Below are 72,089 nucleotides of genomic sequence, written 5' to 3' on the forward strand. Positions count from 1 at the left end.
GAAATTGAAATCATGAAACACAACAATAAATATTTGCACTAGCTGTCCCCTCTCTAAAGAACATAAAAACTTCTGATAACTCATGTTTTTGTAATACAAAAAGTTTAACCAGAACTCTAACTGGCATTAAAACTAAAAGAATTAAAAGGAACAGTGGCAGTACCAACCTGCAGACTACGGCAGCTTCATACAGAATACGCCCAGTACAATGGGAACGGATCCCAAAAGGCAGTTACGTTGCCACGTGGTCCCAGTAGCAACTGCAGTGCTCTGCTCTGGTTTTTAAGAAATGATGTCATGGAGAACCTTGATCAAAGCGTGGAACTTTTCTCAGGTGGCAGTTTTAGGGAATACATTGGACAAAATCATCTTCCTGTCTGCAGTAATCAAGTGTACATAGTCGGATAATATCTATTATTTAGATATTTTAAAATATTTTGGGGAGAAACATCCATCTAAATAGTTTTTAAAAGCTGTTTTGAAGCAGAAAAATATTCTTTAAAACACACATTGGAGCAACATGTCATTTTAAATATGCTTTCTTAAGCTAATCAAAATTCCTTGTTCCCAACAATGAAAAGTGATTCTTCTTAATAACCCAGGCATACCTGATGATGCAGTGCTGAAGGAGTTTCACAACAATTCTTGTTACTGGCTCCTCAACTGTGGAGCCAATGTTTCCAGTGACTACAGGTCCCAGTCATCTGTACCCAATCTTGATGTCTCACTAAAGGGAAAACGAAGAGTTGTATGCTGGGAGATGTAGCCTCATCAGCTACAAATATGCATAGAAATATGTTACTCACAACTCTGTTTTATCTTAATTAAATGTGATGTTTGAATTTCTTGTAACTACTGATTACCATCGCTTGTACAACTGGCCAGGCAAAATGAGCAAACTGAATAAAAGTTACACTTTAAGAAAATACTGTCATAATTTGACTCCATCCAATTTCTCAAGAAAAACATAAAAAGAACAGAAGCAAACTCTCTGTTGTCATTCCATTCCTGTGGCTTAAATCTAGGGCATCACTAAAAAGCTAGGCCAGGTTTTTGTTCACTTATTTTTTAATGCAAAAACTGAGGTGCAGGTAACACCAAATAGAATCCAATAACATCTGCAATTGCATATAATTCAAAGTGTTAGGAGAGATTTATTAAATGTTTTGTCCCTGTTTGTAGAGCAGGCTCATGACATACTGCTTTTCTGTCAAGACTGTTCCACTTTAACAACCAAGACAGCTCAGATTGAGAGATTTATTAAATCTCTCCTAACGCTTTAAATCTAAAGTGTAAAAGAAGGATGAAAATTATTGAATTTATGTTTAAGTGCAGAGGTTCAAGAAGCATGACTGTATATGTACATCAGCACATGCATTCTGGAAAAAAATTGTGTAACCTCTACCCTGACTGTATATTGTAGAAGTGTTGAGGAAAAAAAAAAATGCAGTTTTTCATATCTGAACTGCATCAAAATTATAACTAATTGCCTTTGAATACCAAGAAGAAACTTCAAATACCATTAACGAAGGTTGAGAATTCTCTGTGACCTTCCAAAAATCTCCCCTTGAGGAATAGACTTCATATATTCTGCTCCCACCTCCAATATATTTTTGGAATATTTTGCAGTGAAGCTCCCCTAAAGGTTAGTTTAACAACTCATGGTGCATTTATCTGCAACTTCAAGGCCTGAAATAGTTCAAACAACATTGAGCACTGCTGAGTGGTGTTCATGCTCGTGCTAACATGATTCGGATGAATGGAGTAAGATCAGGTCCAAACATACCATTCCCTCACAGTCAGCAATGGGAACTGGAGATTTTGTATCACACTGAGACACAGTAAGTTAAATCTGTTACAGAAAACCCTACAACCATGAGGTTTTGTTACAGTTACAGCTTTTCCAGCCCTCCCTGGGTAAGGCTTTTCTGTTTGTGTAGGTCTTATCTGCACGAGAGCCCTCAATTAACTGCCCTCGGTCGCTGGCACAGGCAGGTTGAAGCTACACTGATTGTTACCTACAATGGCCAGAGGAAGCTAACCGGCAATTTGAGGGCTTTCCAAACATTCAGGGTAGAAAAACCTTCACATATGGCTGTGTGCTCCGGTTCCTGTCAAACACGGAAACCCTCCAGGCAACCTCCGTGATTCTTCAGCCAAGCGCCCGCTTCAGCCATTCCTCCTCCACGGGCTCAAAACACCAGCCCGCATCCCTAACCCTCCCCTTCCAAGTAGTCCTTCCCACATCCACTCCACCTCTTAAAATCCTCAGCCCGGGGTTTAACCGCGGCTCGCTGGCATCAGCCGCACACGGCGTTCCCTGCCAGAGCCAGAGCCGGGATCCCACCTCCCCTTTCTCCTCCGCATGGCTCGCTAAGGGGGGCGGGGGGCGGCAGGGCCGGCAGCTGCTCCCGGGGGCCGGGGGGCCCACGGCCGACTCCTCGCCGGAGGCAGAAGATGGGACAGGGCCGGGGAGAGGCGCCCGCGGAGGAGGTAGGGCCGAGGGGGCTTATGAAACGAGCCGGGGGATGCAGGGCTCGCTTTTACCGGCTTGCAGTGAGGGGGGAGGCTCAGGGGGTCGGTGTAGCCGAGTGGGGGCAGCGCCTCAGGGAGCGCGGCCTCCCCTTCGCCTCAGGGTGGGGGGGGGGGGTGGCGGCGCGGCCTCCCCTCAGGGCCGCTTCCCTCATGGCGGGCGGCCCCCCGCACCCCTCAGGATGGCTTCCATCTCCTCAGGGCTGCTCCCTCAGCCCATCCCCTCCTCAAGGAGCCTCTCACGGAGCCGATAACCCGCTTCCAGCGGCCGCCATCCCCTCCCCACCCCGCCGCCTCCCTCCCGCTCCTCTCCTCTCCTCCCCGCTCCCCTCAGGGCTCTGATGACGTCTTCCCCAGGACCTCGCGCATGCGCGCTGGGCGCGGCGCGGGGTGATGTAATACCACCCCCCCTCCCCTTTATCCCCTTTACATCCGGGCACCCCGCGTGCGCGCTCCCGCCTCCCCCCCCTCTATTCCCCTGCAGCGTGCGCGCGCGCGCGGCGGCGGCGGCGGCAGCGGCCTCCGTTGCGGGGAGGTGCCGCGAGGGGAGGGGAGGGAGGGGTGGGTGGTGAAACGGGGAGCGGCGCATGCGCAGAGCGGCGGGGGGGGAGGCGGCGCGCGTGCGCGGGAGCGGCGGGGGGCGGCTGGGCGCGGGCACGGGGCCGGGGCCGGGGGGGAGCCGAGCGGGAGGGGCCGGGGGCAGCGGGGCCGCCATGAGCGCTGCGCTCCCCCTGCGCACCCAGCCGCCCTCGGCCTGCGAGTGAAGCGAGGCGAGGCCGGGCCCCTTCCTCCCTCCTTCTCCTCCTCCTCCTCCTTTTTTCTCCGTCTCCTCCTCCTCCTCCCCGCCGCGCACCTCGGGGAGCCGCCGGTGCCGTCCCCGCCGCGGCCCGGAGCGGGGTAAGTGGGGACCGGGGGGGGGGGCCCTGAGGGGGATCTGAGGGTGTGGGGGGTCCCTGAGGGGCCGTGAGGAGGATGAGGAGGGGGGAGGAAGGCGAGCTGAGGCGGCAGCAGCTCCCCTCCGCCCCCTCCCTGCTCCAGAGTTCATTTACCACAGGCTATAAACAGCCTCCTCGCCCGAGCCGTGGGGCACGAGGAAAAAAAACAAAACAAAACAAAACAAAAAAAAACCACCCCCTCAGCACCATAAGGTGTGTTATTTATTTATAAAGCACCCGCCCCACCGAGGTGCGGGGCACTCAGGGGGTGCTGGCCTTGCCCTCGCCCTGTGGGGTGGGAGAAGCTGGAGCGAGGCTTTGGGAACGGCGGCGGGGAGCAAAGGTTGGCGGGGAGCTGTGATCTGGCACGGCCCCGGCGTGGAAAGCGGAGGTGAGAGGACGGTGTCCTCGGTGGAGAAGTTGCCCGGCGATTTGGGAGATAACTGGGGTCGGTGCTACGCCGTCAGAGCTCCCATCTGACCCTGCTGTTACGTTACCTTGTGGTGGCCACGCAGCTCTGGGGCTGGCTGCAGGTCGGTCATCTCAAAGAGATGTCTGCCACATCTATCCTGGTATATATCTGTTTTCATCCCGTACAATTAAAACGTTTCAGGGTTGTGCCCCGCGTGTGGCAAAATTCTGTGGTTGCAAAACCAACCTGTGAGGAACTGCTTTGCCGTCGAGCTCTACCTTTTGTCAAGGGAGAAAGCGGTGGTGGCTCAGATGTCCCACATGGTAACCTTAGGGCTGTGCATGCCATACCGAGGAATTTTTGATTTTCAATTCTTTCAAGCAGGAGGCAGTCTTAAAAGAGATGCTGAGAGCTGTAGGTTGGAGGCTCTCTTCCCCAGGGGTAGGTGACACGTTGTCCATGGGTTGCGATGGGTAACATCAAAATAAGTGGAGTTGCTTCATGAAGTCCTGGTTCTGACTCGGTAACGCTTTGCTGAGCCTGTACACGCGCTGCTTCGCTGCTTAGGTGGCTGGCGAAGGATTAGTGAAGCACCAGTGCAATTAAAGACGACCGCTGTTACTCAGGACCCTGTGCGAATTGCCAAATTAACAGGAATTGAGCAAGTTCTACCCACATTTCTTCTCTGACAGCTTTGCTTTGAATGCTATTCATGGGTTTTCTATGAATAAGATCAGAGACAGAGGGAAGGGGTGGGGAAAGCACGGGTCAGGGAAGTTTTACATTTTCTCTGTCTGAGCAAAGGAAAGGTATTGAGGAACAACTTTGGTAGGTACAGCAGCATTTCTCACGGGGGCAGGGAGAGCTGCTCCTAAAGCTTTCCCCTCCAGGCCCGTATTTCTGGGCCTACATCTTGTGTAGGGGACTGCTGTAAAAGTAAAAGCCTTGCTGATGCGTTGTGCCAGTTATTAATGTTTTCCTCAGCCATATTCATCTGATAAAACCTCCTGATAAACGTAGCTTGTACTGGAAAGAGCTGGTCTTTACCCTCGCTCTTTTCTGGTAGAGCCGTGTTTTTCTAGGCCTAGCTCTGGTTAAAAAGGTTGAGTCCTTTGGTTGGTGGTTGTCTGGTAAATATTTCCCCTTGAGGTACAGCAGAAAACTATACCTGTTTTCCAAGTGCTTCTCTGCGTCTAGGTGAGCTCGAGATACTTTGTTGGAGCTGAGGAACAGGGCTGGAAATGCCAAGGGACTGGTGAAGCTGGCAGGTCCAAACAAGCAGAACTCACTCGGTGCAATTTGAATTAAAGCAGCACACAAAAAAAGTCTTTTCTATAAAATTCGAGCTGGTTGCTTCTTATCTGGAGAGCAGCTTATACGGTGCCGTTGAGTCATTCTTGCTGAGAGGGCATTTTAAGAACTATCGTTAAAAAGCTTAGATATTTAACTTTGGCACAGTGTAATTTGCAAACTTATGTAACTGGTATGTTTTTGAATGCAGCTGTCAATAAGATCTCATTGCACTTTTCCCTTTTTAGTGGAACTGGGAATATAAAGCAGCTGCTTTCACGGGATGACCTACATATAAGTCATTTATCAACGGTATATTTCTTACTAAAATATTGACATAAATATTGGCTTCATTTTCACATGTTGAAGCCTATGCTAATGTCAAAATATCTTTACATAATTGCGAGTTATTTACAAATAAGCAAGTTTTGGAATGGGAAGTGCTGTAAAATAGCTCTTCAGTTTGTCTCTGCAGACCTCAACTCACTTTAAAGACTTTAATGATGTTTGAAGTCAAGACAATAGTGGCTTAGTAGAGCTGCACCTGAGCCATGCAACATTTCTTCATACTATGGCACGTGGTTGTAATTGTTCTCCTCTCTTCTCTTAAACCATAGCTCACTTTTACTTTTTTTTTTTTAAACGTTGGTGTATCTGTGTCATCTGTAGCTCCTTTTAAATGATGCAACCTATAGTCACGTTTATCCTTTTTGAAAATTCAGCTGTTTCTGGATAGTGTTTTGCTGTTGAAATCTTAACCCATATCTTTAGCTTTAGTCTTATGATCAATATTTCAGTTATAAAAATATTAAGATAAGAATTAAACTTCTCTAAAACTTAAATAGAGTTAACTGTGATGCTCTTCATTGAAAGAATGACAAATTGCAAACTAAAGTTTACATCAAAAACAGGTAATGCCTGAAAAAAAAAGTGTTTTTAAGATCTAGGGAACATACATAAAATGTAGTTTAAGAGCCAGTGCCTAAAACAGTTGTTTCAGAAGGCTTCATGTATTTGAACCATGATGTAGCAGGGATCAGAGTGGTGATAGCATTATCTCTTTGTGGCTTTTTTACATTGCTCTTCTTCCTATCTGTCTGTGAAGGAACAATTTTAGATTTATTATGTTTCTAGAGTAAATCATTTAAATCTTAAGGCTTCCGAGAACATCTAGTCCAAGGAAATTGTAATCAGGGCAGAAGAGAAAAAAGCGAGATGCCATACTGAGGGAACAGACTGATTCTTGTTCCTGGATCGAGGTAGTATCCAGCTGAGTGCTGTAGGTGTTGAGGCAGTGCTATAAGGGCTGCTTTTCTGAATTTCTACCTACCAAACTGTGCTCCCTGTTAAACCACCTACGAAGTTAAAGATGTCTGTCAAGTTTCTTCTTTTTTGCATTTCTCTTTGTGTGTTTAAACTGAACAGGCCTTTGTTTTACTGGGTGCTCGTTTAATTTTTTTTGTTGTTGTTTTCACATACCAGTAAAATTAACTAATGGATATTTCAGCTTGCTGCTGGAGTCTCCAGAACAGCGTGTTTATAAATATATCAAACAGTTGCTCAGATTTTTTAACAGCTCGTCTAAAAAGGTGTTCGTATGTGACCAAACCAACAGAATAAACACTTCCTTCATCTATAAATAATACCAACAAAGTACGCTTCCACTGTTTAGAGTGTAAACTTTGGAGCAGCATACTAGCAGAAGAGCATCTCAGAGGGATGCAAAGGAAAAACAAAGCTGAGTAATCAGATTCCAGTGTTGAAATTCAGAGAAATGCTACAAGTTCACAGCTAGAGAAGAACATTATTCTCTTTATCGCTAACATCTTAGTTCTCAGTTCAGGTAAGAATATTTTAATCGATTAAAATATCTTCAAATAGTTTGTAAAGCCCAGAAACTCAAGCGTAATGTGCCTTGTGCTCTGGTAGCTGCGGTTTAAATAAAGCAAAGCACTTAAAGGTCCTTACGCGCATTGGCGATGTGCAGCTGAATTATGTGGGACTGCGCAGATGCATGATGTAACCCTCATACTTACATGCCTTGCTGGATTGTGACCCAGAGGATGAAATGTGCTTTCATGTTTGGGTCTCAGCTGTAACTTGAAGGATTTTCTGTAGCTATGCGTGCAATTCATGTTAACTGCTGTCTGTGCTTTGGGTCTGGAGTTTGAATGCCAATCTGTATTCTTCTTGGCCGCGGATCGTGGCTATTTGTGCACAACACTCTGCCGGTTTTAGATTAAGGAAATACCCTAAAATGCAGTAGCCATGAGAACTGTGTAATCTGTGCCTAAGCTGTTTGTGTTTGGGGATGATTATAAGGAATTCACCAGTTGTCTGTGAAGTTACGTAAACCCAATCTTTAGGAAGGGGTGCAGAAAGCAGGGAAATGTGGGCAGGTAAGCGGTTAAGTATTAGGCTGAAGGAACATTTCATGAAGAAAGAATCAGTTTCTATCAATAAATAATTTTCTGGTTCCCCTAATCAAATATCTTAAGTATTTGGACAGACCCTTCTTACAGACCTTGTATTCCTTCTGTCTGTAGGGAACCGTTCTGGGGCTGCGAAGTGAGGCCCTTTAAGCTCAGGAACTGCTGGTTTTCACACTGCTTAGACGTTGAAAAACAGGAGGATTGTACAGTGTCCTAGTTTGGTGACCAGGATATTTAGAGTTGCAACAAGCTCAGGTTTGGACTCAGAAGAGCATCACCTCACTGTCTTGGCCATCAAAGGCAACTCCATCAGCTCTGGCTGCGCTGCTGGTACCAGGGCTGAGCCTGGCAGTTGGTTGGACCCTCAGAGAAAGCCTTCTGTCCCAAAAATTAATAAGGACTACAACAGGGCTATTTTTTTCCCCTTAGATTCTTTCTTTCCTATTTTTAAATTGTCTTGATGGGGAAAAAAAATCTACTATTATTCCATCAGTCATTCTCTACCTTTTTTTTTTTTTTTTTTTAAAAAAAATATAGTATAAAAAAATAGTATAAAAAAATAGTATAAAAAAATAGTATAAAAAAATAGTATAAAAAAATAGTATAAAAAAATAGTATAAAAAAATAGTATAAAAAAATAGTATAAAAAAATAGTATAAAAAATAGTATAAAAAAATAGTATAAAAAAATAGTATAAAAAATATAATAGTTTTTTTTAAAAAAAAAAAAAAAAACAAGATAGGAATGCTGGGGATGTCAGGGCAACACAGCTTTGTAAATAAAAGCTCTTGGCGTGTACAAATGAACAAACTCCAGCTTTTCCTAAGCTTTGAGGATTTGACTTCCAGGTCTTAATGTGCTTCTGGCATAGTTTTGATGTAATTTCCTTGCAAGCAAAGCCAGGTTACAGCTGTGTACTTCAGAACATTTCCTATTTTATTCCCATTTGATTCTCATGTGTAGTCAGCAGGTTTGATGTCCCACGTGCTGCTTTTCCTATATCCTCACCAGAATCGTGGTAACGTTACTGTGATGGGAACCACAAATATTTTCTCGTAAAACGAAGAGTCTGGAAAACTACTTATGTATCTTACATTAAATAACTTCATAATAATGCTTGGCGAAGCAGGAGGTTTTGTGACCCTGATGGAAACATCTTCTAATCATCGGGTGTGAACAGCTTGAGACATAAAGACTGAAAATTTGGAAGGAGATGGGTGGTGATTCCACGTGTTTGATTGTCTTTGGGTTGTAGGGAGCAGCAATAGCACAGCAGCCTTTGTGGTGAGGGTGTCAGTTAAACACTGCAAGAGCATTCATCACAGAAAGGTGGTGCGGTGCTGTAAGGGCTTGTCCTCAGCTACATCTCCATTGCCACAAGTGACAATTCTCAATTACGTTAACTATTCAAAAAAAAAAGTGGCAGTTTCCTGAGTAGGAAACTGTTTCATCACAAGTGGGTGTGTGTGTAATTTTTTTTTTTCTATATTTCAGGAATGGTTCAATTAATGCATTTGATGTTTGGTCTTTTTTTTAATTACTGTTTTCAAGCCTCACTTTGTTTTTGTAGTCTCAGTGAATAATCCCATCAGGACCTCTTTCCATGCAGCATATTTTTCCTCGTTTATTTTAACACTTCAGCTAAAACACTGTGGGGTGCTGGGAGGGGGAATCTGTAGTCGCTTGACTTTACTGCAGTGGCCTTTGAAGAACCTGAGCAGTCCTGGTCCTAATAAGCCATTCTGGGCTCGAGGTCTGTTACCAAGAATTTCATTTCCCTCTTTTGGGTAGCGGTGGCGAGGGCTGGACTCAAATTCTGCGTGGTTCTTCTGAGTGGGGTTAGCTGAAGTTGATAAAAAGCAAATGCCGTCGTGTTTTGTTTTTCTTTCTGAGTCAGAAATAGCAGTGAAATAGTGCAGTTCTTCCACTAAAGAAAACATTCCTCGATGAATCTTCAGAATATCTTTCTGTAAATGGCAAATAGTGTTTGGTTGGTAATACTAGCAGGGAACAAAGCTGCTGAGACTTCAAGCTGTGAATGAGAGGTTGGAAGAATGAAGTTTTAAAGAACAGTTTTATTTAGCTGTTGCTTGAAGCATTTGATACGTTCAGGTCTGTTCAGTTCTTGGACTTTCTGAGGCTTATTTGTACTCCAGAATTGGATATTACGGCCACTGTGTCTAGGAAGGGGGTAATAGTACGGTGCTAGTGGCAATACTCTGGTATTGGAAATAGGGGAAAAATTATAGTTCAACTTCATGACAGTATAGCTCCAATTTTCTTATTTTTACTTGCTTGCCTTGCTCTTTGAGAGATCTTGAATTTTACTGCATCTTGTTTATTGAAACAAAATGAAGCAAGGGCTTTCTTTCTCCCAACTTCTGCCTGCAAAGACTGCAGCTTCCTTGGATCTCACAGTTCCTTTCTACAGTGCTTTCCTCAATGGGGCTTTGAATTTTGGCTGGAGCCTGCAGGAGTTTGTGTGCTCTTAACAAAGCGTTTGTTTAATCTCGGTGTCTAAAATGGGTGTCTTTTGTTTATCTTCCAACACATTTTAAATAAGAAATCTTTGGAAAATGTTGTATAACCAAAAAGGGGCTGCAGCTAAACACCAGCGGGGGGATGTTTTCTGATTATTAATTTTTTCAAGCAAGGACCTTGGGGTTTTCATTCTGTTCCTACTGCTCAGGCAGCAGTGTATGATGGTGCAGAGCTAGCTCATTGATTTTCAGAGATTTTTTTTTCATAGTGATTGGGCTGCTTGTACTTTGATACTGCTGCCGAGTGCTTTTTTCTTAGACTCTCCCACCTCTACTTTGAAGTACAAATGTTCAGAAATAATCAAGAAATTTCTTGGGGCCAAGAAATATTATTTATTTTTTCTGAGGATGCAAGTCTTGTTAGGATCTTGATGAGTGACTGGTACTTGTGGATGCAAGTTGTATCTCCTCTCAGAATCAATTTAGTGATTTTGCTATTCCCCACAGTGGTCCTAGTGCTTCTGGGAAGAAGTTATTTTCTTCAGAAACTGACTGCAGAGCAAAAGAACTCCATAAAGAAATGTTGAAGCTGCATCACCCTCTTTCTAAATCTCTGCAGGAACAATTTGTTAGACGAGTTATCTTTTTCCATGTTCAGGACTTTCTTTTTTGGAAAATCAGATTACAAGCATCTTTCAAGAAAGTTTGGATCTCCGCCAGCACACATGCATGTTGAGAAGAACAGCTCCTCGTTTAACCTTGGAACAGGTTTGGTTGTCTGGAGAAAAGGCAGATAACAGCAGAAAAAGGTGAAAGGAGGCAGGGTGCTAGCTTAGGAATGGTTGCTTTCCATGTTCCAGGAGGCTTTTGGAGGCTTTACCAATCCTCTCCATAGTCCTACCATAATCCCCAAACACAAACAACAAATGCATCAATGTAGGAAAACAAGTGGGATAAAATATTTTGCTATTTAATGTGAGGAGGCATTCAGAAAGGCTGTCAGCCCCTAGCATGAATGGCAGATTTTAACCCAAAGGGGAGTTATCTTTAAATAAATAAAAGCTCAGTGAAATGGTTTATTAAAAAGTATCCCAAATTCTTCATTTTATTTCTTGTCCTACTTCTTTTCTGGAGACAATTCACAGGTCTCTTTATTGGCCATCTATTCCTGCATTTGAAAGTAGACATTCAGAAACATCAGCTCTAATTTTCAGTACTTTATTGATGTTGTTGAGCTGCGAATGCCAGGACTCCGTCATATAGCCTCTGATAGTTTTGAAATAGTTTCGTTGGCAAGAAGCTTTTTCATGACTTCATTCAGCCCATGACTGTGGTGTAATTACGTCTCCTCGTCCGCGTGTTCTGTTTTATTTTAGTCATTCTTCTGATCCCCGGGATGATCTCTGACATGTTATTTGTTAATGTTAATTGATTTGGGGCTTCCAGTATGGAAGATTTTCATTCAGCAGGAGCTAACTTGAGAAATTTTTTTTCTGTGCCTGCACAATTATATCCTGACTGGTTGCTGCATCCAAGGCAGGGGGGCAAAGTGCCACAGATCAGGTTGGAGCTGAAGGCTTTGGGTGCCCCTTTTCTATTCACCAAATTATACATACTGCTGCTGACTTCTTCTGTGTCCTCTAGTTCAAGTAAAGCTTGTAATCTCGCTTTATGCGTGCTCATTACAGCATACAGGGCGTAATGTCACTCGGAGAATTGTTCCAGGAAACTGTAGGATGGGGACACTTCTCAGCTTAGGTTGGACAAATAGCTACGGCTGCAGTGTGCCTCCTATAAGCAGCTTATCCTAGTGGAAGGAGTACAATTCGAGCATTGTTTTAAAAGGATTATTAAATTATATATTGTTAAAGTACAAGCTGCAGGTGGGGGGTGGTGGCTTTTCGTGGACAAAATGCTCGGTTCATAGTCTGAGATCTTTGGAAAAATACATAAGGTTTTTGCAGGGGTGTATGGATTTTCATTGATTGTCCTTTGTGAACGATTTAAGATGTTTGAACCTTCAAGCAAATGAAAAAGCATACGTAGAATTTATTTTCTTGTGTACCAGGAGTTAATACAGTTGCACTGACTGGATAGTGTAATTTGAGGGACAAATAAAGGGGCAAAGGGATTTCATGCATTCCACTGGTGTATCTGCGGTTGTCCGTGGTTGTCCATGGTCTGGTATACTAATTACCCTCCTTTTCTTTGCCACTCAGTTCTCCAATTGCATCTATTTTCAAGGGCTTTAGCTACTGACTCTTTGGCATGCTCCATTCATTATTTCGGTTTTGTTTCTAATGCTGCAGTCCTTTGAATTTTGGCACTCTTGTGTTTTATCCCAGATCTTGTTACTTGTGTTGATTTTTCTAGGCCTGTACAGTACTCTCGCTTTTCTGTCTGCAAACTGCGAGTTGAGTTTTTCGTGCACTTGCTGTAGAGGTTCTCCTTCAGTTTGACCTCTATGGAGTCAGCATTCCTCAAGTCATGCTTCAGATGCACTCATAGATGCATCCCTGGGCATTCATATTTATGCACAGGGTCCAGTCTCACTTCTTTTAATTAAGAAATTATTTAATAAAATAAAATAAAAATAAAAATCAGAAGCCTCTAATTATTCTTGGGAGCCAAAACCCAGGAACTTTGACTGCAGGAAGCTCTTGCTTTCAGGAGTAACTAATGGAAGGCACAGGCACTGAGATGGTGAACCAAAAGTCAGCCTTGGTTAAAACTGTAGGTTGTTTGGCCGATTGCTGTGACAGTTGCAGCACCTGATGGTGTTTTGGTTACCCGTCTGAAGAAAATCTTGCACCTCCAATGTTCCTACAGGGCACTGCTGCTGTGATACTGTTCAAAATTGTCTTCGTCTAAGAAAAAAACAACAGGAGGTTTATGTTTTGCCAATAGATGCACCGGTAAGCATCCAGATTAAAGTACATTTTCTCAGACTTTAGCTTTAGTAGGGACAGGAATGCTGTCTGTCTCCGTTGGTCGTTCATACGTTGCTCAAGCATCCTGAAAGTGAAGGCATCCAGGTTTGGTATCCCGGTGCCAGAGATGACCAGATGGCTGCAGGTGACTAAAGAACTGTGGAAGAGGGGTGAGCCAAGCCGTGTGTGGAGTCTGGGTGCGTTCAGACTCTTCTGGGCCTGACTTCCCTCTCGTTAGTGGTGTTACTTAACGAAATCCTGCTGTAACGTGGTTGCTTGCAGTGCTGTAGGTCAGCCTGATTTGCATACGTGGTTACATATGCTGAACTAAAGGTGTCATTCAGGCTTAAGCAGCATAGTGCTCACAGCTCCTCGTGAAAGAATGTATGAGGTACTGGTGAGTTAGGTAGGCACTGATGTGTGAAAGGTGTCTATAGATAGGGACTCGAGAGCAGGTTTAAGATTTTTTTTTTTTTTTTTAGTAGGGAGGCAGCACAGCTTTATGTCAGTCTGTGTGTTTTTTCTGCTCCTTTAAAACTCAAAAAAAAAAAAAAAAAAAGGTAACTTTAAGACTGCATAAGGGGGAAGTAGCAGGTAGGCTGCGTTTCCTAAGAATTCACAAACTGGTCATTACTAAACCCACTTTTCTGAACATGAACTGAAATTCTGGAAGACTCGAAGGCTTGGCACGTTCATCCTACCTGCTAGTAAGCTATGCTTTCCCTTCAGATACAAGGATTTTGAGAACCTGGCCTTGCATGCCTCCAGGTGTAGAGTGGTACGGTGGAAGTACGACTAGCTAGAGCATTGCGAGGAAGGTAACCACGGTCTGTTGCTGCAGTTTCCAGAAGGTGAATACTTCATGCCATGGGCTCTGAATAATTTCCTAAGTAAAAGGTATGTGTGACCACATTGTGGTTATCCTGCTCTCTGGTTGTATTCACATCTCTGGTGGGTAGCTCACACCCTCGAAGAATCATGTGTCAACATCTCACCTCCGAGGCTTAATTTAGAAGAATAGCAACAGCTTTCGTTTTGCCTCCTGGGAAGGGATAAGGCAGCTTGATTTTAAATGGAGAGCAGATTCCTTGAGTTTTTTTTAATTGTGGTTTAGGTGACAAACTGCTGAGGGGGATGAACAGCTTCCAGAGCACAACTCTGAGTATTGGGAACCTACTAATGTGAGAGACTTGAAGCAAAACTGCTTTTTCTGCTTCAAATTTGGCAGTGCTTGTGGTTGGTTTAACTATATCTTCTTCTTAATGCTTTTGGTTGGTTGTTTTTTAAACAGAGTATTAAAAAAATGCAAAATACTTTGCAAAATGTGGCATTTGCCAGAGCACTTTCTCCTTTTTGAGAAATTCAAAAATTCTCTAGAATTTAGAGAATTTAGAATTTAGAAATTCTCTAAATTCAGGTTAGACAATTGAATTCTGCTTTGTGATCTCTTCAACAGTAAAAAAGTGCTGTACATTAGTTCAAACTCTCCTGCTGACGAAGGGGCGAATAAGAAGTCCATTCCGTGAAATAATTCCCCGTTTGATCTATGGCAGCGTTCTGTAATTATTTTGATCACTCTGACTTCATTAGAGCTGTATGTCAAGATAAAAACATCTAAGTCGTATTTTTTCCTAGCAACTGCAGTAACGTGAACCTCATGCATGTGCTTAGGGTACAAGAGCGGCGTGCGCCGTGTTTTGCTGCCTAGTTCCACTTTGCACGGGCATCGTCATTTCGTGCTCCCTTGAGAAGAGCCAGAACCGAAGAGCAGGGGCTGGCGTGAGAGGAAGCAGAGGTGTGCTGCTGCTGACATCTCTCCCCATGCAGCTGAAATATGTGTGGCTTTTGTTTTTGTTAGCAAAGCATGTGAGCAAAAGCGTATAACCAGCGCGTGTGCCTTGCATTTGGATCCCTGTCGTGGTGAGATCAAATATAAACACTTCTTGCCTGTTTATTTTAACACGTACAGATGTTTCAAAAAGGGTGATAGTGGCTTGGAGGAGACATGCTGGAAGGCTTTATTGCGTACACGGTTTTGTTGCTAGCTGGGGTTGTGCTGGAGTAACATGCGAGCAAAAAGTGATGTTATCACTTAGTGAGCTGATCTAACATATTCCACATAGATGGTAAAACCTCCTAAAATCCCTAGTAAACCAACTTCTTTCCTAGTACAGCAACTTAGCTAGGGCCTCGGGTAAAATCTTATTTTGAGATTCATCTCGGTTGCTTTTTGTCTGCCGTCTTCCAATAGAAAAGCTTGTGTTATTCCCTTACGTTGTATTGTATAACAGTGATTTGCACATTCTTTGGTGCCTGCTGAATTTGCAAGTATGTAAAATGTGCGACCTATTTTGTGTGATTCTTTTTTTTTTTTTTTTTTAATAATGAATGCTCAAATAAACTGATGTGGATTAGAAGGGTGGGTTGGATGGGTAGGGTGTGAGAGCCATGAGGATAAACCAGTCAGTTTGCAAATGTAATTCTTCATTTCTTAAGCATGAATATTTGCTGCATCACATCCCAGTGATCTGAGGTGGAGGAGGATTGGGCGTGCAATATATTGGGCTGGCTTGAAAAAAAGAAAGCAGCATGAATTTACAACGTGTGTGATTTTTATTTCTAAACAGGTTTCTTTAAACTTGTCAGGGGTAGTTGTCTTTCGCTGAAGCATGAATACATTAAGGTTTTAAGTAAATGTGCAGCACAGACATCTGAGAAGCTTGCTGTGTAATTTAACTGAAAATCTAAGGATGAGCTTTCACAAGATGGCTGAGCCATGCTAATGGCTTGCTGCTGCCTAAAGGGACAGCTGCTCTGTTCCTTCTGTGTCTTGCTCCTAGTTATCCAGTCTTGTCACTTTTTTTTATGCAGGCTCTGGCATTCATCTGGACTCTCCAGATCACTTTACCTGTTTAATAAACAAACAAATCTCCTCTCTCAAAGGAAAACCTAATCATTTTCCTTTTGTTTACCCATCACCAACATAAAAACAGAACATGAGCAGTACTTCGTGGCCAGGCAGTAGGGGTCTAGGAAATGTCACTGGCCTGGAAACATTGAACTCTTTCCTTGGCCCAGTAATTGCAGGGAACATTACCCGTTCAGATGTGTGCCAATCTCATTTTATATCAAACTCCTTTTATATATACTGATACCAGAGACTTTTATCAAAACAATGATAGTGGAATAAAGTTCTTTAATAGCTGAAAATACTTTAAAAAACAAACACATGAAAAGTACAAAAGCCAGTAGCAATGTCCTTGTTTAAATGAGATGAAAGCGATGCAAATTTGAATTGAGAGAAAATTAGGCTTTGTATTTGTCATTTTAGCATTACTTGCACTTTCTGTTACTTAATAGCTTTCATTAGCGTATTTACTATTTACGTTCAATAATATCTTAATCCTTTTTTTCTTTCTTTTCAGAACTGAAGGAAAGTCATCATGGGAGCATTTTTAGACAAGCCAAAGATGGAGAAGCATAATGCCCAAGGGCAAGGGAATGGGCTTCGTTACGGTCTGAGTAGTATGCAAGGCTGGCGAGTTGAAATGGAGGATGCACATACAGCTGTGATTGGTTTGCCAAATGGACTTGATGGATGGTCATTTTTTGCTGTATATGACGGGCACGCTGGATCCCAGGTTGCCAAGTACTGCTGTGAGCATTTATTAGATCACATCACAAGCAACCAGGATTTTAAAGGGCCAGATGGGCCCCCATCTGTGGAAAGTGTAAAGAGCGGCATCAGAACAGGTTTTCTGCAAATTGATGAACACATGAGAGTCATCTCCGAGAAGAAACATGGCGCAGACAGAAGTGGGTCAACAGCTGTGGGTGTCATGATTTCTCCCCAACACACATACTTCATCAACTGTGGAGACTCGAGAGGTTTACTTTGTAGAAACAGGAAGGTTCACTTCTTCACACAGGATCACAAACCGAGTAATCCACTGGAGAAAGAGCGTATACAGAACGCAGGTGGCTCTGTAATGATTCAGCGCGTGAATGGTTCCCTCGCTGTTTCAAGGGCACTTGGAGACTTTGATTACAAATGTGTCCATGGGAAAGGTCCTACCGAACAGCTAGTGTCACCCGAGCCTGAAGTTTATGAAATTGAGAGATCAGAAGAAGATGATCAGTTCATCATATTGGCTTGCGATGGTATCTGGGATGTTATGGGAAATGAAGAGCTGTGTGACTTTGTAAGATCCAGACTTGAAGTCACTGATGACCTTGAGAAAGTTTGCAATGAGATAGTTGACACCTGCTTGTACAAGGTAGCAAGACTTGAGAGGAAAAGTTTGTGTTTCCACTATTAGAAGTTTATGAATGAGTTAAGAATAATAAGTTTTGATTTCAGTTGATAAGTATGTTCTATGTTAACATGACCTTGAAACTAATTAAATTACCTTGATTCCCATAAAAATGGTGATAGAGAGAAAACAAACATGCAACAGTAACAGTAGGGGCATCTTTGATGAAGAGTTGAAAATCATGTACAGATATGTTGTGACACCTGGGAAACTAGAAGCTAATGGGAGCATATGGGCAAGCCAAGGACAATAACTGTCCTTTTCTATTTCACAACATACCTTACAAAACCTTAACTCTTTCATCAGACTGGAAGATATTCTTCCTGCTTTTTCCTTCCTCTCGTAACTTTACTGCTGTAATTACATCAAGATAAATGCAGAATGATTGAACCCTGACTTTTGCTACAATTTAAAGTTTTCTCTCGACTATATGAAGATCTGACTTCCCAAGTCAGCTTTTGTTCTGGTTTAATTGCTGTACTTCTTATTCAGTGTTGTGTCATACAGCTGTGAAGCTAACGCAGAACAAGATAGGACTGTTTTGTTTAACAAATCTATGCAATTTTGTGTACAATGACTTCCACCTTGTGTAGGATGGTGCAGTTAAGAGATTTGAAATATTTGGTTTCATGGCTTATTACTTAATTTTCCAAAGGCACGCTGTAAGTCATAATGCAAAATGCCCAACGTTTTTGATACTAAAGAGGCAAGAGAGCATCTCAGCTCTTGCCACGTGGCTACAAAGGTCATTGTTTCCCATTTGGAAAAAAGGAATTACTTTCCAACACTTTGGAAGATTAATAATGCATGTAGTTTTGTTTACAACTTTGTCTGGTAGCCTTAAAAACAAGGGAATGAACACTGGCTCATGGATGCTGTAACCTTTGCAGTAGCCAGTTCTCAGCACCTCCTCATACACCCATATATACTTCTTAAAACATTTCTGCTTGTTCTTGATCTTATTTGCATTTAATTTGCATTAACTGCTGAGCGTATAGATGCGTGTTTGTAGACAAGAGCTCAGGGATACTGAAAGCAAACTAAACGGTTACTTTTGATAAGCAGAAGGTGTCTGTATTCTAATATACTTGAGTATTAGAGTTGCATTTAATTTTTAAACATTTCCATTTCAAAGAATGCTTTCGTAAACGCCAGAGCCCTTTCCAGCTGGCCTTTTAATAGATCCTCTAACCTGTAATCTGTCTTTTTAGAAACGGGGAAAAAAAAAAAACAAATCAATAGCAGTGGTTTTGATTTGTTTTTGGAACAACTGTCTGAATTCAATTTATTATGTACTGTTTTTAAGCAGTACAGGTTTTGTTTACTGATTTTAATATTTCAACTGTTTTCTCAGAATGATCAGATGGTACTTAAAACAAGAGGGAACACAGCTTTGTAATTGAACATCACTTATTAATAACATCATTTTTTAAAAGACAATGGGCTGTCTAATTGGCTCCAGATAGTCGTCAGACCATAAAAGTGGAAAAAAACAAAAATAACTTAAAAGGTAGTTTTTACTGAACAAACTACAAAAAGTAGATTTCTGGAATTCTGGAAGGAAAAAAAAATTAGGTTAATGATGATGATAATCTGTGGGAGCAAAAGTTGTATTCTAGAACCATGATTGGTGAATTCTTGTGTGTAAAATGCTTTGATGTGGATTTAGTCTGGTATGTATGCATTCTCAAATCGTTTTTTCTTTTCCACCAGGGAAGTCGAGACAACATGAGTGTGATATTGATCTGTTTTCCGAATGCACCAAAGGTATCACCAGAGGCGGTGAAAAGAGAGGCAGAGTTGGACAAGTACCTGGAAAGCAGAGTAGAAGGTGGATCATTTAAAAAAAAATAAGTAACTTTGTTTTTAAACAGACCCCCTGACCCCCTTCCCTTTCCAACAACTAATTGTATACAGGCTTTTTAATAGACTTTCAAGTGCCATTGGCCATCTAGTGTACATCTCTGAAAAAGGCACTCTTACAGTGCTGCTGCGTGTCCTGACAAAATTCTGCTATGAAAGTGCAGCAGACTGTAGCTCTGAAAATTGGTCAGGATGGCAGAGAGGATTCATTTGTACTCAGTGTTCTTCGTGAGTCCATTGACAGCACTAACTTCAGCCCAGTCAGTCCCTCTGCCTGTTACATGGAGTTAAATAAAATAGTCAGAATATCTTGTACAGTATCTACAAAGGTGGTAATTTGAGTGCCACTTTTCTGCGTAGATCTGTCTGCAAATTAGCCAGAAAAATATTTTATTACACAATTGTGGTAGGGTTACATCTTAATTACTGTCATCTTAAAGGCATCTGGTAACATGTATACTTACTTGAAAGTATGTCAGAAATTTGTTAAAGCTAATCTTTAAGCATTCCTGATGAGCACAATCTGGGAGCACATCTTTGATAATAACTTCAAAATTTTGTCTAAATACGTATTTCTGGAGTTCTTAAACTTGTAGCTGAAACTGCAAATCTTAGGTGTTTTGGCTCACCTAACTAAAAATGGCATTTTAAAATCGGTTTCATTTAAGAGATTTCTCGTTAAAACTGGATTTACAGTGCCTTTTGATATTTAAAGATGATCACAGCTTGGATTTTGTTTCTGAAACGTAAGACACAACCGTATGCATTGTTTGCATAGGTTAAGTCTATTTTTGAAGTGGACTCCTAGACCTATATGTTACCAGTCTAGTTATGTACATATACTGCAAGAATCCTTAACAGCACATGTGGCACGAAACACAGTACTTAGCAACATGGTATCAGTGATTAGTATGCCACAGGAATATATTGTGCACTTTTTTCCTCCTTAACTTGTGTGAAGGTAACGCAAAGTATAACTTCAGAAGTTTCACAGATGACTTGTTTATGTGGGAATTCTGGGTTCAGACAAATTAACGTGTGGTTTAAAGCACTTGCTACCTTGTAGGTGCTCCTTCAGGAAGTACTGCTTTTTTTGAGGGCCTTGTTCCTGAATTTTGGCAAACTACAGCTGTTATGCCCCCGAATAAATGTCCACACAGAACGTTTCTGTGTTTTAAATAACTTCTCCCTAACAGAAGAAGTTGGTGCACTACAGTGTGAATCTTTTTGACAGCGTAGCAGGGAGTATCCACACGTACGGTAGCACTGCATGAGTTGAGTGTCAGATGGCTTTCTCCATTTCAGAGCAGTGAACAGCAGACATCTGAAGAGCTCACTATATAGACCCACTCACAGAACTGGTGAAGAGCAAGTATGCTGTAAATTCACACGTTAATTTATAGCATGCTAACTCTCCTAGTTACCTTACCTCATTACCTTCATACCTTAGCTATTTTGTCTTACTTCAGACAAACCCATGACATGGAGTATGAAGATAGCTTCAAGTTTAGGCTGCATTTCAGCTGACCCCATTGTACTCTTCAGAATATTAACAGTGGGGAAAGTTAACACCTTTGTACAGACTCCTCAGTAAATGAAGAACCTAACACTGGAACTGCATGTGACTATGGTACATACAATGAAATTGGTTGCCAATTCTTTCCATTTATACAAATATAACATTTCAGGAATGAGTGAAGTGTCATACTTGAATAGAGGCAGAAGGATTCTGTATGTAGTTATAAAGCACTTTAATACTAATTTAATGATGTGTTATCTGAACTACTTGAGGAAATGCATTGTACTTCCCCTCAAGGGTCTTTACTTCTTTTTAGAGTTGTCCTCAATCTTTTGTCTATTGTTGCACAAAGATATTTAAATTAATGAACATGTAGTAAACACTACTCAACCCCACAGTGATTTATATCAGCTGTAGGCAGAACTTGTCATTTTAGCTCTTACATGTGAGGGAAGTTGAGAGGCTGAAATAAAGCAGAACTTCAAGTATAGGTGTTGATTAATTTTGTTATGTTTAACTTGATAATTCTTGTGCAATTATATTGTTTCTTGGTGGAAATGGATTATGTAGAATTGGCTAGTAAGGTGAGACTGTTACAGCCTCTGAAGTTTTCAACACTACAGTAAATATTCTTCCTCTTAACATAAGCACTGCCACACTTAAAGCATCTTGACTTTAAAAGCCTAACCTGTAGCTGAAGGATCTAGGAAATATATAAAGACTACTTTTAGAATTCCCTTACTAATTTGCAATATCAAAGTTCAAATTCATTAAAGCAGAAACCTGGTGAAAAATGCATATAATGTGTTCTGCACTTTGGTACTCAGTGTAGTCCTAACAGGTAATGAGATTTGATGCTTACTAATGTGCATTTTTCCTGGTTGTGCTTTTATTCCCTTGGCCTAGAACATATCTTTATACTGTGAAGAAGTAGTGCAAGTTATAAGACTGAACAGGGCTTATTGCTGATGGGCCTCTTGAACAAGAGGGTGTTGTAACTAGATGATCTTTGAGGTGCATTCCAGCCCAAACCATTCTTAGAATAAGGAGAGTTGATTCCGTTTTTAAAAAAATAAGAGAGCTTCCTACTCACTGTGTCACCTTGGACTCTCCTTTTATCAATTCTTGATGTGTTTGTGGTCCAGATTCATAGCTGCAACAGATGATAATGGAAGAAGAAGCAAGTGTGGAGAAGCATCGTTGTGCCATTACTTGCAATAAATCAGTGTTGCTCCTAAAATGTCATGTAAACTTCCTGGTAGCTTACATCCTAATTAGTCATTCCAAAATGAATTGCTATTATTTGCACTAATATGTGAGTTATTGACGTATTGACTCTAAAAAGACACTTGTCTAAGGTTCTTTTTCTGTTCTAAGTTCACTACATATAAGCATACAGTAATAGATAGTCCTTGCAATATTTATATCTATGTAGAGATAAAATAATTTTCAGTTAGCTGTTATGTGTGCCCTCCCATATTTACACAACATTGAAACTTTGGCTTTTTCTTAAACTTTGTGTGGAATTCTAATTCAGAATATGAAGTAAGCAGATATGTTTAAAATCCTTTATTTTAGGGTTGTAAGTACATTTTTCCAGTACATGATGCCATGGAAATGTGTAGAAGGTTTAAAAGTAAATTGAAGAGGGAGGGGGGCTTGGAAGATGTACTGAAAGAAGGTATTCCAATAAATTAAACACAGCTAGCAGACCGACTCCATTTGTTGTGTCATCAGTGTTCATTCAGTCTGTATCTTTAGTTTTCTCAAAATATAAATGTATTCATTTAGTGGAGACTGTATGTTAAATGTACTGCAGTTACAGGTTGTGAAACTGTGTAGTATAGGTAAAATATAAATTCCTTATTTTTGTACAGCAGAACTCTAGCTCTAGCACAATGTAGAATATACTAGATGTTCAAAATTGCACAATAAAGGAACTTGGCAAACCAAATCTGAGATCTTGCTTCTTATTCAGATTTATGAGTGTTAGATTATTTGCTAAATGTTAGATGGTAAAATGAATTTTGGCCTTAGATTTTTGAGGGAACTGCAAGTTTTTAAGGTACTGATGGTGTGTGGTGTCAAACATTTTAAATGTAGGTTTTGAATTGACCAGGGTAAAGCTTTATGTTGCAGTCTGACACTGTTTGAAGACTAGACAGTGTTTTCAGTGTACATTGCAAATAATTTACACAGCCTGACTGCAAATAGACCTGATTGGTTTTGTAAATACACGTAGCCATGAAAAACAATTGCATGCACAAAAATATCACTTTTTTTTTTTTTTTTTTTTTTTAACTAAGAAGGACTGGATATGTGCTCGTTTTAAAAGCTTCAATGTGCCATACCTCACTAATCTATAAAATGCAAACTTGGTATGCTATCTGGAATTACTCTTTAGGGTAAAAGCTAAATGCTAAATTGTTTATTTCAAAATGGTACTGATGAATTCCAACTACTTTTCAAGTTGTGTAAATACTTTACGAAGTGAAGAATAGTGTGTGTGTATATACGCATGTGTATATATGCACAGACATGCTCCTTGTATGTGGGCTGCAGTATTCTCTTGAAGATCAACAGTGCCAAGTCTTAATTCCTCTCATTTCTGAGCTCATGGTTACAGAAGAACTGATGAGATGCATTTTTTAAAAAGTTACGTGTTTAAATTTCATAAAATCTTTCCAGGAGTGGTACAGTGAAATCTCTTGAGAGTTCAGTAAGCACACAATTTTATTTGCTTTAAAAACAAACAAACAAAAAAACAGGTCTCAATAAAATTATATAACTAATTCCCTAACAAATGTGACTGTGGCTGCAGTAAAATGTCTCTTCAGCCAGAAGTTGGAGTGGATCAGCTTTAAATAACTGCCCAATAGTCACACATTCCCCAAACTGAGTGAATGATGGAGCTGTCTCTTAACTCTGATGTCCCTGGCTTTTAATTTTTACTTAATAGTTCCTAATATTTGCATGTTGCGGTAATGTGGTAAGGTACAAATGCTGGCTTATACGCATCCAGTCACAGGAGTTATTTTTCATGTGTATAAACTTTTGTTTCTTGAAAGTACCGTGCTTTGTATGATGGCAATAATCTTTTACCTTCTATTGCAGTGATAAAGCTGACGTTAAGATTTGCCTCATGCCCATTGCATTTTGTTGGGAAGATAAAATAATGATACAGTAGGAAAGCCACGAAAGAATTTGTTGCCACTTGTATTATGTAGCTGTGTACTTCTAAAACCATTATGCATGTTAACAGTTAGCAGGATATTTTGTGTCAAAACCATCGCAGGTTCTTTTTCTGACTGAACCAAAGTTAACGTGTACCGTGTTGAGTCTGGTCTGTCATTGATTTCTTATATTAACAGACGTTAAGCTGCCTTTTTATAAAACTGAGTGTTTCAATCTTTGTAAGTTAAATTTGGACTGCACTTACAAAAAAAGTACTTCTGATTCCCAGAGATCATAAAGAAGCAGGGTGAAGGAGTACCAGACTTAGTCCATGTGATGCGTACGTTAGCAACTGAGAGCATCCCAAACCTCCCGCCAGGGGGTGAATTGGCAAGCAAGTGAGTTCACATCAATGTAAATGTGTTGTTTTTTATTTTATTTTATTTAAATTTGAACTTAAGGCCACTCTTAAAAGCGGGGGGAGGGAAGAAAAGATACAGTACGAAAGATGATCTGTTCTCCAATTCTGATTTTGAATTGCTCTGAGTGAGAAGGGACAGTACAAAACAGAGTTAACTTGTTGATCACTACCAAAATTAAAAGCCAAAATGTAGTTTGGGGAAGGTTGTTTTTTTAAGGGTGGCCTGAGTGTCTCTTTTTCGTAATTAACTGGGTTATCTGGGTGGGAGGTTGTGTCTGAAGATGAAAAAATAATGCACTGATTGTAGTAACTACTTGGAGATGTGGTTCTACACTTTAGGAAGATGTGCATATGATGTTTTGCTTGGCAGTTTTTCTTGTCTGCAGCTAAAGCACTATTGTCAATGCTTGAAAGTTTGCTTATGCATCTCTCTGCTTGTGACAAATATGAAAACTCTACAGAAGTCTATCAAAGTTAAGTAGAATGTTATATTTAAAACTTTAAATAGGCTGGGTTTGTCCTTGCGTTCAGGGCTGGTGCTGTGTCTCATAAATAGATGTTCAGCACTTAAGGGAGGGATGTACTTAGCTCTTTTGCACACCAAGTGCCTTTTGGTTCAAAAGATTATTCATGAACCTGTACTGTGCAGATTGAGCACATGTGCTGTGAACAGTCTATTTTTAATGCTTCAGAGTATAATTTTATATTATTGCACCAAAACATGGTCTGTGGGCACATAAGTGAGTAAATGATGACTGAGTTGTAAGGATGATTTCTACAAAATTGTTCTTATATGAACCAGTAAAAGAGATTGATGTTTATATATAATAGTAGCATCTATTTAGGATGTGTTGCAGTCATCTTGAAGTATCGACGAGTCAGTTATTCATGAAAGATGGCACACAAATTGTTTATCTTGAGCTCCTTTGGCTAGCTCTAGCATCATGGTTGCGGGGAAGTGCGGAGGTCACTGAAGCAATTGACTTCTGTGTGATTATGTGCTTTAGTGATGCCAGCTTGAATAGAGATTGACAAAAGTATGGATTTAATTGAATGTTAGCATAACTCAAAGCAGTAATGACAATTTGGAAGGAAAACAATGCTTTTCAAAAACCTGGCTTTATTTAGGATCAAAGATACCTGATGCTGAAAGATGAGAACAGCTTTGCAGTTCATACACGCGATGTACTTTGTGTATAATTGCTTGTTTTATTGCTTTAAATTCAACCTCTTCTTCCGTGCTGTATATTCATTCACTAGATTCACTGTGATGTTTATACTGCTGCCTGATAGTTCTTGACTTTTCATCATTGCAGGATGATATAAAGCCTGTCATCTGCTTTTTTCTTCTAAAACACTCCTTTGTGATTCCTCTGCATGTATTCATGAGCAGTTAAGAAGTGTTTTTGAGGTTTGTTTTCTATCACAGTTGTAGTTTGCTGCTTTGTCATACTTGGTTCTGCAGATAGGCTATCTGAAGAAAATTGCTTTTGAAGTCCTGTCTGTGGCTCTTCCCTTTTGCTCTCTTCTTTCTTCCCGGTTCCCCCTCCAAAATTTATTCCTTATGTGCTGGGCAAGGCACAGGCTTCCTCTTCCTTCAGCCTCCCTTATTTTTTTCTGTATCAGTTTTCAAGAAAACATCTTGAAACCCTCTGGAGGCATCATAATATCTGAAGGTGCTACTGCAGTATTCATTGGGCACACAGACGCTGTGGCATTCAACTCTATCACGTACTCAGATGCCCGCTTCCAAAACCTCAGACACATGCCACCAAGCAGCACTGCGGCCTCATCTGAATGTCTGTGCTCTTCTCGTTCTGAATGCAGAGTGCTATCCAGCCTTGTTTTTCATAAGGGTTTAAAGGATTATCTTAGCTATGTTTAGTGACACTTAGCAGTAACTTGCAGTAAACTTGGTTCTGGGAATTTGAAACCTTTAAAAGTTTGCATTTGAAATTGCAGTTTTGCTTGGAGACTTTGACTTAAAAAGACAGAGCCTTAAAATCTTGTTGTTTCTTGAATTTCTTGTTCCCTCTAGACGGAGTGTGATTGAAGCTGTTTATAACAGACTGAACCCCTACAGGAACGATGATACTGTAAGTATCTTTTCCCCTGCATTTTTTCCTCTCACCCCAGTAATTTCAGCTGCTTTTTGTTGCTTTATTTATTTTAAGTTTGCCATTTCTTGGTTAGAAGACCCCTTCCCCCAAAAAAATGATAACCTTCTTGTGGTCTTTCTCTTCGGGGTTTGTTTTATGGTTGTTTTGTGATGCCTTCTGCTGATGGTAGTCTCAGAACTCCAGCCTCATTGACGTGCTGGTTTTCTGGCATATTGTGATTTGAATCCTGCTTGGATTTATAACTCTCAGTTCTAAGGATATATGCATTTTCCAAATGCTGTGGGAAGCACTCTCTTAATAAGACTTATAGTGAGCATATGGTTTAGGTTCTTGTATGTCAGTGATCAGGTAGGAACCTATGTCAGGATGATGGAGGGAACAACTCTAAAATATAAACAGTGGTCTCAGTTGCATTTAGATTATTGGGAATAGCGTTCAGTCACTGAAGGTGCTTTACTTCATAAAGTAGTATTTACTTCATGATTTACATTTCAGTAAAAATTCCTTATGTGCTTAGATGTGACATAAAGTGAAATGCCTCCAAACACAAAGCTGTACATTGGCTTTACAGCCGAGTGCTTCTCTTTGGCCATTGTCACGGTATCTTAAGCATAACAGTTCCTTAATACTCGCTGAAGGAAGATGCTTTATATTCAAAATACATCCTGTAGTAAGTTACTGCTCTATGAATGTACAGTAAACTTTGTTTTGTGATGATGTTGTCAAGTCGGATTCAGAAATTTGCATAGTGAATAGCTGGCATGCAGCTCCTGCATTTTTACTCACTGCTGCTTTTATTCTTCATCCTTGCAATTGGAACAAACATAGCCATTTTAGTCTTTCGTATAATGGTTCTCCTTTGCTACTTCTGGTCTTGAAGGAAAATCTGGAGGTGGTACTCTTGCAAAGAGTAATTTTAGTGATCTTGGCTTTTTTTTTACTACACCTCCATGCCAACTGTTCTTTTGGGTTTGTAATGAATTCTGTGTGCAAGTTTGAATGAAGGGTGCAGAAAGTTAATGCTAAAAAATCGTCATATGTGGCATTGCTAGAGACTTAATTAGCCTCTTTCCTTTGAAAGGAATCAGTAAGGCAGTGCCTCCAAAGAAGAGTAATATTTCTACCTCCTGCAGTCTCACTAACGACAGGGAAGTGTAGTTGTGGAAGCACCAGCAGAGGCTGTTGTTAAAGCCCATCATGTCTCTTAATTATTAGGGGAAGGTGGCATGTCATGCTGGAACAACCAAAGATTGCTGTACATAGCAGCTTGCTCTGCTGCCTGTGCTGCTGACTTAACTTCTGCTTCAGCTACTGAGCTGTGGTCACACTTCGTAGCTGTGGTGTTAACGTACGTACCCGACGTGAAATGAGGCTGTTAGATTGTTCTGTATTCAGCTTTATATAACCGAGAGAACAGGAAATGGACACAAAGGTAAATGGAATAAAAACCACTAGGACTTAACCATTTGATCTGTACTAGGGTTTTTTTTTTAACTGATAGCAGGAATCAGTAAAACAGTTTTCAGTGTGATTTCATTTTTCAGCTATATAAGATCCACTGTGGTCTTTGGGCCTACATAGGCCAAATTTTAGGGATACTCAGATATTGGATGCATGGATGTAATGCCATACAGTTACGACTTAGAGTATGACATGTCTCTGTTTTAAGTTCTATGTTAGGGAATTTTTATGTGATTTCTTCTTACAGTTTTATTACAATTGAAAGTCAGGGTTTCCTGCAGTTACCAAAACTACACTTCTCTATTTAACCTTAAATTATAAGTGGTAAAATTCATCTGAATTAAAATAAGGTGTCAGTTGATGACTGTCTTCTGATGCAGTGAGGAAGGACTGAATTCATAAAAGATGGTGGTGGTAATAAGAAAATATATGGGGCACATCCTGATCTTTTGACACACCTGTATAAGTGTATTCCATTTGGGTTACTTCGAACTACTCTGGGAGTGCTTTTGAATATTGTTCCTGGGATGTTGTTATGACAATTGGTAAGCATCTTAGAAAACATGTGGTCAGATTTTGAAACATCTTTGTACCTTAGTGCTTCATTAATTAAATGTATGGTTTCTGTAGATGTTTGTGAATGTTATTTCTGCTGTTTCTGAAAGGGGAGAGAAAACAAGCTCCTAAAATGATTTAAGTTTTTTTTTCCCTTTTCAGTCTGGATTATCCAGAAACTGCTGTAACTATGGGCACTCCAGACTTTAAAGGGTTCCTTCTTTTTTCTTTAAGGATTCTGCCTCAACTGATGATATGTGGTAAAACTGCTCATCTAGCTGTGGAGTTCATGTTTCATCCTTCAAATGAAAGTGCAGCCCAACCTCAGTGACCCTTCTTAACATCCATCCTCAATATTAATTAAAGAAGGGAATATGATGTGTTGGTGAGAGTGACTACAGCAGAAAACTACAGCAGTACGACATCTAGCCCAGGAACTGATCTTTTTTGTAAAACAGACTTCTGTAAACGTGATTTCAAACCATAATTCATGTTGTAAATCAGACTCCAGCAATTTATGTTGTATGATTTTGTTTTTGTAAAGTGCAATTGTCTTTGTACAAAATGCTCATATTTAATTATGAATTGCTTTAAATCACTATAAAGGTTAGAAGAAATGTTTGGCTTGTGTGATGCAACAATATATATATCCCTTTAAATTCATGTTGTGGTTTTGGATTGCAAGGAGCAGCAGCCTAGCCAGCTAGGTGCTCAAGAGGTGCACAAAACTGTAAAGACAACTTCTTGTTTTATACGAAAGCTGAACTCATGGGCAACTTGCCAGGAATCAGTGTGTGAATTTGCTCGGCAAAGGACGAACAGCGAAGAGTAGTGCACTTTCTTCAACAAACGTATCTCGTTTTCTTGGAGGCACTCCTGCTCTCACATTGAGTTAAAGGGAGTTCCGATTTTGACTTCAGTGGGAGTTGAATCATGCCCTATTAATAGTATCGTGTTCATATGCGTATGAACCTTGGGATTAGAATGCCTTGATTCTTTGCACCTCTTTTTTCATTAACCCTTACCTGAAACTACTAATCACTGAGCACGAACAGGCAGCTTTCTACATTCAGTAGGAGTCTGCAGCATTTTTACAATACTGATTGGCTGGGTCTGCTGCTGTTCCAAGTAAAATACTCTGAATTCCATTTTATCAATAAAGCTTGGTTTAACAAACAAGAAATTTATCCATAAATGTGTAATTCCTTTTTTCCTGCCTTTTGAAATGTCAGTGCCATTGTAAATGATATTTTACATGTGGAAGAATATTTTTATTAATTGGTAGCCCATTTTTAAAATGGGAAGAATTTTAATTACTGCCCAAGACATAGCCATATGCTAGAGGATGAAGTGGGATTAATGTTACCCTATTTTTTACGAGTGTGGGTTTTTTTCAGGCTTTTTTTCTCCCCACTGAGGATGTGCATTGGTTTGAATTTGCCTACTGTTTGATAAAAATACATTTGTCAAAGCCTGACAATCTTTAACGTTTTATGGTGTGTGTTTTTAATTGACCCACTTACTTAGAATGAGAGACTAGTGGTTAAACAGTACTTGTGATTTGAGATATAGCATGTTGACAATATTTAACTGTTCGTTGTTTAAAATTCTAATTTAAAATTTTATAAGATAATAAACTAATTTGATTTAAGCCTAGCTTTCTCCCATTGAACATGCAAAATTAAGTTTTCAAGTCAGTCGTGTTTGCAAAACTGCTGTTTTGTGCACCTTGTATTGTCTTTTTGGTTGAGAATATTGTATTTAATATGTAGTTTACTCATTTAGTAGGCAGATTCCCCAAAAGGAAAATCAGTAAAACAAGTAGATTGTAACATTTACTGCGGTTAAACAGAATCAAGACGTGGTGTATAATTACTTTTTGATAGGAAAATGTAGTACAATGCATTTTGCTATATTTGTCTTTCCCTAACTTTGAAATATACATATTTGTATATATAGCCTTAAAACTAATGCAGAGTTAGGGAACACTGAACAGTGAAAAAGTAACTTATAGTGTCTTGGAACTAAGTATAGTATATACCAGCAAACTTTTCTTTTATCCCTCTTGTCTATGTGGGGTGCTTAAAACGTAACTTCATTGTATTCAGTTTGTAATCTGTTCAAGCATGAATGAAGAAAACATAAGCACTATTTGTATTTATAAATTTATAGCAATTTTTGCTTAAAGAACCAGTTCCTTACCTACCTATGAATAAATGCTTAAAATGTCTAATTTTGTTGTAGAGTGCAAAACTATAATAATGTTAAGTTATAGCTTCACAGGCACCTAATTAACAAGCGTATTTAATACATGGCGTATTAGTGCAAAAAGCTAAACTCAGTTTAGGACTAGGCGGATAAAGTTCTGTCCTTTTTTGTAGAGACTAAAGTTTAGTTTTGGAAACTGCAAAACGTTGAACTGGACTGTGGAAACTTTGAGTTTAAAACTTTGAGAATCAGAAGCAAAACTGTGGTGTGAAAAGCCATACTTCGAACCGTAATCACTTAAAGTGTCTCAGTGACAAATGATGTATTTGAAGCCTCTTCCTATGAGGTCTCCTAAAGGTTAGGAAGAAAATAATTCTGCTATTGCTGCAGGTGCTGTAACGAGGTTTGAGGGTAGCAGAAGAAAGCCCGTTTCAGGCCTTTCTCCCTACCACCTATGTGCAGCATTTTGATGAGGTCAGAGCACTGAATCTATGATGAATGCACAAACACTGCCATTTTAGATACAGAGTTTGATTACAAAATCTTAAGTATATAAAGCATCCTAGAAAAGAGGCAAGCTGTACTTTTCACTGCTCTGAAAAGAAAAAGAAAAAGGCACTTTTGCACCTTTGTGCATCTCCTTCTTGCACCAGAAACTTTTTTGTTAATTGCTAAAAACATTAGCACCTCAGGGGCAAGGCAGCAATTTTTTTTTGAAGTATTGTGTGCTATTTATTTCCCTCATGGAAAACTATTCCTGTGTGACAAAAATGAAAATTGTGTGATGTTAAAAGATGTATTTTTAAATACATGTTCAACTAGGATGGTCCCAATTTGCTTGTTTTTTTTTTAAGAGGAAATGATATTTGTAAAGCTACTTCACTTCGTATGCCATGCGATTTTGTTTTCCTTCTACATTTGACAGCTTCACTGGCTTCAGTTTCTGTGAGTTTTGTTACAGTCAGATTAAATGTTTCACTGATCATTCTGGGAAAATTACCTGTACTGCTTTATAGACCACTGTTTCAAACAATTCTCACTAATTCAGCATTGAAATGTGCTCAAGACAGAGGCTTTCTAAAACGTCCTAGAACAAGTGTTGGATTAGCTAAACGGAATTGTTAAGCAGGGTCCTAGACTTGCGAGGCCTTGTAAACCCGTTGTATCGGCGGAGTCCTGGTATGTGTGGTGAGTTGTGGAGCTGGGGCCTTTCTGGTGGCTGCTCTTGCCTGGTCAGCAGGCGGCACTGCACGGGCCTTGATGTGTGGCCATCACTCATTTTAATCTTCCCTCAGAAGTCAGAATCGGAGAGAGAAATTTCATCTACTTGTCATGAAACTGTGATGAGTTGGGGTAATCCTAGGTTGTCTCCTACTAGCAAAATGCCCGAAGAATATTAAACAGCAGATGAGGAATGGTAGCACTGACCTTGGCAGTTCATGCAGGTGCCAAAGCTAATCATTTTAACACCTCCTTATGATGCTAACTTGAATGTCAATTAAACTGTTTGTCACAAAACTCAGACTGTCTCAGCTGTATCGGTTAGATCTGAGCCACGTTGCTTAGTTCAAGAATTGGATCGTCAGGGTTTTAACCAAATTGGGGAACGGTTTTCACTGCAATTCGTTCCCTGCTAAGAATCTCATCTTGACTTGTTACAGTAGGTAGCATAGATTTCCTATTGCCTTTTCCTAATCCTTTATGAACTAAGGCTATAGTTTTGTGGTCAGTTGATATCAAGACTGAACTGTCTATCACTGTTAGTCTGCTCCCACTGCCCTTCTTGTGCCAGCAGTAGCGCTTCTGTGGTCATGCAGCTAGCAGTAGAAAAGAAAAATTTGTACTCTCAGCTGGACAAAGTGATATTCCAGCTACCCAGTGCTAGCACAGGGCAGGACATGGGGTGAAGACTGGGCTATGAGCGAAGGAAAGCTTGCACCACCTCTTCTACCACAGTTAAAGAAATTGGACCCAAAGCACAGATAAATGATGGGCCTGTGTAGGGAGTATCAAAGCCTTTGCAGATCTTCCTTCACGCTGTACTTAAACATTTTAGTTTGGTCAACGTTCTTTTTCTTAAAACTGGAATCATGAAACTTCGGTTTTAATGTCTTGTATGCGAGTTCCCTGCTGGCAGACTTGCTTTTTGTTGGCTGTCTCTGTGTTTGTAGCTTAAGAGATAGTTAGCATGGCTGTCACAATTAGATTAATGATGTGGCTGTCAGAGTTTACCTTATTTAAATGTACATCAGGATTTCATCATGCCAAGGTGTTCACCTTCATTTCTACATGCACGTTCCTGAATTGCTTTATGCACAAATGACTTGGGATATTTAAATTTCTTGATATTTAAAGTTGGCCCTCTCTGAAACAGGCTAACCTTTAATTAAATGTTACCATTTTCCTCCTCATTTGGCAAACGCAGGGTTTTTAATGCAAACCTGATGTATCTTGCTTAGGTTAAGAACCAGCAAAGCCATGTAGAGCTATATTTTACAGTTTTCTGTAGGAAATGGAATTGCTATTCTGTGCCAAGCTTCTTGAGGTGTAAAAATGTCTTCAAGATAACTGGTATAGCTCCTTGTTCCTACAGCTATGTATGATCATGACCCGAGCCTTCATATGCTATCACAGGGTGTGAAGTCTCTACTTGGCTGAATAGATTTTTTAACTGTTTATGTACATCCTATTTCCAGAATGCTGTAGTGCATAAAATGCATGCGATTCCCAATGTGAGCCAATAAAGCAGTGCAAAAATGAAGAAAAGTTGAAAGGTACCAATCTGGGCTGAGTATTTTGGACTGACCAGTCCATGAGTGTTGACCAGAGAATCTGCTCTCAGCTGAGCTTTCCCTGAGCTGCGTCTGCAGAGGTCTTGCACAGTCTGCAGGTCTCAGGCATGTGCCTTCTGAAGCTTCTTGTACCTTTATTTTGCTTCATAGAGATGTTGCTTTGTAAATGAGGCAGCGGTCAGCTGGGCTGCGACATTTCATCCCAGAAGCTTAAGAAGCTGTAGGAAAATGTAAAGCGTTTCATTACAGCCCTGGATCGCTAAAAGCTTTCAAGTAGAAAAGAACACAGAGCATGCTAAAAGTAGAGATTACATCACCTCCTGCTGAAAAACAGTTTCCAGGAAAATCTACAAATATTTCTACGACTTACTTTTAGTACATGAAAAAGTCTGGCGCTTTAATCTGATTGTGTCTTAGTTGTCGACCTACAGCGGGCTAGGTTTTATGCCTATTACTTGTTTTATCTATGTTTTCATTTGATACTCCTTCTGTATAGCATTGAAACATTTTTCCCCGTTCTGTAGACACTTCTATAAAAAAAAAAAAAAAGTCTGCTTCCAAGCTTAGAGACTAGGAGTGATAATGGTGTCTTAGGAAAAGGGTTATAAGGGAAGACTGCTTTAAATAAAACAGCAAAAAATCATAACCATTGCAACCACAAAGTTTGGAAAAGTGGGCTTAACTTAAAGATTGCCTTTTATAGAAGTAATGAAATAGTTCTACTCTGAAAGTAACAAAACTTCAGTAGGGATGGGATGCTAGGTCAGATTTCTACAGCATATATTGTTTTAACCTAGCCAGATTTTCATGTTTAACTCATATTGATTCCTGTCCGAACACTTTTTAAAATATTACTAGGCATCTACTTTTTTTGTTGTTTAAATTAAAAAAAAAAAAAAAAAAAAAAAAGGAAAAGAAACCCGATGGTCCTTACTACTGCGTAACTAGTAATTTGTTTGCAAGGGTGAGAGCTATGTCAGATAGCAGCATTTTTCTTTAAGAGCACTACATCTGTACTTCTCAGCTCACTCAATAACATTGAGCCAAAACTGAAATTCATTTTTGCTTCCATTAACTGTATGGCTCTGAAGAGCTGGTGGGAGCATGTGGTTTTGTGCAGCTAAAGTAGACAGGACTTGATACATATTGTGAGTAAGCCTTCAGAGTGAAGGAGATGTCATTGTTGTTTCTTTTGAGAAATATCTTTGTGAAGAAAAATGAGAAAACTGAGACTGGCAGGTCAGAAAACATTACATCCTTTTACTTCTATTGATACCTGTAGACTGAGGTCTTCAGAGTTTAATTTCACTTGTATTACTGAATTCAACTCAATCTGAGCAGTGGAAACACGAGTAGCCAATTTCATTTTCACTATTGGGGTTTCAGGATGAAGCACAGTATTTTTGTTTGTACTGCGAGGGAAAACTGAATTAAGATGATCTTGGGAAAATCAGGCATACACTTCACAGCCTGCTGATGTGGATGGAGCATCACTCACAATATATAAAGTTTGCACAAGTATTGTTGGAGCTTTAACTGCCCTACTTCTGTTGTAATTAAAGAGAAATATAATCTTTATTCTGTTTTGGTTTTGAAAAAGCTTTTCAAAGCCAAAGAGGAAGAAGGGGCAATCTTAAAGCAAAATGGTAGGTAAATTGGATGTAACAATGTTCTAATTCTTTGAAGGTGTAAGTCAACAGCTTTTTTTTTTTTTTGCCTTTTTTTTTTTTCATTTAAAACATCAGAGGGGCATGATTTAAGAGGTTCAGTCTTTCACGTAGTGCTTTTGGCTATAAAAAACAGATAAAAGGATGGAAAACAAAATGAGTCACCTGGATGGGAAAGCAATGAAGCCCAAAACCTCTAGGAATACATGTTGTGAATACACATGGCATTGCTTCCATGTCCAGTAATGGGCCTACCGGCATTTTTAGGGGAGCTTTTATTCTTACTGAGTGGTTGATGCTAGACTCAAGTCTGCTGCAGGTTGAAATTTCCAGATGTGTACATTGGAAGCTGGGTGTTATGAAATAGTCCCCCCACTGCTCTGCTGGTTTAGGCTGTGTAGGCACTCGGATGCTGGCAGCTGGGTTTCCCTAGCATACATTTAATTGTGTGCTATATGTGGTGGTGTGACTCACAATGACCTTGAGTACCAAGAGTTGAGTTGTGTTTATTAACTGGATCTAACTCTTTGGTGCCAGGAATCTAGTTTTTAGAGGAAGTGCTGAATTACGCAAATGTTCGTGGCGAATCGTGCCGGGTAGATCACTGCTCACAAAACCGAATGGCTTTGGGTAATATGAGACACAAGCCAGGGAATATGGGATATTTGAGAAGTGCAGAGTCGAGTATGATTTCCAGAACCGGCTGCTTTATAAACATTTCAAAGCAGGGATTTGGGGTTTTTAGCATCTGTCTTGTTACTAAGGCTCTGTACAAACATGCTGAATTAGAGAGTTTTCACCTGTCTTCTCACCGGATTGACTCCACATCGTCTCATAAAAGAGTCTCGTTTGTAGTGACATGCTGTGCCTGTCTTTTTAGAAAATTCATGACTTCTTTATATCTATTTTGTGGAAAGTGTAACTTTTTCACTGATGACTTGTATAAATGTGTGTTACGAATGGAGAGATTCAAGCTTGAAAAGCATGTTTGCAGCCTCGTTATGGAATTTATAAATTTAACAGAGTAATATACAAGAGCATAACTATTTTCCTTAAGTAGAATGTATAACAATATATAATAATAAATTATTCTCCACGTAGTTCACCCACTATTTACAGTTTTACACAATTCAAACTGTGTGTTTACAGAAAGTTCAATAAATGTATATTTTGTACTATGTACAGATTCCTGGTCCCAAAGAAAATGTGTGAACTTAGTTTCTAACTTAACTTTTGAGATTGTATTTTTTTTTTTCTTTTTGAATCAGTTGAACAAACTGCGTTATGCCTGTTGATGGTGGAGGCTTGCATTGGAGAAAATGGGAATTGGAAATATTTCTAATCTACAAAAGTGATTCCACTAAATAAAACGGGCAATTACATCGTGTGTGTGTATTTGAGTGGTATGCTATAAACCATTTTCACCTCTGTTTTGTCACTAAATTACAAACTTGATATCAGGCCTCATTCCATTTTCTAATCCAAGCTCGTGCTATTAAAACGCATTGTTAAATGCTTATTTTCATCATTGGTTAGTCATAGAAGTAAAAATCCCCCTCTTCACTGATTTCCCCTCACATGTTGAAATTCCAAGATCAAGCAGCGAGCCTGGCTCCAGCTGTGACCTTCCCCAGAAGTCACCTGGTCGGGGGTTTTCAGGAGAGCTGGGGATGCCCAACTTTTGGAAAACCAAGTCACAAAGGAGCGAGATCTATTTGCATCTTCTGTCCTGACTCGGTACTGTAAAATGCAGGACAGAGCTCTGTAATTTGTAGAATTTAAGGATGTTAAGGTATAAAACAAATCCTCACGCTCCTTTTAACCTGTATAATTTGGAGGGAGAATGATCTTATATGTTATCAGTTCACATTTTGTCTTCCCTGAAGTCTTTATGATAGCCAGAGAGCTGGTAGGATTCTGACACAGGCTGTACAAATCACAGCAGCAAAGGGGTTGGGAGGGTATCTGGTTATTGCCTGTTACCTGGAGCAGTGCCTTTTCTACAGATTCAGCACCTTCCTTTTAAGGATTAAAAATCAAAACTAATGAGATTCTAGCAAAATGAGGGAATGTTTTCTGGGGATTAAAAAAAATGAACTTGCTCTGATACAATTGGCTGTTAGCCTTGGTTCACAGTAATGGAGCAAACATGGGAGAGAGATAAGGTATGTCCCTTTGATTTCTAGCTCAAAGCTAGCGGAAAGAATGCTTTATCCCCTCTGATTAGAAATTTAAGTTTTAGTATATTTTTTCCTCAGAGGCAAAGAATAATATGCCTCCGAATAGCATTGTTGGTTCATGTAAATGCTTTTGTAATGCTTGACGGGTAATAATAAATGTGAATGTCACCAGCAGTGTTTAGACAGATGTTTTCAGCTAACTTAATAGTTTGTTGTGGCTGAGTTCAATCAAACACCATCTACATGGGCTAATTTTAAAAAGGTAAAACACTGAAGCCTAGTTAAATCATTTAACTGCGATTTCACTTAAGCATTCTTAAAGAGTGTAAGGGCTCATTCTAATGCAATGAAGTTCTGAAGGAATGAAGGCGAGTTTGGCAAGGAGGAGCAAAGAGAGTTGTTTACAGCTGCTGTTACAAATAATTAGGACGATTATTCCTGCAAATATGCATACACAAGAGAGTGGGTGTTGAGTGAACTTGGTGCATGGCTCATATTTGTGGGCTTGCAGGACTGGAATCTCATCAGTATAACTAGAATGCATGTATTGATCAAATTACCTTGTACTCCTCAATTTTATTGGAAACTTTCCAATATTATTATTATTTTTTTTTTTACTAGAAGTGGGAGGACTTAAAATTAGCCACATCCTTTGAAAGATCCTACTTCTGAGCCACAGCTGTTGTGAAACAGATTTATTTTCTTTGCCCCATTAGCAGCTTTCTGGTGTTCATCCTCGACTTTAAGAAAACTTTTGCTTGCCAGGATTTTAATCCTGTTATACAGGACTGCAAACTTTGCCATGACCTACAATGTAGACTTGTCCTGAATTAAGTTTGCTGAATCCACATTTAAACCAGCGAGTGTGCTTGTAGAATAGAGCAGATATGAATTAACTATGAATTAACCATGAGTAGCTCTATGTGTTTTCTTGTCTTTACCCCTTAGTAGAAGAGTCTGTGCCAGTGCTTGGCATCCGGCTGATTCTCCAAGGAAGTATCATCTTGCCGAAGCTGCACCAGGGCTCTTCCCCTTTCCTCTGAAACAGCACAACAGAGTTTGCTGCTGGCTCATGAATACCAAGTATAACTTGGTGGGAACAGTCACCTTCCTCTGAAACTTGAATCCTGTCCCATAAACTATAAAAAGGTACAGGATAAAACAGCTATGTTTAAATTACTTCAACAAAATAATTCAAAGGATGTCACAAGCATGAAAAAAAAAAAAAGGCATTTAAGGAAACAAAATCTTTTTTGGTCTGTTTTTAAAATAACCTATGTCATCACTAAACTAAGAGCTAGATGGTAGGAATAGGATATTTGGACATGGCTGACCTCCAGGTCTTCTGTAGCTGTGCTTTTTCTGCATTTCCTACTTACCAAAATTACTCTTTCTAAAAAGCTAGAAGCTTTTCAGTAGTCCTTTAGAAGAGTAATAAATTACCCACCCTGTCATGGGTGTAGTGGGAGTCTATTACTTGAAGAATATGAAGTAACACAATCAAATAAATCAGTATTAATCCTAATATCTTTTACTTCATATTATAATTATGCTTAACAATGCATTTCAGATTTTTTTTTTCCTGTCCTTGCAATTGTTTGTTTATTTGTTTTTTTTTAATGCTCACCTTCAGTTATCTTAGCTTGCTTGCCTATTCCAATTCCACCCTCTAATCTGTTGCTGTTGAATCCCAGTAATGGTCTGAAGACTGCCTGGATTTCAGGAACCAGCTGCAGCAACAAAAACCTGAAGGCTGATTTTAGAAGACATATACTGAAAATACTAATAATGAAATTTACAAAATGAATTAAAATAATGTCAATATTTAATTACAGAAATATATTACCTTAATGATTTTATACTCTTAAAACTTACAGGAGTTTCGATATAAAAATGCTTTATTTTTCTGTTAGGGAACATTAGTAGGTGGCCAGCCTAATAGGGCTGGGTCTTACCCCATTTTCAAATGTTAAGCTGAGGGTGAGGGTCTTGATTTACCTGAAAACCTCAGCATGGATGTGAGCTCAGCTAGAAGAAAACTGCTCCAGGCCACAGCCCAGCTTTTGTTATCTAATAGCTAATAACAAGCTTTCATATTAAAATTTGATAAGGGGCTGTACTCAGTTTATCACTGTGTTTCTAGGTAGACTGTAACCTTTAGCCTAATTTCGATATTCCCTATGTACACAAATCATTTGGGTCTTGTTCTGCGGTCGGTTCTTGCTTTGTAGGCAGTGAAGTGCATTCCTTTCTGCCACCTCTCGCATACGCCTGATTCCTTTGATTTTTCTTCCTTAACCATCTCTTTTTGGCCTGAAGCTCACAGAGTATTCTGGAAAAGTCTGCAAATTCTCAAGGTGTTGCCATATTCACCCTTGCATTTTGTACATTTTCTGCTGCAAGCAATAGTTTGTGCTTCCATTCTTTGACGCCTGCTCTGAGAGGGTTTGAAGCTTTTAGGTACACTGCTAAAAAACGAAACTCTTTCCATTTCTACAGACAGCTAATTCATGCTGTAGTGCGAATAACTTGTCTCAGCTCATCTGACAGTGCTTAGACCCTTTGTCCATTTCCACCCAGTCTGCCCGGTGTTGGCAGTGTCCTGCAGCGGGCGCTGACTGCTCAGTGGCAGCTGAAGCCAGCAAGATGCTCGCATGCTTAAAAGTAAGCCTGGCCATATGTTTTCATGGAGCTGAACCCGCAGTTCATTTCCCCTGCCGTTGCTATGGGGTTTTTTGAAAGAAGAAAGAAAGGAAAACACATTTGCTCAGTCTACATTAGCTAAGGAGAAGAAAATTAATGGAGCTACTTTTGACCCTTTTTTATTTTTTTGATTAACTCTTCAGTATTGCTTGACTTCAAAAGGTTTTGCACTGCTGCCTGGAACATGTTTGTTCATGTAGTGAACCAGTGTTGGTGTATCACGTTCTCCGTGTTACAAAAATGTAGGCTTTTGAGAATGTAATCCCCCTGCCCCAGTTTTACCAGTTGTTAAGCAGTAGTTGTTTCCAAGCTTATGCCCAATTCCTTCATCTTTATTTCTTTTAAATTGTTTTTATATGGTTAGCATAAATATCTTGCTTGTGTCCAAGCACTCATGGAAGGAGCAGACCCAACGCATGTCTGTGCACCTTCAACTTCTCTTGTTCTCCTGCTCTGTTAAGGATACCTGAAGCAGCTGTTGGAAGTCTCTTGCCAGTCTTACCACAAGAATCACTTTTCTGTGTCTGCTGGAGCACTGCAAGTCTTAATATTGCTCCATGCAATAAATATTGCCATTTATTTGCTCTCCAAATCACACTCAATGGTTCCCTCCAGTGTCTGAATGGTCTGCTCACTGGGAGCAAAGCCCTTCGTTCTCGTGCCCTGGCTCTGGCTTGTATTGTCTGTGCAGAACAGCTTTAACTGAACAGGATTAGCAAATCCTGATGGGTGCAAGCATATATACAAAAAAAGGAGACATTGGCAACTGGATATACCAGACAAAGCTCACTCCCTTTCATCGCTCCTAATTCTCCTGTGCTTCTAGCTAGAGAAAACCTTAAGACAAAGACACTGGGCAGCCCGAGCCTTCAGGCCAGCTGTCTCTTTTGACATATATTTCATTAGGCAGTTGTAGTTCCTGAATTACACACGTTCTTTGTCTATTACATTGTGACCCCTAGCACAGCTGGTGATGTTTTTTTGAAGGGGAGGAGGAAGACCAGGAACCGTCTATTTTCATCTCGTGGAAATCAGATCTTTATGAAAAGAAAGCCAATGTTTTCCTCATCTGGTCTGAGGAAGATCAGCTGGGTGAGACTGTTTCCTTAGGTCCCCTCTCGCCAGCCACCATGCAGGTCTTGGGCCAGAAACCCTTACAAGTATTAGCTCAGAGGAGATTTAGCTGTTTTCCTCCTGATATGCATAGATAGGGTCATTGACTCCATGCAGCTGAAGGCCTTCTCTAATCGATTTTCAAAACCGTCTGAGGTCGTTGCATTCTGTGCCCTAAGGCATCCCAAGGATTTGTATATTGTGTGCTTTGACCTGATTCTTTTCTCCCCCCCCTCTCCCAGCATCCCGAAGTAGATTTGTGATGCTTTGTTGTCCCTCACAAGCTTCTGGAGGGGAGAGGGGATAGTAGAGATTAAATATATATATATTTAATTCATGCCTAGAAATCTACACATGGAATCTGCTTTTGTCTTTTCACTGCCCAGCCTTTGGTGTCACTGCCCTGAATTTCTGCCCCAACAGGGCCTTTGTGTGATGTGTTTGTTCAGACTGTTTGGATCTGTTCTGACAGCTCATTCACAAAAATATTGATGAAGTCACAAGACCAAGCCACTAGGATGTAGAGAAAAATACACATTTTGAGTCATGCTCCTTGCTCTTTAGCAAGATACAGAGATAAAGATATTGCTTTACATAGATCCCTGGCCTAAGCCAATTAACTGAACATTTAAGAGAGCTTTCTCCTTCATGACACTCAGCTCAGAATATTTTGATTTAATTCTGTACCTCCACAAGTTAAAATGTTTATATATTTTATACATGTTTATATATGTCTGTCCATGTGTGTGGCTTGTGCTTTACAGGCAGACATAAACAGAAGAAACTAATGCAGTACTTCTCACAGTGGAAATTTAGAAATAAAAGGGATTTCACACAAGTTAAGTGTAGGAAAAAATTGCAGGGAAAAGAACCTTAGAACAGGAAAAGATGAGCAGTGTTATTTCTTTGGCTTAAACTTGAATTGGTTATGGTAATATTTGCACATATTGCATAATATTGGTTAATATCTGGTAGAAGTATGAAATGGGACGAGTTTTTAAAATGCACAGTTTGGCAAACCAGCTCATTCCTATACGAATGTCAGATACGGTTTGTGCTTAAAAGGAGTCACCCTGCTGTCAAAAAGAGACACATAAAGTCTCAAGGCAGTACCCGGTCTCATTTAGGAGCACAATCTCTAATTGCAAAAATGCCTTTGAAAACTGTATTAGGAATTTTCTCCACTAGCAAATCATCTATTTTCTTTTGCACAAGCGAACAATGGAGAACTGACCTAAATACACACAATTATGCAGGAAATTTTGCTTTGGGGCACAAAATGGAATTCTAGGCAGGGTATGAGAGTTAATTTGAATTTCAGACCAAGTCCCAACTGTTGCAGAACAGAGAATCAAAGGATTTCAGGGATTTTTCCAGCCAGCTGTGAACACTGGATTTTCCTGCTGTAATTTTCCTGTAAGTGGGACTTACAAATGCTTGTAAAACAGGCTGTCAGTGGTGAAGTTTTCTCTCTTTCTCCCCTCCTATGCTCCAAATAATTGTCTGTCTGTTCTCAGGGAGACATCCTAGAATAGGATGGCCTCTTTCTCCTGGTTAGTGGTGAGTGCTGGATCTGGGTTGCTGCCACTGAGGCTGGCTGCTGCAGGACTGAGCAACTGAAAATGTGGGCAGCGTGAAAACAAGGTCCAGCCATCTCAGCACCAGCAGTGCCCTTCCTCTGAGCTCCTACTAGAAATCTGGGGAAAAAAAAAAAAAAATGAGGGCCAAAATGTTACACTCACTTACCTGTTTTTTCTTTTTGCAGACAGGGTATACTTGCCAGAACAAAAAGCAGCAAAGATCAAAACAAGTTAATGAAAAAGAAAACAATCCCATGCGATAAATTGGAAGAGGCCAGAACTGTCAATTCATTTCATCTGATTGTGATGAGTAGTGATGAAAAACATAGCAGAGGAAACAGAGAAGTTAATAGAAAATCAGATGCTAGTGGTCTCCGGCTGATCTCCAGGCTAATTCTCCAGTCTCTAGTAAGAAGCTTGCATTAGCAGCGTGCTCCAAAAATCAGGATGTTGCAATATGGTAAACCTACACCAGTGCCTTGCAATGCTTCTTACTAAGCAACAGCCTTCACCTATGGATGTCAAAGCCTTTCCAAGGGCAGGATGCCTCTAGTTCTGCTCTTTGGCTGTAAAACAGCACTTCTGGAAGAGTCAGACAGAGAGAGGTGCTCAGACGAGGTGGTGGGGTGGGACAAGCAGCTCGTGGCTGGACCCAAGGCACAGTTTATAGTGAACCTGGAAGGTCCAAAAGTGCTGCAGCACAGCCTTATGCCCATTTCTGCACTCTTCCTTTGAGCAGCTGGTGGTAAGGGACACCTCTAAGGCTGGTTGTGTGGTGGCTTGATGAAAACATGCAGAAATGGGCAAGCAACAGCCTAGTGATGGCTCAAGTACTGAACAGAGTCCTCATCCCACCGGTGGGCCAGTTTCTTACAGCATTTAAGATAAAGTACAATTTGGAGATAGGCAGGATTTTTTTTTTTTTTTTTTAAATACTATTCCTTTCCAATTTAAATCTTGTTCACATGAGAGATACCTGCTGCTTCAAACAGCAAGGCTGAGGTGGTCATTTCAAATGCACTAGAAGAGAAGTGTCCTTCAAGAAAGCTGTTTTCTGAAAAGCTTTTGAGTTACTGTACGTGGCACAGAGAAATGGCAGCGTTTCTGGATTTCTCTCATTGCCACCAGTCTCAGTGAGCGCACAGATTGCCTGGGGCTTGTCTGGGTGTCCCAGGAGCTCCATGGACAACTGCAGCTCTAGAGGGAGAAGGGATGGTGATGGGCAGGATGGACAGATCTTCATTGGCCTCAAAGGGAAGCCAAACTTCCCCCATGTCACAAGTTACCTTTTGGGGCCATGCACGTGCCTTGCTCATGCCTTAATTTCTTTAAGAATAATTATGCCTGGCCTTATTTATGCTTTACGGTTCATACAGATGGAGGATATAAAACCCCGCTGATGTCATGTCGCCATTTGAAACATCTGCCCACTTCCTCCTCCACCCCGCGGGTCAGAGGAAGCGCTGAAAAAAAAAAAAGGCTCAAGGCCATTCCCTCTGCCTCTGTCTGATTTCTGCCTTGATAGGGCTCAGACCAATGTTGCTTCAATTAATTTATTTTCCTTTAAAGCACATGTTTCGGGGCACTTCAAAGGCAGGATTGCCTAATCTTTGGTAGATCAGCATGAGTCAGAAGCATCTGCAGGAAGCGCAGAGAGGTGCCTCCATAGCGGATTTCACAGCAAGCAGCGGGCACGCTGGAAGAAGGCAGGGTGGGTCAGATAGCAGCAGGGGCTTCAGCAGAAAGTTGTGCCAAATTTATCAAAATTGCCTGCTGGTGCCATCAGCAGCATGCAGCTCTTGAGGTCTGTTGTGAGCTACTACTCTGGGGATGTTCAGAGGAAGAGACTTCTGTCCTGCTGACTGCCCCTGAATTTTACTTGTGTGTTTGGCAACAGATTGAAAAGGAAAAGAAACTGAAAAATTAGAAAAGTCACGAAGGCTTTTTTTGGCCATTTAACTGTTGGGTGGACTGGGGGATGGAGGGAGTATCCCAGAGGTTAAAGAAGTAGGAATGTCCCCCCTTGAGCATCCAGGACTCATTGGGTTATTGGCTTATTGCTCATACTTCTCAGGGAAGAGAAGCAATGAGAAATGATGGGAGAGACAGTGTTTACATCATTGTCTCAGTAGGTTTATTTGCATCTGCATGTGGCCTGTGACCCTGTGATTTTTGGGGGAAGGAAAGACAGGAGACACCTTTGATTTAGGCTGGTGAAAAGAGACTGTGCTGCAAGCAGCCTCTTGTGCAGTGGCATCTGTTCTGCATAGCCAGGGCTAAGCAGGCAGCACTGATACACATCAGTGCCCAGTTCATCCATGCCTGGATGTACTACATCAAAACAAAATTATAATTCCACTCCTCAGTTTTCTCTTGTTACTGTGGTCCCTGTTTGTTTTACAGCAGTGCATAGAGGAATCTGTCAGGGAGCAGCTCTGGCCGGTGAGGTGCTGGCCGCACACACCAGGATGGGTCCAGCCTCACCTGCAAGCAACAGGCAAATTCCAGGAGCTTCAGTGAAACAAAATTCAGTGTCACGGGTGCCACGAGGCCTGACTTTTCTCAGCATTTCTGCTACCACACCAGATCCTGCACACAGCCATCAGCAAAGCCTATGGCAACTCCGTGCACAAAAGCCCAGGCTATGCAGTCTGAATGGCGCAGCAATCGGGCACTTTCCTGTTGGGTTGCGAGGACCCTGCCAGCTAAAATCTTTTATTAATTTAAACTTTAAATAGCAGCAGCAGCATTTGGCAAAAAGAAGAAGAAAAAAAAAAAGTAACCGCACAAAGCCCTGTGGTTGTGCACAGCCGTGGGCTGCTGCAGGTGTAGCCGTCTCCCGGCTCTGCTGCCACGCTCACAGTTTTTGTATGACCCTCGCCTTGTGTCGCCAGAGACCCTGCAGCCAGCTCTGTACAGTCACCTGGGGTTAGAGGCAGGGAGCACTGATGCCCTTTGTTCGCTGAGTAAATTCTATTTCCCTTTCCATTGTGCTGTGCTACTTGTCAATGTAACGTTACACCCAGGGTAGGAGACGTCGACAAAGAAACTTCAGTGAAGGCTGGCAAATTACAATCCTTTACTTGTGAATGGGGACGTCATAAGAGATGGGTTGAAGCAATGCACCTGGTGTAAATAATTACATGCTTGCAATGGGGGAAAAGGGCTGAAGGCAAGCTAAATGCCAGGTGATTGTTTTGGATGGCAAAGGAAGAATTTTTCATACAGGAAGAACAAATGCACTGCTCAGGAGTCTGCTGGTGATGGAACGATTACTCTTCTCCTTTCTTCCTCATTCTTTCCTGTACTTTTGGGGGGTTTTGTTCATCCTCCACTACCTCCCCTTTTTGTTCTCATTCCCAGAGCAACACCTGGAGGTAGGGGCTGTCTTAGGAAAGGAACCCCACTGTGGCTTATTCCAAGCGAGACTGTATTTCAAATAACTTAGGTCTTCATTTTTTCCAGCATCCCTTTGATCTGCAAGCTACCCTTTAAATGGTTGAAACAGGAATCTGACTGCCAGTGAATTTGCTTTGCCAGCCATCTGAGATGGATTTTGTAGACCTGCAGCAACTGTGTTGTGCTCAGTGAATGTTGTAAGCGATGGTGGTGGGCCTTGCATGGAGACGTGGAATGCAGCTGAGCTGATCAAAGCTCTTTTTTTTTGGCAATTCCCTATGCCTTCTGCCACTGCAGGAATTAAAAAAAAAAAAAAAAAATCTGATATGGGTGAAATGTGAAACACAGAAACATTCTTTCTTGGGAGAGCAATACTGTACTCTTGAGAAAGAAAGGAGAATGGGATTTTTAGGGGTGTCTGCATAAGCCCTGCTGCTTGGTCAACATGCATACAGGCAGATATTTATTCCAGGTCCCGGCAGAACTGCACAGCTGCCACACTGCAGATCATATTCCCATGTGCAGCTTCACTGTGCCCAGTTCAGGAGGGAAGCACGGTGTGTCTGTGCTCAGTGTTTCTCCAGTCCTGGGCACTGTGCTGTGGTGAGCGACACTTCTCCTTTCCAAATATTGTCCTCAATTAAACCAGTTACCTTTGGACTGATGTGGGAGCCGTTCATCCTTAGACAAAATTCATTTCAGCCTGCTTTGCAAGCCTGCATCTCCAGTAGAGATCACAAAGAGTTGCCATGATGCTTCTGCGCCACTTCCAGGCACAGTAATGCAGGGAAAAACACCCTGAGGCCAAATACATGAGGCTGATGTTCATTCACGGTGGTGGAGTAGTGAAGAGGCTGGTTAACAAGTGCTTGGGCTCAGGGAAACCTGCTGTGTGTTGCTGCTCTTCCAGATGAATTTTTTTGACCCTGAAATGTACAACATGATAGAACAGACATTACGGAGATAAGACTAATGATGGGAGGTAACTCAGACCATTAGCAAGGATTCTTTTTATAACTCCTTACACCAGAGAAATGTAAATTTTGAAACAAAACTCTTAATTTCCGTCTTGTCTTCTTTTCTTCATGTGCTTTGTTTTTCAGATTTTAATACAAAACACCAGAACAACAACAGTCATTGCACATTTTCCCACTGCAGGATTTCTTACACATCTATTTATCTCTTACAGTTCTTCCCTCTCCCATCCCCTTACCCTCTCCTCCAGTAATCACTGTATCTCAAGGGGAAAGAGTCAGGATTCTGGCAAAACCTGTTTCTAACAAAACAAGTGAAATCTTGCCCCCACTGACACTACTGGCACATTTACTTTGCCTTCATTTGGGCCAGAGCTTCACCAAATACAGAGTTAAAACTGGATTTTTATTGGTTATTTTGGAGTGGGGATCAATGAAGAAGAGAATTCAGAAGAAAAAGAAAAAAAAAGAAATCAAATAAGAGAGACCTGTTGCCCTAGCAGCAGTACGAGAGCAGGTGTAAGAGAATACACAGGCTGAGGACTGGCCCCTTTGAAACTGGAGTCAGCTACAGGAGAGCAGTTAGACGTGCTGATCAGCTGCTTCGCCACCCCAAATATGAAGCCACTTGAAAGAGCCAACACAGAGTTCTCGTCTGATCCTTAACAGAGCCCATGGCTGCCCTATTCATTGTGCACGAGCTACCTTTACAAAGCATGCTTCGAAAAGAGTGCTTTCAAAATAAAAATAAAACTCCATTAAAAGCATCTTACTGCTTTTCATGGTTAGCAAGCCTGGGAAAGCAGAGAGGCTGGTGAAACCTGGACAATTCCTCGCTCATGTTATTATTTAGCTCTTGTCATGCTCTGTTTCTTCGTGTAGCCATTACGAGCGACTAATGCAGCAACACAGCACCGAGCGTGGCTCTCCCTGGGGCTGGGGATCTCATGTCAGGAGAGTACGATCCAATTCACATTGAGATGGAGACATTAAATCTTTTTACTCGATGCCTTGTCAAGAAAAGCCGATCTGCCTGCTATCAAATGCACCGAGAGCGCCCCAGCCCATAAAAGCAGTTTTATGTGCTCATTGATACAGAATAGATTGTCACTAAACCTTTCAGGCATTGTTGTCAAGGTCAATAATACTGATCTATTTTAGCACAACAGGGGGATAAAAAAGGAATTCTATCAAGATATGACCTTTAAGAGACCTTGTCTTTTGACAAACAAAATTAAAAAAATGTGGAAAGGATATTATTTTATTACCTTTGGTCTTATCTGAACTGGCAGAAAATACACACGTTAGCTGAAGCAATGATTTGTTTAGTAGCGAGATGTTACAACCAATAAAACAAACAGCATGATAAATTGGCAAGTTCATATAAAGGCATTTAAAGTACATTTTTCTAGCTGTGATTTTTAGCAATATTCAGCTAGCTTTCTCTTCACGGAGCACAGAGGCTATACACCCAACTACACTCTTGTGGCTGCCCTCACCCTTCCCTCCTGCTCCCCTCACCCAATGCTGCTCTTCTGCCATTTTCAAACTGATTATTTCATCTTCACAGAACTGCCTTTGCACAACCCTTAGGTCTGGATTGGGATCTCTGTGCACCATGGTGCCATGAAGCATTCAACAGGGCTCCTGCACAACATGGCCCTGTGCTGGATTAAGCCTTCAGGAAGGGAGAAGGAGAAGCAGAGACAGTGGCAGAGGTCCTAGCAAGATGCGCTGTGTATGCTGAAAGCAGTTGAGCTGTCTTAAGATCAGTCTCAAATCTGCTCTTGGTATTGATACAGACACAAAAACTGAGTTCTTTATTTCTTCTGCACAACTCCTCTCTGGTCCCTGAGGTTAAACATCAGGGCAAACACTTTTCTCCAGTTTTCTGTTGAAAGTAAGCAGACTTCGCTGTGCTATTTTGCAATTTAACACTGCTAGATATGGATCAGAACATGACCTTACAACCTTTTTTTAGGTACACAATTATTTCATCACTGCTTTCCCTCCCTTTATCAGAATGATGATAAATGGGGATGAAGTTACATGTCTAAACACATGATTCACTGCCAAATCCTTTAACTCACACAGGTTACATTAGTCAGCATCTGTAGACATTATATTGTCTAATAAAAAGATCTGATATGTAAAATTACTAGGCTAGCTAATCTTACTTCGGAAGAGCTATAGGTAGGAGAAGACTAAGTGTGTAACACAAGCAGCTTTTCCAGTCAGCATAAAAAAGTCATTGCCTACTTTGCTTCAGGGAGCTAATTTTTCATGTGCCACCAACACTGGCGTTTTCGCTTGACTTGGTCAGTATTGTGGCATATGCAGCAAGCCGTTCTCCCTTCCTCAGTGTTACATTTCTTTTAGACCAGCATAAGCACATCTCTGGAAATCTGGAGAGAAGAGAGTCTAACAGTCCTTCATACGTTCTCTTAAAAAGCTATCTCTACACTGTGCAGTCAGAAGTGACATCCTGTAGCCTGCAAGCAAAATCCCATCAGTTTCTGAATTCTAGTCTTTGCCTCAATACAAGGCCATTCCACCTTCCTTTGCTGCTCTCTTCATGGTCTCATCCTCAGCAGTAGCACTGGCAATCACAAGGCTCACATCTCTGCTGACTGCACAGGGAACTAATAAATGGCTGTTTTCAAAGGTTCCTCTATGAGGTTTCCTAAAGAGGTAGCACATCATACTGTTAACTTTCTTTAAATGAGAATAGTGTTTGGGCTTCAGAAATGCAAAATCCCTTTACTAAGTGGAAAATATTCCTTTCATTTAGGACCCAGGTAGGTATGCAGTGTTTGAGATACTGGAAGTGCCTGCATCTGCGTGAGATCTTTTGCAGATAAACCAAGGAAGTGTGGTCTGAACGGTTCCTCTCATTCTGACTGAGATGTGGAACTTAGAAACATTCGGTTAGTGGTGGACTTGTCAGTACTAGGTTAAAGGTTGAACTAAGTGATCTTAGAGGTCTCTTCCAACCTGAATCATTTCATGATTCTATGACTATCCCAAGGCCTCCATCCAGCCTAATGTTAGATGGGGATGACTGAACATGAGGCTCACCTGGAATGTGAAAGTTAACCACGTAAAGGAGCCTTAACCATTTTGTTATGTGGAAGTTACCAATTTTTTACCAGTTTTAGCAGAGATCAGGGACTGCAGCTATTTGATTCTTGCTTGGATAGGAGAACATCTGAAAGAACAAGAGAAATCAATGGTCTTCCTGTTGTAGAAGGAGCAAAGCCATACTTAGAGTTCTCTGGAGCGGAGAATTACCTCCTACTTCCCCATCTTTTGGTATACATGCAAGAAACTGGACACTTAGGACTGCCTGTTGAAGGAATGTATGTTATGGCATTTGTCTATTTGCACATAGTTAAGCATTATTTGATGATTAGGAGCTATCAGCAAGAAACTGGCTCAGAGGTCACTGTACCACCAGTGAATCTGAGACTGAAATAAATTTCCATCCTAAGTTCTTTACACTTGATACCTTAAACTTTTCTGGGAAAGGCCAGACTCAAACCAACTGCTACAGATGTGCTTCAGCTCTTCAACTTGGCTTTATCCCAGGAGCAATATCACTGGCCCAGGATTGTCCCATGCCCAGTTCAGTCCCTGACTGTATTGTGGAATTCCCCTCTCTTGCCTTTTGGGGCAGGGCAATAACAGTGTTCATCTGGAAGGTATTTTTTGGGTCACTGAGCTAAATTTTCCTCTGCAGGGAACAAAGTCCTGTAGTCCTGTTGATAGATGTAGGCATAGACAAGAAGTGGAATGGCTCTTAGATTTGTTGGCTTATCTGTTAGAGTATAAACAGACAGACATATAAATGGATGCCTAAGTCAGAGCAGTGAATAGTCACAAAATAGAAATATTTCCATTGTTCAGAAAAGTCCAAATTATGTGTGTTTTTTGGTGTCAAGTGAGATGAAAAATGGTGGGTTTGGTAGGTCAGCTAAGGTACACCTACACAGCAACTTGGTAAAGGAAGCAAACACACACAGTGCTGCCTAACAGAAATATTCCATTAAACCCATGCATTATACTTTTAAAAGAGAGACCATATGTACAATTACATGATCATGATAAATTTTAACAGAATCTGTAAGCTTTGCCAGTGTCCTGAACCATAAAAGCTGCAGATATTTATAAATGTCAGCAAGATCTCCAGTGCAACTCTAGCATTGGTATTTACTTCAGGACTTCATTACTATTTATTAATGTATAAGATCATAGATCTGAAAGTATAAATAGATGAAGTAATTTTCTGCGGCCAGCAAAAGCATCATTTAGAATATATTCATCTGGGAGGCAAGTGGAATATATGATGCATGGGAGATGTTAAACAAAGGCTTTTTCTTGGAAATCTTTTTATATGCTCTAGTTCAGCTTATATTTCAGCCATCACAAACAGAGCCCAAGCACAGGAAAGGAGGAATTACATAACTTTTTAATATTTCCATTATTTTAGTTGATGTATTTAGAACAGCTTGATAAATTAATCATGACTCATGGTCCAATTCACAAAAGTTTGTAGGCCAGTTTGCCCTCTTGCATTTGCAGAACTTAAACATGATGTGCTTGAACTTGGGACACTCAGCAAATTTTCTCTCCATTCTCATTTCTCCAGAAACTAACCTGTGCCAAGCATTTCTGCCCTGAACACATGCTCCCAGAGCAGTACAGACCAGCAGTTCAGTGTCCTTAGTGCTGTTCCTGTGGCAAGAGAGGAGTTACATTAGGTTTATGCAAGGTGAAAGACTGTCTCATGGGTGACTTCTGCTTTGTCAGACCTGACTTCTGACTCCCTCCTCCCCCTGTATATACAAAAATAAATAAATAAATAAGATGAGCATCATGCCATTGAGAGAATTCAGTTCAAATCCAGTCATGCGTGAATACATCTGGTTGTGTTGTCTTTTTATTTTTAACCAATCAGTTATTTTTATGCATATTTATTTAAATAAAATGAATAATTCTATTAGGAACTTCCTTGATTTTCAGATCCAAAATTATCCTTGCTCATTTTTCCTCTGTTGTTCATTACCTACATGTTTCTAAGGGGATGCTCTCCTAGTTTCCTGGAATTTCTAACATACCCGCTAGTCTACATCAGCTCTTCAGATCATCTGTCCCCAGAAGTAAATAAGGTTCAGCTTCAAAAAGTGCAAAAGAACTTGTCATTTTCTCTCCAGGTTTCCAGCCACTTTAGCTCCTTCGTATTATCTCCGTGACCTCACTGTCAATTCTCATGTATTCTCCACAGCCCTACAAGCAGTAGCAGCTCATGACATTGCAGTGCAGTGTCACAGCTCCTTCCAACTTCAAGGCTGCCCCCCAGCCCCATGTCAGATGCTGCTGGCTGTCCTGTTCCATGATGTACATTGAAGAGGGCTCCTTGCACAGCAGAAAAGCTGTGAGCTGCTTGGGCATTGCCACACCACAGGTGTGCTGTGGTGTTATCCCTCTGCTGCAATGCCATATCACATGGCGTGCTTACCTGTGATGGATGGTGTCTTTTCTGATTATATATGCCTCTGGAAGCAGGGATCAAAATTGTGCACAGAGCACCTCATAGTCTGTCATGATCAACAGGTTTCAGCACCATCTTCTGTCATCTTCTTAAGCCAGGAGTTCCTGATTTGGGGGCACCAGAGACAACCCTCAGCCACGAGATTCTTGTGGACCAACCAACCTTTCACACAAACAAATAAAACAGCTTTGTGTGATCACATGCCAAAATCCTCACCAGCCAGTAGGAAGCACTCATCCAGACCCGTTCCTTTCAACCTGTGGGTCCCTGAGCTATTTCTGAGAGACTGGTGAACAGGAACAAGGAAAGACCCTTTCCAACAGACAGGCCTAAATTCACTACAAGGGGACTCCACGTCTCTGATGGAAGATTTTATGAAATTTTGGACCTGTGGAGAAGATGTTAAATATGTAGGCAGAAACACTCCACCAACAGTGGCACTCTTGAGCTCCTGAAGTGTTAAATTGAGGGTTACATGAAAAACAAAGTCAACTAGAAATGCTTTAGTAACAAATACACAGGACACATAGCTCTGAGCCCCAGAGCTCAGCAACGTTGCTGGGTAAAACTGGGAGAAAGATTTAGCTGCAAATCTCTCAATCAAGATGAGTATCAAATAAATAAAGAAACAAGTAACCACTTGTTCAGCTATTTCAGAAAGTTACAAGCTATATACATTTAATTAAGCTGTTCATAAGCAGCCATCTGAGCACCAACAAAATTAAACATTTATAATTCTGTAAGAATTTTACATTTTAAGTTTCCTTAGTTTAAGGAAAATGATTTCAATGATCTTTAAAGAGAACAAAGGTTTGCATTTTGAGTTAAAAAGAAGATGTAATTAAAAATGCAAGTGATATTTGGCCCTGCAGGAAATGTTTGATTTATTGAAGACTTTATGCGGGGGGGAAGGGGACGAGGTGGAGGGAAGGGGAATTAAAGTAGAAAACCTCCCCATTTCAGTTGCAATTCAAGTTTTTCAAGACTTGAGGGTGTTTTTTTTCAGGCTTCACCAGCAAATCAGAATATGAACATGATCAAGAATGATAAAACAGCGGTGCCTCTGCAACTCAAAAGCAAGTATAGCCCTGTGAGGAAAGGGACTTGCTGCAGTCTCCACACAGAGGTTAGAGGCAACAGGTCTGTGACTCTGGCAAATGCTTTGCACTGACTGTGTAGTACCACTCAGGGAGGGCTTAATCCTGGCACGGATGCAGCCACAAACAGTTTACAAATAAAAAAGATAGCTTAAAGAAAACATGACTCTGTTTATAAATGCAGGCTGCCATCTCAGCTGATGGCGGTCCTTCCATCTTGTCTCTTCCACTGACCACGTTATCCTCGTGGTGATACTGTTCCTAGGAGCTCTTTCCTGGGAGATTACCCCCAGCTGTGCTCCATTTGCAAGCAGCCCTGCTGTATCAGACCAATAAATCATTGTATTCAATGATAAGTTTTTCTGTTAATCAAATTATTTCTTTATCTTTGCCTGCGTCACGCTGTTGACTTTAGAAGGTCACCTGTCCTAAGCTGGCCAGTCCATGGCATGGTGGGAAGGATCACGTTTTAAATCATGTCCCCCGATGGAGAATCAGCCACACCATCCCAGCTCCATTTTGGGGGTAGAGAGTCTCTTGGCAGCAGTTTGTGAAGTATTTATTAAAAACTTACCTCTGCACAAGACACATTGAGCCCCTCACAGAGCATGAAGGTGCCTGGGGAGGCCCAGGGCTGAGGCTGTGCCTCAGGCATGGAAAATCCTGACTGCCCTGGAGCTCTGCCTCCTCCATGGGCAGCTTTGGTGAGAAGAAATGCCATGGGGGCAGCTTCTCCACAGGGCATCAGGCCTGCACTTGCCCCAGCACTCACCATGGCAGCCCCAGACCTTTGCACTCCTCTTGCCTTTACCACATGCATGCAGAGGACAGTCTCAGCCATTGGTTTGTCCTTGCAGATGGTCTACAGCTACTTGTAGCTAAGTTTATTAATGTTTTGTTTTGTTTTTCATTATGGATAGGCAATAAAGCATGTTTATTGCTCTAATGACTACAAAAACAAATGTTATCTGTTTTCCAAGAGTGGTAGTGTTTCTGACAGGTGACTTGCTCCTGACCTTGGACTTGGGACGAATGTTTCATTTCAAAAGATGAATCTGAGGGGTGAACGATGGTAATGCTGCCACAAAGCTTGTTCATAGCTGTCAGGTTGCCACCAAGGGACAAAGTTTCTATGTATTCTTTTTAAAAATTTTAAAACAAAATAAATGGAAAAATACTGTAATCTGAACATGTTGGCTTGTCTCAAATTGTATTAAGTGCAAATATCTTAAATTTAGAGTTGTAAATAGGGCCATGGCACACAGTAAAGAGACAATGGAGTGTTTAACATGCTACTTTATTCAAATCAGCCAGTCCCATTACAGTACATTACCATAATGTCTTCTGTCACACTCTTCCTTCTTTGCTTCGTTAGAGCTCGGTGTCTCTCAGACATGCAGCTGCTGTTTGCATGAGGTATTAGGAATCCTGTCTCAGTGAAAAGTACTATCGGCATCAATTATTTCCATTTCAGCTGTGCCATGGTGAAAGTCAGCAACTGCGCTGTGGTTTTCAATCTCTGATGTGCTTCGCAATCCAGACAGTAAAAACGGAAATACCTATGTGTTATCTCATCCAGTTGCTGTTACTGCAATCTCAAAGCACAAAGTATTTTTTTTCTGTAGGTGTTGTATTTAACCACAAGTAAAGGAAATGCATCACTTTCTGAATACACTTTTGTGTCAGATTATAATCATGATCGTTGACATATGGTGAGAACCAGGAAGTAAAATAGAGAAAGATCAGACATGACTTTCACCTATACTGAATATATCTATCTACATTGCAAACCGAATGTAGACGGGTTGGTTTTTTTAAGTGACTTAATGTTCTTGAGTGCTTTTATTAATGCGTACTTCTTCTTGCAACAGAAAAACTGGCAACATCTTTACAAGGCCTGACTTTTCAGAGGGTGTCTCAGCAGCTCACAAAAAGCCATATCCCCATGTTGTCTTACAAGCTTGGAAAACTCTAGTCATTGTGGGGACTCTTGGTTCACAGCTTAGGTTACTTCTTTCACACAGGAAATACATGGTCTTGAATTGCATTGGAAGAAGTGGAGAAGCCAATGTGCAATAAAAACAGTGAAATGCACAATATTTGCATCTACTTCTTTGCTATTGATTGCATTGCTTGGAAAGCCCCCTCACCTTGGGTCTCGGTCTTCAAAGTGTTACACAGGTGACAGAGGGGGCTCATCTCAGAGGACTGGGCCTCACACTAATAACATCACCTCTTTTTTCCCGTCTTCAAAATCCTCTTTCTAAACTGTTTCCTTCACAAGACCTTTTAAGACTGGCGTTCTTAGAGAGCATATCTCTACAAGGCCATGTACTGCATGATGTTATTCCACAGGCCCTGTCTCTCTGAGCCAGTGTGAGCAAGGTATGACAAGGTCCTTGTTCTCTCACAGGTCTGCAGAATACCACTGCAATTTGCAGTAAATAATAGCACCAATAACGTCTAATAAAATGTCCCTAAATGGCAAGATATAGAATTAGGATCCCTGTCTAGAGACTATTCAAAGCCAGTTTACAGGACTTAAAAACACAGGTAACACTTTTTGTAGGCTGTCTTAAATGAATCCACAGCAGAAAATTCAAATCAGAAGAGGATTACAAGAAATCAAAATATCTCCCCACAAAACAAACAAACAACAACAACAAATTAAGGAAAATACAATGCTAATTTTTCCCCAGCTTTGAAAAAGTGAAATAATCATAGTTACGAAATAAATATTTTATTTTCTCCTCAAAGAGGAGAAAATGCTGGTACTTGCATTTAAGGTGATTTCAATATCAGCCTTTACAGTCAAGTTGATGTCACTGAAAGAGGCAGAAAAGCATAATATATAAATAAAATTAATGAAAAATAAACCTAAATTTACATGTTTGAAACAATCCTAGGAATTCTCAGTAGTTAAAATGCTACCTTTTCCAAAGTGTGTACTCTGTTCTGCCATAACCAAATCCTGAAAGCTCTCAGTCTTTGGAAAACTCATTCTGAGTTTCCATAAGTGGAAATTAGTCCTTTTGCACAGTTCTGTGTAGCAGGTGTGAACAGAGATTGATTTCTTCTATTTGGCTTTGAAATTCAAGTGAAATTGCAAATCCTATAATCATCACTGCTCTCTCTGATATATGCCTCCTACATAGTTGGCTTATCCTGTACCCTATTAATTGAACTCCAATGATTAAAAAAGCCACATTTTTCGGTCACTGAGATTAAAGTGGGCTGCTTGTATATGATAAGATTTTTTAATTTATCTTTCTATAATTAAGTCTGTAGCTTTTGAAGCTGAAGTCTATTTTGGAGTATCACTTTATGTAATGTTGCTACTAATGCAAAGACAATGCAGAGCAGACTGATGCCTATTAATAGCAGCTTGTCAGCAGCTCCCAGGTGAAGCTGAGATGGCTTAATCTATGCGTGTCTCTGCTTTTCCGAAGAGATTTTTTTGCAAGCTTCAAAACTCGACACAAGAGGGCTCCAGTTCCTTTTGTCAGGAAAAATCCCAGCTGAAGAAAAGAGCGCAGCAAAACTGAGAGGAGCAGTTTCCTCATGGTACAGTGCTGCAGCATGGTGACAAAGAGCAGCGTGTAACTGCTGGCAGAAGATGTCTTGTATGTGCCTGACTCGCTGATCCTCAGGGAAAATGGAAACAGAAGAACCCGGAACAATCGCAGCATGAATGTATCTGTAAAAATGAATGAAAACATGTAGTGTATGAAAGCCTGAGGTTTTGTGCTCAAACGCTGACATTAGGGAGAGGTCAAGAGAAGTTCATCCTGACTGCTCCAGCTCTTGCATTCAGCCATCTCCTCCTCGCACACCGGTTCCAAACCAAGTGTGCACTGCCATTAGCACTTGTCCCTGTGCACAGGAACAGGACAGCACGTGGCTTTGAGGCTCCCTGGCACCAAGCTCTCAGCTCAGGAAGACACAGCATCCCGCCTGGTTTGAGGGAATGTTTTAATGACTTGTTTTCCTCAAGCCATTCCAGTCCTGCAGCCACATACCTGCAGCCTCCTGTGTTTCATATGCCTTGTAGGGAGGGCTCCTCAAGGTTGAAGGAGAAGACCTGCCAAAGAAGGACTTGAATCAGAGGCATCCTAAATCTGAATATCAAGGTTGTCATAATACAGGCTTGACTATCCACCAGCAAACAGTCTGAAAGTAGCTTTATTGCCTACCCTAGTTCTTCTTGGGTAGACAGAGCAGTGTGGCCTATGGTCTGAAGCTGTGCCTGGGGAACTCAGTTGCCTTTTCTTCTGTTTTTGGTTGTATGATAGCCTTCCAAATGATTCAGGCACTGATCGTTTCTGCCTAGGAAAAAGAGATAGTGGTACTGTATTTGTAAAGTGCTTTGAGATCAGCTGGTGTGAAGAGTGCTATATAGGAGTATTTTACTGTTTTAGCTCATGTGGAAATGGCTGCTGGAGCATCATTTGGGAAAAGCTGATGATACTGGAGCCTTCTCAGTCCCAGCAGGCTCTCCAGGGCTATGGGCAGCTGCTCCTTTTTCTCAAGCTACTTTGGGAAGGCTGCTCTTGTGAAAAATAGTTGTGGGTTTCCACACTGCCATTTTCAAAGCACAAAAAGTAATTGCTATCCAGGATCTGTGCACTTGCTAATAGTCATAAAGAAGGAAGGCACAGCATATTTACTCAAAAGTAAGTGGATTTCAGAGGAAGGAAGTAGGAAAGACATTGTCAGTCATATCTGAAAATAGCCCACAACTGAAGGAAGGAAGCGGATGTCAGTCATTTCTGCTGCCCATCTCTCATTTCCACTTTGGAAGATTTTATTCCAAAATGTTTACAAGACAAATCTGCCTTGCTCTGTTTAGAGCCTGCCACTGCTTTCCCGTGCATTTGAACTAAATATTTCAACTGATATTAGTAATGAAATTATTTCCCTTGTGGTGGGTGTCTAGCATGTGTGTTCAGGGCAAGAGGCATCCTGTTGAAGTACTGCATTCAAGACAGGCAACTCGTTGCACTTAGAAGGGATAAGGGTCGGGGGGGAGAATACTTCTCTCCATGGTTGCTGGCAGCTGGTACTTTTCAGGAAAGGATAATTTGGGCTGAAAGCTGTAGTGAGTTGGAATGAAACCATGCAGTACATTATGCACAGGCCATGAGAGTATGATCGCACTGCATGTGAGTAACGAGGCCAGTAATAACAATGAGATTAATAATACCTAACAGAAGTAAATATTAATTCTTAATTTGAAGCATTATGTGAAATATGACCATAGTACACAAAGGACTCAGAACTGGACCTCTCTGAACCTCACAGTACATTCATAGCAATACTGAGTTTAAATCCTTTCTGAATCTTCTCAGCTTAGATCAGCAGTGTAAGAAAGCCTCACTTTCACTTGGACTCCAGTGGTCTCTCTAAGTTATCCTAGGTCTCTGTTGTCCACACCCTCAGCACCAGGATTTTTACCTGGAAGATGGATATTTTGCTGCCCTTCACTGTCTCCCCTGCAGAAATCATCTCTCTGCTTTTAACAGAGCTTTTCAAACTTCTTCCTGCTGCTTTGGTACAATATCAAACATGGACAAGTGGTAGAGGGGGCTGTTGCTGCAGTAAGGGCATCTCAACCAAGATGTATTCACCTCTCATATGATTCAGTGTACAAGGGAGTGCTGGCTCAAGGCAGTGTATTTTCTCCAGACTTTAACGTGCTTTTTACAAGAAAGTAGCTCTTGTGTCTCTAATGGGAGGGATTATATGCACTTAACAAGTTGCTGGTATTTATGACATGGACATGTGCGCATGAAGCTTGCATGGCTGAATGTGTTATGTCACAGGCCATATCCTCAACTGTGCAAGTTTCTACAGAGCCTCCTCAGTGTCAGACCCATTAGCACTTCATTCCTTCAGAGCTTAATCTTGCCACCCCTCCTAGCACTGGTACCCTTACTCATGTGAGTAAACAGGTCTTCTACTTTGGGCTTTCTAACCCATAAACTGCTATTCCTAGAAAATCCTCACCACCAGGAGAATTTCTAGATGTAGTGTTGCTACTGTCATGTTCTTTGTAACCACAATATTTATTTACTAAACCCTGCCTTGTTTACAGTGACCTGGCTTCTGAAGGAAGATGGTGCCAGAGAGCCTGATGACTTCAGCCCTACATGCTCAAAGGCCAGATCTAAGGAGCTGCATCCTGTAAAGTCCTGAGCACTGTAATTGGGTCTCAGCAAAGGCTAAAGCATGGGCCAAAAAACTGCAAAAACTGACTTTTCTGCCACTTCTGAAAAGCATGCCTGAGCTGAATTTGTTCAGACAACTCAGTGCAATCATAGAATCACAGAATCATAGAATATCCTGAGTTGGAAGGGACCCACAAGGATCATCAAGTCCAACTCCTGGCTCTACACACGACCACCCAAAAATCAGCCCACTTGTCTAAGAGCATTGTTCAAATGCTTCTTGAACTCCATCAAGCTCAGTGCTGTGCCCACTGCCCTGGGGAGCCTGTCCCAGTGTCCAACCACCCTCTGGGTGCAGACCCTTTCCCTAACCCCCAGCCTGACCCTCCCCTGTCCCAGCTCCATGCCGTCCCCTCGGGTCCTGTCGCTGTCCCCAGAGAGCAGACCTCAGCGCCTGCCCCTCCGCTCCCCTCGTGAGGGAGCTGCAGGCCGCCATGAGGCCTCCCCTCAGCCTGCTCTGCTCGAGGCTGAACAAACCAAGGGATCTCAGCTGCTCCTCAAACCAGCCATCAAAGCCATGCTAGCCATGGTACAGCTGTCCCGTTTGGCTGCCAGGGCACGCTGCTGGCTCATATCCAACTTGCCATCAACAAGAACCCCCAGATCCCTTTCTGTGGGGCTGCTCTCATCCCCCAGTCTGTACAAATATCCAGGGATGACTCTTTCCAGGTGCAGAACCTGGCACTTCCTTTTGTTAAATTTCATATTGTTGGTGATTGCCCAGCCCTCTGATTTTCCAAGATCTGTCTGTAAGGCCTCTCTACCCTTGAGGGAGCCAGCAGCTCCTCCCAATTTATCCAGGCCTTAGCTCTAGTAGCCAATAATTTGCAGGGTTTTATGACACAAGTTATTAACCTTTCCAATTTAGTGGTTCTGTGCAGCCCCAGCCCCTTAAATATCACCTTTGTATAAACCACATGCCCTGACCCTCCTAAAATGCAAAGATTCTTAATGAAATTCAGCTTTAGAAAATGCAGGTGTTGCAACACCTGCTTTTACTCTGACAACATGTTAATGCAATTAGCTTCCAAAAGCCTTACTGTATGGGGAGCAACACACATGAGAACTCCAGGCATTGCTTTAAGCAACAAGTATCTCTTTTCTTTATGGTGCTAGAATTAGGAGACAAAAAGTTTCATGGGTGGTCCACAGTGATGGGAGAAATCTTTTCCTTTCCTTTTCTTTTCCACCCTCCACAAACAAGGAGTAAAGAATACGTTGCTTTCAGCAGGCAGAATGTCCCTATCGCTTTTAATTGCACCTTTCAGCAAATTTACCAATTGCTCCTTTGCCATTTATTATCCAGGGGACAGAGTGTGAAAGGTGGTTGGTTATCTGAAGTGTGCTCTGTGGGGCTGAACTCACTGTGAGGTTGGTGATGTCTAACCCATGGCTTGTTTGATTACATTCCTGCCCAGTCTAAGGGGCATATTTTTGACCCACAATAAAAATAAAGCCAGAAAGCTATATGAGATTTAATTTTCTGTGTTCTTTTTTATTAGAGAAAGCAGCTGCTCATATTTGGTTGGATTCAAACTGAACTGTGTGCTTTGTTTTGCCCATATTACATGGTCATAAGTTTCACAAATCTTAATGTTTAATTAATGTCTCCCCATCCACACACCATAACTTCAGGCAGGAATCAGCGATGTTACCCAGCTTGCACCAGTTTAATTGCTGGTGCATCTCCTTCAGTCTCCCTAGCTGTCCCCTAGAGCTGGATGTAGATCCCCTTTTAATCACACTCTTTTATAACATGGTGACCGTGGGAAAACACTTTTGCCCACTCTGATGTTTCAGAGTGTTCCCATGAACAGTGAATGCCTGTGTCCAAGCCCAGGCAGATTTTCTTTCTACGTGAGGAGAGGAGCAGCTGGCCTGGTGGCCAACCAGCAGTGCTGTATGGTTGGCACAGATGTGGTTTGTGAATGGAGATGGTCTCAGGAAGCTGGCTCACTCCTTGGCATTGGTACAGACTCCCTGTGGGAATTTTGTGCATGGCACATAGATACCTCCACTGTCTCCGAGCACCAGGTACTCTGGGCTTTCTCTGGCACGTTGTTTCTAATCACTTCTACCAGTAGAATTGGATGTGGGCAGATTGGAGAGGTTCCTGCCTCCCCTCCTTGAGCTACTTCGATGTTCACTTACCTCATCCCATTACAGCAGCCAGATTGAGGAACCAGCTTTATTGCATCGTTCAGTAGCAGGAGCACATCCAGAGCATTCAGGGAAGGAAACCACTTCCATTCTCAGAGCTGGTACAGACATCTCCATTAACCCATTGTTAATAAGGGGACCATACCTCCCTGCACACGCGTGCACATTCAGCCCAGTGCACTGAGCTGTGAAGATGCCAAACCCCAATCCTCACAGGTTCATTTAGGCATCAGATCTAGACTCCTGCACTGCTTCCCCCTTTGTAAAATGAAATAATAACACTTGAGGAACCCCCACGTGGTGCTGAGCTCTTCCCTTTTTGTCAGTGTGTCTGTGGAGCACCAAGCACATCCAGGGCACAGTGACAGCCTCTGGGCACTGATGTATAACAAGTAATAGGGAGACACTGGCAGCCCATCTCTCATAGCCGGTGTCCTCATGTGCACACTCATCCATGCACATGAAAGAAGAGAAGCATGACAGCTACAAAAGCACATACTTTGGTTGTCTACTACCCTGCATGGTCTACAGGGACAGCCCAGTGTGTCTGAGCAGGGCTGTCCTCCCATCTGGGTGAGAGCATGCTGACTGGAGACAATGGTGTGAGATGAGGAAAGGCACTAATAGCTCCAGCCAGAAAATGTCATCAAGAAAGAGGTGTTAAGTCAGCACAAGTTCTCTCTCCACATCACCTGAAATCTGGCAGATAAAAAAAATGAAAGGTATGCTAAAGAGATCTTAAATTATAAACTCTAATCACTTTCCTTTACAGTTTCTTTATTTAATGGTTTCACTAAAATCCTCAATAATCTCTAAATAAAACATGTCATCCTGTGAATTCAGGCCCATGGAAGTAGGGTGTATTCATACAAGCAGCTCAGATCTGAAGGTTTTCTTTGCATGAAGCAAGTTGCCATTAGCTTTATAATAATTTTGAAGATGAATTTGCTCCTTGCTGGAATATTGGATTAGCAACATCCTCAAGACTTGCACTCTTAGTTTGAATATGACTTGGACCATATATAAAAAGAGCAAAATAGGAAATTAGTAAAAGACTAACAGGTTAAATTGGTTTTCTTACAGCCAGATCAGATGGTTGTGAGTGTTGAAAATGTTTTCAGATGTGTATTTCTTCCAGGTAAAGTGAACCATGTGTAAGCGAGGCTTAACGTAGCTGATCAGAGGTCTAATATAGGTGTACTGCTGAGCAACAGATTTAAGTGAAACACAGCCCTTAACAATACTACAGCACGAGGGCTGATTGCACACATCTCTGATAGAGAGCAGCCTGTGACACTGGGTAGACAAAGTCAAGGGGGACTTTGGCAATCTACCCTGGTTTTGGAGCATCCAGTACTCTTACCCCAAGGACAAAGAAGAGCAACACATTAAAAATGTTTCCCTGTCTCCTTTTTACATTCGATGTTAGAAAATATAATTCCCTGACAAGATGATTGTATATGCTTCAATTCTATTAAAATGAGATGATAAGTTTATAATGTTTATAAATATACATTTACATTTTCTAAATAGTTTCTTATTAGTACTCTAGACCAATTTTTTTTTTCAATATCATCTGTCCTGGATGTGTTTTCAAATGTGTGATTTCCTCCTGAGGACAGTATTTTTTAAACTGTGGGTAAAGAAGTCTCAAGAGAATAAGGTTTTTCAGACAAAATATCCAGGGCACAATATCTGCTTTCATAAAGCTCTGGGCATGCTGTTTGCCATTTCCTAATCTTATTCCCGTTTTTCATCCTATTGGAGACTAACTTCTGGTGGCAAAGTCCTTGTACAGAAAAAAGTGAATATTTTGACCAATAGCCTGAAATCACACATTCTTTCATTCAAAACAGTTAATTAGGAATTGAGCTCTGAAGTTAATTTCACCAAGGTCATTCACTGTTCTATTGGGTCCAGTGACCCTGTCTTAAGTAATCACGGCATTAACATACAAGGTTATAGCTTTCTTTTCAGTTGATGACATAATCTCTTTAATTGGTGTCAGGAGGCCTGCTTATGAAAGAACCGTGGAAAACACCTATAGACTATAATTTTACTTTCCCCATTCACAGAGCAAATGAAACAAGCCTTAAGAATGTACTAGAGGCTCATTACATCTCCTAGCCTGTCAACACAAAGCCCTTCCATTTCAGCCAAAGCATTAGGAATGATCAATTCTGTTTACTTCTAACTTCAGCCTGTGAACTATTAACCTTTTCAGCAAAACTGGTGAATAGTAAATGTCAGATAATCCTCTCTGAGAAAGTTAAGAGGGTAGATAATGCATTTTAATTGATTAAAACTTTCATGAACAAAAGTTTAAAATATCAACAGGAGAATCCCTTGCGATTCCTATTTTTGGTGGGATGTGATCCAACTATTCTGCACTGACCCCGGTGTCCACTTTAATTTTATCTTTTCCAAGATAAAACTTTTCCAAAAATTATACTTGAAAATTAATATCCTTCATAGCAGAAATTCTGCTTTTAGAATACCAGGTCCCTTTTGCAGCTGGTGTGCACTGGCTCGGCAGGGAAGGAGCTGCACAGATTTAAGCTCAGCCAGGATTTACACAGGTTGTTCTTGTAGGTAGATTTAAAACAAATATCTCTGTTGAGTATATTTGCAAAGCTCCAGAAATAGGTGTAAATACTTCTATGCGTTCTCTTCATTCTGTACTACTAGGAGTTACTTCTTAGCCTAAATATTTGCGATATTTGCTTTTTTTTTTTTTTTCCTCCATTTTTTGAGCAGTCTGGACTCCTGCATATTCTATGATTGATCCAACTCCTTTTTCTTTGTAACTCCTATATGAAATCTGTCAGCACTCTCTGAGTGACAGGGGGTCTTAAGTTCTACTGTAAACAACACTACACTGGTTTTGGAGATAGCAAGATGGATTTCACCAGTACTTCAGTTATTCATGCCTTCTGCTTTTTTTTTTTTTTTTTTTTAAATTCCATTTTACTTCTCTAAACCTTCTATTATTTCATGCTTTTAACAACTCTTTGGGGTTTTCATATAACCCACTTTCCTGCTGTTACACATTATCTTCTGATTGTTCCCAGCTTCATGAAGTTATTCCTTAAGTTTTTATTCATTGGTCTAAATTATCTTGAAAATAAATTTTGGTTTTGCTTTAAAAAGGCAATAAAAATTTTCAAAATTAATTGATTGGTTTCAGAGACGCAATCATTTTTTAGAGGGAAGGTTTTAAATATACAACTCTACTTTTTCTTGGTTGTGGGCACGTAATATATTCATGGCAGCCATTCCCAATCCATTATTTTTTAACAGGTGCGTTATACTCACATTGTTATTAACCCTCCATATCTTCAGAGCCATGGTTATTAAAATAAAGGAAACAAAGAATCAACTTGTTATTTGATATATAAAACAACACAAAACAAGAATAAATGTTAGATCAGCAAAAGCACTGATATAGAAGAGAAATTGTTAAACATGTTTCAGTAACCCAGAGAATAAAGTCATCGATACCTATCTCTTATTATTGAAGTATTTAACCTTTTATCCTTATTCTGTGAGATGAACCCTGAGGAAAGCCCACACCAATTGGCCATGGCTCAGCCACACCAAGTACAAAAAAAAAAAAAAAAAAAAAAAAAAAGGATCTGGGTGTAAGTTATTAAATAAGATATATCTATTTTCAATTTGTCCCCAGCTTACTTCAGCTCAGCCCCAGAAAGGAACAGGAGCATTTGGGCAGGGATGAGCATCTGGACATTACAGGTACAAGCAGGGAAAGTACTTTATTACCTCTGGAAACACACAGTAGTTAAACCATGGCCCTTGCCTTTTTTCCCTTCTCTAAGGGAAGGGATCCTGAGGAAATCAGGTTTTCCTGATATTTCCTACCTGTGCTGTGCCCTGGAGCTCTCTGGGACCAGTTCTCCCTCCTCTGCTGTCATGGTTTGGGACATGAACCTCATGCTCCACACTGACATACTGACTAGTCTTACTCTGTAAGGGACTCCAGATCATTTCTCAGGCTACCACTCATTTAGCTGGAGTTTCACACTTGTTGAGTCAGCTGGACCACATCAACAGAAAGGTTTGTCATGTGCTAGTGCCATTACCTGCATCTCTGGAGCTTTTCAGATGCCAGGCCTCTGCTTCCTTAGGTGCTATACAGAGGACAAATGAACCATTTCCATCCCGAAGAGCTCAGTGTGCCAATTAGGGTCAAACCCCAGAGCCTTCAGAGGGCTTGTTTTCTTCTGCTGAATTTGCTGGGAGCACCCATGTGAGTTGGATAGGGCTGTAATTTCTCCCTTATTTCCTTCCTCCCTCTTGCTACTGTCTTCTGAAGAAGACCAACCAAGGTTTAAGACATAGGACAAGACACCCAGCTACCACCAGCTATCCTGGTGGTGGCAGCAGTGACACTGCTCTGCCTTTCCTCTTGAGAAGCACTCCCCCAGACTTCTGCCACAGACTGGAAGAGAGTTCGCTGGGTCAAGACTTGGGTCTTTTAAGCTGAACACCCTGCTTATTCTTTGTATTTAGGTAATCATTATCTCAAAGCACAGCCCAGACTTTATGTGGGCACACAGATCGTTCCTGGTTTTGCTTATAATTTACTGCACAGACTCATGAATAAAACAACTTTTCTTCTCAGACTGCAGTACCTGCTAGTCAAAACAATTACAAAACATATTCAGCCTTCCCCACCCCAGTATTCCTTCAGAAGTAAGGCAGCTTTCCTCCGATGCAGAATCGCACAACAATTTTCCTATTTGTCTTCTCTCTTTTCAAACTTGTTTAAGTCTTTAGGAGGCGGTCTTGGCCATTTAGTTACAAAATGCATGTGCGTGCATGCGTGCGTGTGTGTGCTTCCAGTGAAAAGAAGGGAAAAAACCCACAGGTTTGAGTTTGTACAATGTTTGCCCCTTTTCCCAGCAGGGATGGGTTTTGAGAGCCAGGAGACAAAAAGCATGGCCTCAACAAGCTGAATTTAAAAAAGAACATCATTTTCATTATGTAGTCAATCTCAATTACAAGCAAATGTTTTCTCTGTTGAGACTTTTCTCTTTTCAGAGCATTATGCAAGCCTCTTTTGTGGGTTGAGAGAAAGGATCAGTGGTCAATAGGGAGCAGAGTGTTGTGTACAGTGGATTTTTGTATCCTTTAGTCTACTACATAATGCGTTTTGTCAGGAGAACAGCCCAACATCCTGAGCAGATTTGCTGAATTAAAGAGCACAGCAGGGATAGGAAACTTGTTGCTAGGTGACTGACAACTGCTGCATGTCAGTATCTCTGCGCCGGAGGTTACTCTTTCCTTTTCTTCCACTACTCAGTCTTGCCTTTTAATCTGCATCTATAATTAACTCTCTTAATACCGCGTATCCATTTGTTTCCCTTTTACTGCGCTTCGGATGGCCGTATCACCATTATTTAATCTCGAACGGAGGGAAAAACTATTTAATTTTTGTGCTTGGCTTGGCGCAGGGAAGTTGGGGATTTATGCAGTGCAATGTCTCATGTCTGCGCAGCAATGAGACGGCTCTTAAAGACATTTCAGAAGATATGGTCTTTGTTAATCTCAATGCTCAGTGAAACATTTCTGTGTTTACCGTTCTCTCTAAAGCCTGTTTGTTTCAGTTCAACTTAATTGAAACGCGATTGCTTTTAACTGTTTAGGTTTGGTGACCTTCCAAGCTCTTTCACTTGTGTATCTCGCAAAATAGATTTTCTTTGTAAGAGGCTCTTTCTTAAATGACTGGAAATCCAGGGCTGCATCTGGCCTAGATTTGTAGTGGCAGAAGTCAATTAAATGACACTGTTCACCCCACTTATTTTTGCTGTTATTTTTCGTGTGCAGACCACCCGTCAGTCACATTTGTGAAGTTCCATGTTGTTCTGAGGATGGGTCTGTGCTGAAGAATTGCATCTCTCATTTGTGTCCAACAGTCATTCTGGAAATGTGCTTATTTTACTTTCAGGTTTCATTCCAAGACCTGATGCAAAATACATGGTATTTAGTGAACATGCTAATTACAAGACTATGGTTATATGCTTGTTTTTTATTAGAACATGAGAAGAAAATATGTCAACCTTTATTCCGGATGCTCTTTAAATGACACTTTTTCTGTGTCATGTGTGTGTTGTGGGGAAGATGAATTCAGAAGTTTGAAGGAGTTAAAACAAGAATGAAAGCTCTTATTTTTCCTGCAGGTTTGTAATAAAGCTGCAATCATGGAAAAGTAAATAACTTAGACACTCTTTATACTGAAAATTAGATGGCAATTTAGGAATAATAGCCAAGTAGATGTGAGAATTGTTGCTGGGGAAAATAGGTGACAGTGGTTGCTTCTAGGGCACTATCTCTTCTTTGCCCAGTAATGCCAAATTTGGGGAATTTAAAGGAGAAAAAAATCACCCAAATTGTTAAGTAGGTGTTTCTAAGCAGGACTTCCTTCCCCATCAGCACAAGGGCTTTAATGACACCAGGAGCTGTGAATTGTATCACCCTCATTCTGTTTCTGTAAAACAAGACCACTGAGGGCAGATTTGATCACCAGAAGCAGGCAGCATAACAAGAGCAATTTTATTAATATCCATGGTTTCAGACTTCAAGTTTATATCCTGGGGATGTTGGCAGAGGAACTTTCACCTATAATTGTGTTGTGTGTGTGTTTTTTTTTTCCTTCCTACTAGCAAAGGGCAAAATCCTAGGTGGGGAAAGCCAGCTTTGAAACAGAGGAGGAGAGGAAAATTTGCAAACTCTTAAATGTTTGGAGGAAAAGCACACGCAGTAATGCACTGGGCCAGGAGAGGGCAAGCACTGAATAGGCACGGGCATGGGGGATGTGTTGGCATTGCCATGCAGAATTTGGAAAACCCCACAGTGGATAATTAAGAAGCACAGATTACCTATAAATTATCAGCCTGATCAAATTCGTTGAACACGAGTCTTTCCAACCCAAACAAGGTGCCAATCTATTTGGACTCTTCTTGGGATCCCAAAAACAGCCTCATCATGTGGTAGTTTGGAACTGAACTGCAGCAATTCCATCCATTTCTTGTGCAGACAGAAGCCAGTGTTGGTGCTGAATGAAGCAGTTTTGCTTTACGCTCTCCTGACTCCTCTGAGAACAGAAGTTGCTCTTTTGTACAAGTCTCGAGTTGGCTGGGGCAGGCGTAGATATCTGGGGCAGGCTGGGGCAGGATGCCTGGTCTAAAGCTTAGGCTGTCATGTACAGTGTGTCCTGGAGACATGGTTTTGTCACACTGATCTTCATCATGTCCTCATTTCTTCACAGTGGTACTTCACCTACATTCATGCTGACACATTTTGAAATGAATTTTGGCCAAGTAGAGCAAACACCAATCCTTTTGTGTGCTGCCACGGATCGCGTTCTGCTCTCTTGACTTGGGTAGTCTCTTTGAAGCCACTTGGAAGAGGTGAGTTGGACTGACTCTGCTACTTGGGGGATTGGTAAAGAATTCAAACATTAGTTAGTCTGAGTTGTAATCTTCAGAGTCACTGACTGACACTGCAAACTTGATGGCTGATTTATATGCTGTCAGTGACAGGGTCAAGCCCACAGCAGTGCCCCAGCTTCAAGCTCATGTTCTAAGCACAGGAGCAGATTCTTGTCTTGCTGTCCCTGACTCACAAGGGTGATGGGCACACAAGTGTTACGGCAAAGCAGTCAAAAGTGGAAACTTCCCACTAAGTAAATAAAAGGCTGTAATTTTCTTGACTGCAAACTCTAACCCCAGAGAAAGCAGCAGCTGCATCACACAGACCATTCGTGTTTACCTTTGCCAAGTCCTGCAGAGGTACATTACCACAGGAAAGCAGGCTCTCTGGCAACAGAGCCTCCATTCTCATCTGACACCTTTCCTCCCCCACATCCTTGTCTTGGAAGCTCCCTCTTGGCTTTTTCCTAACCTATTTCATGCAGCAGCTGTGCTGTTGGCACAATCTGCCACTCCAAAGCCGAGCGAGCCCACTGCAGACAGTGATCCCCAGGTAAGAACAGGAGAAAAGGAAGGGAGGTGAAAGGAGATGTTGGGAGAGGCAGACACAACATGGACAGGAGGAAAAGATGGTAGACAGAGGTAACTGAGTAAGTGTCTTGGTCCCTCATCCAACACTGACCACTCTCTGGACACAAGATCTACACCAAATGAGACCATTTCCCCAAGTATTAAACATAAAATCTACAACCCTACTGTCTGTACCCGTGTTGTCCTTGCAGAAGAAATGCATTGTATGGGGCGGGAGGATCACGAGAGAAATGAGAGAAGTCTTTCAAGGCTAAGTCTAAGGTTTAATTCCTGGAGAAGCTTACAGACTTCTTCAGGAGAGAAGCTCTTGCACGACATGACATGCCTGAGAAGTATAGGTATGTGAAGAAGGGCAGTAAGACAGATTATGTCATTAACTACTATGAGGTGACATCTTGCCTACTCTCCTCTTCTGGGAAGATAAGACTTTCTCCAGTGAAGGGCACAAATTCCCTATTCATATCCCTCCTCTTTCAATTCCTACCTTGCCACGCAATGGGTCAGCTACTTGGCAGCACTGGGGACGTATCATTTATTCTTGCTATGGATTTATTTTCTTATCTGGAAGAAGTTGTGAAATAACTGGACACCTCTGTGAAATGTCTAAGATTAAAGGTTAAGGACTGTGTGAGGAGTACGAGCATCAACCATCACACCTGCTTTGCAGAAAACATGCAGGCACCAGCTAGGGCTTCAAAAAGACTCCTTTGATAGGTGACACGTATGAAATGCTGCTTAGAAAAGAGCTCTTATTCTGCTTATTTTCACTATGACAGATCCTGAGACCTTGCTATATCCACATGTTGGGTGTTCCTATGCCAGACTTTCTCTTCTAAATAGAGACACCAAACACGACATGAGTGAGGAACAGCTCAGAGGAGCTGGTCAGAAAGACCAGCATGATAATGAGACATGAGGGCAATTGTTTGGGAAGGAGTTAAGTCAGGATTAACAACTGGGAAAAAGGGGAGTGAGCCAAAGGGCCAGGGAAAGCCAGAGGAAGCAGTGTGGAATTGCTGGGTTGGAACAAGCAGCCCCTCGGCACAGGAACATCCTGGTCAGGGGTGCCCATCCAGCTGCTTCCCCTCTGTGGAGGTTTCTTCCACAGCTAACAGAAGAAACCTAGACCTAGACATGTCAATTGGAGATTACAAAACGTGTTTCAAATCCCAAAGTATCCTTGACCCACTAAAAGGGGAAGCAGCTCTGTATCTCAGGGATTCTTTCCTGACTCATCTTGATCTCCCTTATTAATAAATTTATAGACTCTAAGATGACTTGGCCAGACTGTATTCATGTCTAAATTTAGCAGTCAATTTGGTTTATTGCTTCAGGGCTGCACTGAAGAAAAATCAACAAAAAAGCATCCTTTTTTTTTTTTTTTTTTTTTTTTTTTTTTTATCACTGCAGTTTGAAGTGCATTTGTGTGAAAATGGACCTGAGCTTGTAAATAATGGGATTTAATTATTTATTAAGCCCACACTGGGGACAGCCTTTAAAAATAATCACATTGCACAATGTCTTTTCCACACAGCCACTCATTTGTCCTTTGTCTGTTTGTTGTCTGTGTTACACTGGGTCTGCCAGTGATATTCCCTACACAAATGCTGCAGGAGGAAGCAGATGTCTTTGAGCTATCACAAGGGAAGGAGATCCTCTTGGTGACCAAGTCACCAACAGCAGGACCGACACTGAAGCTGCTTTGCAGGAGGTTTCTGCCATTTCAGGAGACTGAGATGCATCTCCCATATTTTAATCTGCTCTCCCTCCTTGGAGATATTTGGAAGCTGTCTGGACATGGTCTTGGGCAACCTGATCTAGGTGTCCCTGCTTGAGCAGGGGGGTTGGACCAAATGACCTTCAGACCACCCTTCCAGCTTCACCCATTCTGTGATTCTGTGATTCAGCTGAGAAACAAAATTAAATCCCTTCAGTGAAATCAATATGACCAAGTAAAAC

The 72,089-nt window shown here is 41.1% G+C and overlaps 1 protein-coding gene and 1 long non-coding RNA gene across 5 annotated transcripts; one reads left to right on the forward strand and one right to left on the reverse strand.

Moving 5' to 3' along the window:
- Positions 1-269: 269 nt before the first annotated feature.
- LOC309878499 lies at positions 270-2,165 on the reverse strand. Its single transcript, XR_014317567.1, has 3 exons — positions 1,521-2,165; positions 609-727; positions 270-377 (listed from the first exon to the last, which is right to left on the reverse strand). It is a non-coding gene; the product is annotated as an uncharacterized lncRNA (long non-coding RNA).
- Positions 2,166-2,317: 152 nt separating this feature from the next.
- PPM1A (protein phosphatase, Mg2+/Mn2+ dependent 1A) lies at positions 2,318-36,284 on the forward strand. Of its 4 annotated transcripts, none has more exons than XM_082761068.1 (6): positions 2,318-2,493; positions 16,437-17,288; positions 19,038-19,155; positions 24,170-24,278; positions 26,340-26,397; positions 28,600-36,284. In XM_082761068.1, exons 2-6 carry the CDS (start codon positions 16,455-16,457, stop codon positions 28,645-28,647), a joined length of 1,167 nt encoding a protein of 388 aa, XP_082617194.1. In that variant the 5' UTR covers positions 2,318-2,493; positions 16,437-16,454; the 3' UTR covers positions 28,648-36,284. The 4 variants fall into 4 exon arrangements, with proteins under 4 accessions (XP_082617194.1, XP_082617193.1, XP_082617196.1 ...); XM_082761067.1 differs by lacking the exon at positions 2,318-2,493 and adding an exon at positions 3,208-3,429; XM_082761070.1 differs by lacking the exon at positions 2,318-2,493 and adding an exon at positions 3,209-3,429 and having other exon boundaries at positions 28,672-36,284.
- The last annotated feature ends 35,805 nt before the right edge of the window (positions 36,285-72,089 follow it).

Source organism: Aythya marila (genome assembly GCF_965140915.1).
Source record: "Aythya marila genome assembly, chromosome: 5".
Taxonomy (NCBI): Eukaryota; Metazoa; Chordata; class Aves; order Anseriformes; family Anatidae; genus Aythya; species Aythya marila.

Excerpts from the sequence above, each read along its gene's own strand:
- PPM1A (XM_082761068.1), top strand. The coding sequence starts at position 16,455 with ATGGGAGCATTTTTAGACAAGCCAAAGATGGAGAAGCATAATGCCCAA. Across the intron at positions 19,156-24,169 it reads CCTGGAAAGCAGAGTAGAAG|AGATCATAAAGAAGCAGGGT; the intron begins GTGGATCATTTA and ends TCTGATTCCCAG. Across the intron at positions 26,398-28,599 it reads CCTACAGGAACGATGATACT|TCTGGATTATCCAGAAACTG; the intron begins GTAAGTATCTTT and ends TTCCCTTTTCAG.